The sequence below is a fragment of the Python bivittatus genome, unplaced genomic scaffold (assembly GCF_059951505.1).
Source record: "Python bivittatus isolate LINGU-HERP-01145 unplaced genomic scaffold, Pbiv_v1 ctg000650_np1212, whole genome shotgun sequence".
Lineage (NCBI taxonomy): Eukaryota > Metazoa > Chordata > Lepidosauria > Squamata > Pythonidae > Python > Python bivittatus.
In genome coordinates, this window is record NW_028277093.1 from 2,427,252 (window position 1) to 2,488,199 (window position 60,948).

General features: G+C 44.1%; 4 protein-coding genes, 2 long non-coding RNA genes and 1 pseudogene across 21 annotated transcripts; 4 read left to right on the forward strand and 3 right to left on the reverse strand.

The window, feature by feature from the left end:
- Positions 1–7,608: 7,608 nt before the first annotated feature.
- Positions 7,609–10,931, forward strand: LOC148214496 (putative zinc finger protein 75C). The gene is made up of 5 exons (XM_088151210.1): positions 7,609–7,770; positions 8,051–8,177; positions 9,395–9,477; positions 10,144–10,270; positions 10,891–10,931. The coding sequence occupies exons 1-5, from the start codon at positions 7,609–7,611 to the stop codon at positions 10,929–10,931; spliced, it is 540 nt and encodes a 179-aa protein (XP_088007336.1).
- A 64-nt stretch (positions 10,932–10,995) lies between these two features.
- Positions 10,996–18,172, reverse strand: LOC148214497 (uncharacterized). Of its 2 annotated transcripts, none has more exons than XR_015798056.1 (2): positions 17,765–18,172; positions 10,996–12,863 (listed from the first exon to the last, which is right to left on the reverse strand). It is a non-coding gene; the product is annotated as an uncharacterized LOC148214497 (long non-coding RNA). The 2 variants fall into 2 exon arrangements; XR_015798057.1 differs by lacking the exon at positions 17,765–18,172 and adding an exon at positions 16,147–16,534.
- On the forward strand, positions 12,879–16,119 carry LOC148214498 (uncharacterized; annotated as a pseudogene).
- A 387-nt stretch (positions 18,173–18,559) lies between the features above and the next one.
- On the forward strand, positions 18,560–31,686 carry LOC103057324 (uncharacterized). Of its 11 annotated transcripts, none has more exons than XR_015798023.1 (8): positions 18,560–18,696; positions 19,249–19,841; positions 20,001–20,133; positions 20,321–20,406; positions 20,883–21,009; positions 22,507–24,318; positions 24,830–24,946; positions 26,977–31,683. XR_015798023.1 is itself a non-coding variant. In XM_088151343.1 (6 exons), exons 2-6 carry the CDS (start codon positions 19,428–19,430, stop codon positions 24,027–24,029), a joined length of 2,283 nt encoding a protein of 760 aa, XP_088007469.1. In that variant the 5' UTR covers positions 18,560–18,696; positions 19,249–19,427; the 3' UTR covers positions 24,030–31,686. The 11 variants fall into 11 exon arrangements, 2 of the variants coding, with proteins under 2 accessions (XP_088007469.1, XP_088007470.1); XR_015798026.1 differs by having other exon boundaries at positions 22,507–24,224; XR_015798028.1 differs by having other exon boundaries at positions 22,507–24,158.
- LOC148214499 (uncharacterized) lies at positions 22,077–38,482 on the reverse strand. Its single transcript, XR_015798060.1, has 2 exons — positions 35,179–38,482; positions 22,077–22,424 (listed from the first exon to the last, which is right to left on the reverse strand). It is a non-coding gene; the product is annotated as an uncharacterized LOC148214499 (long non-coding RNA).
- A 53-nt stretch (positions 38,483–38,535) lies between these two features.
- LOC103060677 (uncharacterized) lies at positions 38,536–48,134 on the forward strand. Of its 3 annotated transcripts, none has more exons than XM_088151320.1 (6): positions 38,536–38,839; positions 39,425–40,016; positions 40,176–40,308; positions 40,491–40,582; positions 41,045–41,171; positions 41,934–48,134. In XM_088151320.1, the coding sequence occupies exons 2-6, from the start codon at positions 39,855–39,857 to the stop codon at positions 43,556–43,558; spliced, it is 2,139 nt and encodes a 712-aa protein (XP_088007446.1). In that variant the 5' UTR covers positions 38,536–38,839; positions 39,425–39,854; the 3' UTR covers positions 43,559–48,134. The 3 variants fall into 3 exon arrangements, with proteins under 3 accessions (XP_088007446.1, XP_088007447.1, XP_088007448.1); XM_088151321.1 differs by having other exon boundaries at positions 41,937–48,134; XM_088151322.1 differs by having other exon boundaries at positions 40,497–40,582.
- A 4,121-nt stretch (positions 48,135–52,255) lies between these two features.
- On the reverse strand, positions 52,256–60,083 carry LOC107326704 (uncharacterized). Of its 3 annotated transcripts, none has more exons than XM_088151355.1 (6): positions 59,752–60,083; positions 58,574–59,165; positions 58,282–58,414; positions 58,009–58,094; positions 57,420–57,546; positions 52,256–56,657 (listed from the first exon to the last, which is right to left on the reverse strand). In XM_088151355.1, exons 2-6 carry the CDS (start codon positions 58,985–58,987, stop codon positions 55,210–55,212), a joined length of 2,208 nt encoding a protein of 735 aa, XP_088007481.1. In that variant the 5' UTR covers positions 58,988–59,165; positions 59,752–60,083; the 3' UTR covers positions 52,256–55,209. The 3 variants fall into 3 exon arrangements, with proteins under 3 accessions (XP_088007481.1, XP_088007479.1, XP_088007480.1); XM_088151353.1 differs by having other exon boundaries at positions 52,258–56,657; positions 58,009–58,100; positions 59,752–60,082; XM_088151354.1 differs by having other exon boundaries at positions 52,258–56,654; positions 58,009–58,100; positions 59,752–60,081.
- Positions 60,084–60,948: the final 865 nt, after the last annotated feature.

The window sequence follows — 60,948 nt, forward strand, 5'->3', positions numbered from 1 at the left end:
CTAGAGACGAGGACAGGGTATCCTACGTGGCCGAGCTGCTAGATGGCCAAGCAGCCAGCTGGGTGATCGGGCTGTACGATGCCAACGCGGCGGAACTACGGAGTTTCCCGGACTTCATGCAGGCGCTCCGGGACAGATTCGAGGACACATTGAGCGCCAAGCGGGCGGAGGACGACATCCTACAGTTCAGACAGCGGGGCAAATCGGTATCGGAATATGCCCTGGAGTTCCGGAGGTTGGCCGAGAAGCTCGCGGACTGGCCGGAGTCCCTGAAGGTGAAGTATTTTAAGAGGGGACTCAACCCAGAGATCCTGGAACGGGCACTGGGGCGGGACGACCCGTCCACAGTGAAGGATTGGATCTGGCTGGCCGGAACGGCGGAATCGGCGTGGCGGCAGATCCAACAGAGCACAAGACGACGGGACCAGACGAGGGACCGGCCGAGGGAGAGGACCCCCGAGGAGAGACGGAGCAGTCGACGGCAGTCCACCGGGAGGCGAGAGGCGACCAGAGCCCCGAATCTGTGCTTCCGATGCGGAGGCAGAGGCCACCGAGCGGCGCAGTGCCCGACGGAGTGGGAAGGCGCCCCACCACGGCCCGAAGTCAAAACCCCGCGTGCGAACGGGAAAAGGACCGGTGACCGACCGCGGAAGGGGGCAGTGGCGGCGGTGACCGAGAAAGGACGCGGGGGGTGGTCGACCCCGGAGACAGCATCCTCTGGAGAGGACTCGGAGCCGGCGGGAAACGAGGCGCGCTCGCACTGAACGGCGCCCCAGTGCAAGCAGGGGAGTCGAGGCGCGCGGACCCAATAGGAGACGAGGACTGCCCACCGTTCCGGGTGAGGATACACGTCCGGGGGGTGAGATCCGGAGGGGAGGCGCAGCTACGGGCGCTACTGGACTCGGGCTGCACCCACTGCTTGATGCACCCAGCGGTGGTCTCGGGGCTCGGGCTACAGCTGAGGCGCCTCCGGGAGCCCATTTCATTCAGCCAGTTAGATGGCACGCTGGCAGGGGGGGGCCAGCTCAGTATTACACCGAGCCGGTCCAGATGACGATCGGGAGTCACCGGGAAGAACTGAGGTTCGTGGTGGTCCCGGTGGCCGACTACGCGGTGGTACTCGGCTTGGCGTGGCTGCGGCGGCGGAACCCACGAGTCGACTGGACGGCGGAGGCAGTGCGGTTCGGGGTCGACAGACCGGCGCCCGCCGAGAGCAGAGGGGACCGAGCCGTGGAGACGGAGGCAGCCGCAACCACCGGCGGACAAGCGGAGGGTCCGGGACACCGGGAGACGGGACGAGAGCAGATGGGGCCCGAGACCCGGGCGGCGACAGCAACAGCAGCAGCAGCAGCAGCAGCGCCGGGACCCCGGAGACCCGCCACGATCCCGAGGCGAGGGGAGGCAGCGGCGACTGGCGAGGCGACCGCAAAGCGAGGGGCCGGACCCGGGGAACCCCCGACGGGCGGCGGAATCCCGAGGCAGTATCGAGACCTGGCGGCAGCGTTCGGGGAGAAGGAGTCCGACCAGCTCCCACCACACCGGCCCAGTGATTGCGCCATCGAGCTAGAGCCAGGAGCGACCCTGCCTAAGCCGAAAATGTACTCCCTGTCGAGGAGGGAGATGGGGGCCCTGCGCGAGTTCATAGACAAGAACCTAGCGCGGGGATTCATCCAACCCGCGAAGTCACCATTAGCGGCCCCGGTGTTATTCCGGGAGAAGAAGGACGGCTCGCTCCGTATGTGCGTAGACTACCGGGGGCTGAACGCAATCAGCACGGAGTACAAATACCCCCTCCCCCTGATGAAGGACTTGATGTCGCATCTGTCGAAGGGGAGGGTGTTCACAAAACTGGACTTGCGCGAAGCCTACTTCAGAGTTAGGATCCGCGCAAAAGATGAGTGGAAGACGGCGTTCAACACCCCGCTCGGAAGCTACCAGTTTTCCGTGATGCCGTTCGGATTAAAAGGGGCCCCGGGGGTATTTATGCAGCTAATAAATGAGGCGCTGCACGACCTACTCTACCGGGGCGTCCTGGTCTACCTGGACGACATCCTCATCTACACCGAGACCCTGGCGGAGCACGTGAGCCTGGTGCGCACGGTGCTCCAGAGACTGCTGAAGGCACAGCTGTACGCAAAGCTCTCGAAATGCGAGTTCCATCGAGAGCAACTAGACTACCTCGGCTACCGAATATCCAGCCGGGGAATTGAGATGGACCCGGCGAAAGTAAGGGATGTCCTGGGCTGGGAAGCGCCGCGAACCCGGAGGCAACTCCAAAGCTTCCTAGGGTTTGCGAACTTCTATCGTCAGTTCATCCCGAACTTCGCCCAAATCGCCCTTCCCCTAACCGACCTGCTAAAAACCAAGGGCACTGGGAAACCCCCAAGCCCAGCATGGCACTCGCGTGGACTGCAGAATGCCAGGGGGCGTTTGAGGAACTAAAACAGCGGTTCACCGCGGAGCCGATCCTGCGCCATCCCGACCCAGACCGGCGGTTTATAATCCAAGTGGATGCATCAGACGTGGCAACGGGAGCAGTCCTGCTCCAACCCAGCCCGGAGGGGCCATCCACCCGTGCGCCTACGCCTCCCGCAAATTCACCGAGACGGAGAGGAGGTGGATGGTGTGGGAGAAAGAGGCGTACGCGGTCAAGTGGGCGCTGGCCACGTGGAGGCATCTACTGGAGGGGGCAACTGAACCGTTCGAGGTGTGGACGGACCATAAGAACCTCGAGGCCCTGAAGACCCCGCGTAAGCTATCCCCCAAACAGGCACGGTGGTCCCAATACTTCGGGAGGTTCAGGTTCACACTGAAACACATCCCCGGGAAGCGCAACTTCTTAGCGGATGGACTGTCTCGCATGCCCCAACACGCCAGCCTACGGGAGGAGATCGTGGACTCCGTCATCCCCGCCAGCAGGCTGGCTGCAAAGGCGGTGACCCGAAGCCAGACCAAGGGGGAGCGACAGGACGCGGCGTCTGAAGTAAGGCAAGGGTTCGCGGAGGCGGCGGAGCGGGACGATTGGCTCAAGCAGAACCGAGAGGCGCTAACCGGCCAAGAGGGGTTGTGGTGGCACGAAGGAAAGCTGTACGTGCCCGAGGGTTGCCGACGGGAGGTCATGGAGAGAGCCCACGACAGCCGGAGCGCGGGGCATTACGGCTTCGTAAAGACACTCCACTTAATCCGGCGGCAGTTTTGGTGGCCCACGCTCCGGAAGGACGTGGAGGCGTACTCGGGGGTTGCCCGGTGTGCGCAACAGCGAAAGGAGCCAAAGGCAAACCTAGAGGCCTACTCCAGCCGGTAGCGGAACCCGACGGCCCTTGGCAAGAGGTCGCCATGGACTTCATAGTGGAGCTCCCGGAGAGTAAGGGGAAGACCGCCATTTGGGTGGTCACGGACTTATTCTCCAAACAAGCGCACTTTGTAGCATGCCGGCGAGTCCCCACGGCCGAGGGGCTGGCGAGACTGTTCGTGCAACATGTCTACCGACTCCACGGCGCACCTCGACGTATCGTCAGCGATCGGGGCGGCAACTTCATCGCGCGGTTCTGGCGGGAGTTCCTGAAGCGGGTGGGGACGAAACAAGCCCTATCCTCCGCGGCGCACCCGCAGACGGACGGAGCCACGGAACGCCTGAACGGGGGGCTCGAACAGTACCTGCGCTGCTACGTGGGGCACCAACAGGACGATTGGGCGGAGCTACTACCATTCGCGGAGGTGGCATACAACAACGCCGTCCACAAGAGCACCGGGTTCTCTCCGTTCAAAGTAGCCACCGGGAGAGATTTCGTCCCCATGCCGGAGCTGCCTCAGCCGGAATCCCAGATCAACTCCCTGGACGCCTGGTTCGCCCAAATCGACGAGACCCGGCGAGCGGCGCACGCGGCATTGCAAAGAGCCAAAGCCGACTACAAGAAGCACGCGGACCGCAAGAGGCTCCCCGAGGGAAAGTGGAAAGTGGGGGACCAGGTGTATCTGTCAACCAAAAACCTAAAGACGCACCAGGCATCGAAAAAACTCAGCCCGAGGTTTGTGGGGCCGTTCCCCATTTCGGAGGTCATCAATCCGGTGACCGTCAGGCTGACGCTCCCGAAAAGCCTCGGGAAGATCCACCCGGTGTTCCATTGCAGCCTGCTAAAGTTGCACCAGCCGGGGAACGCCTGGCACAAGGCGGAGGGAGTACCACCACCCATCATGGTCGGGGGGGAGCAGCATTTCGAAATCAACCGGATACTGGACGCCCGGAGGCACAAGGGGCAGACCCAGCTCCTAGTGCAATGGAAACATTTCCCCAAGTCCCACAGCGAATGGGTGAGTAAAACCCACATAAGGGTGCCGGACCTAGTGCGGGACTTTTACAGTAAATACCCCGGGAAGCCGAAATAGGACCGAGGGGGGGGAGTTGTCGTCAGGGGGGCGGCATGTCAGGTTCGGTCAGCACGAGGCTTCAGGGAAGCACGGGGTTGCAGGGAAGCTCGCAACCAGACCACGCGGAATCCACCGGCGGTAGCTAGCGGGGAAAAGAGGAACCGAAAGCGCCGCTAATTAACGAGCCACCTGCGGCCAGCTAAACAGGAAAACCGCAGCGGAAGCTTTTAACTATGAACTGATAACGGCGCGAGCAAGCAAGGAACGGGGCCACAGGGCAGCGAAACAAGATCGCAATGCAGCACAGAACCCGCGGGTCTGCACGTAGCAGGGAGGGACCAACCCAGCCGGAGGGGGACTGGCAATCAAGGACAATGGACTCTGACCGACCCTGCCATCATGAACGATCAGGGGGGACATTGGGGGGCCTAATAGCCCACAGCCGCAACGCGATCACGAGGCGGGAAAAAGCGCGGGAAGGGGGGAATATAACAAGTGATGCAATTGTACCAAGCCAGTCCTGGCTTTGCTTGTGACTACTACGTTACGCATGAGTAAACCTTCTTTGTGAACCACACGTGTCACGAGAGTTTCTCTGTCGAACGGGGCAAATCTCACAGTCTCCAGCTGCTCAAATTCTTCTGAACAGATTCCTTGGGGCAAATGCTTGGAAGGGGAAGAGGTCAGGACCCTCCAGAAGGACCATCAGCGGTGGGTGAAGAGACCCAGGGAAGACAGGGCAAAGGCAGAGCCCTGCCTGGTTCAGCTCAGCTCAGCCGGTTTTTTCCTTGCAATTCCCAGGAGGTCCCCGTCTCCAGACGCCCGGGAGGCCTGCAAACCCCTCCCTCACTCGGATCCCTGGAAGGAAGTGTTAGAAGGTTGGGGCATGTAGACATTTTTATATATTAAGACATTTAGATGTTTAAACATTTATCTTTATATATTGTATAATATGAAGTAAAAGCAGGCCTAGCAAAATGCCAATATTCCCTTTCCTGTATGTATGGTTGACTGTACTTTAGATTATCAAAAGGTTGCATTCTTGAGGATGTGACCTTTAACACTTTTCAAAATCTCAAGGATGTGTTAATTGCTCTCATGGTTTGTCTCTTCCTGACTGGAAAGGCGGCAACTCATGTAAGCAGATAAACTGTCTTGACCTGATAGTCTCTTCTTGTTCAGATGACCCCTCACAAAGAAAGATAAGCGGTCCTGACCTTGTTTCTTAGGGATGTAAATCAGGACAGCGCCTGGTGGACAATCAGAGTGATAAAGGATAGTTTACATATGGCTGTTAACACTCAAGTTGATAGAAATTAGTTTACATACAGAAAGGAAGAACCTTATTCAGCATCAGAGAAAGGGGTCCTGGGTAAGGGGAGGAGTATGGATCAAGGTAACTGGCTTTGATTGGATCAGAAAGTCATGACATCTTAACGTGGGTTTGAATGTAACAGAAGGTATATAAGGTACTGTGGGGAGGGTGCCCAGCGCGGCCGCCCACCTAACTGCTTGCTGTCATTGCTTCTGCACTTGGGTGAAGAATAAATCTCCTAACTTCATGCAATTCATCAGTGTCTTTACTCCCGGCTCAGAAACGGACTTGGTAAGATAACTTTTTCTTCCAACAGAAGCATTCAACTCCTGAGCCAGCCTGGGACTGCTTCCCCTGTGGCCACTTTCCCAATCTGGGGAGGGGCCCTGGCTTGCTGGTGGGGAGCCTGTCCTGCAAAGGATCTTTTCTCTGCATTTTCCCATTCAAGGTGGTTTAGGAAGAGTTCTGGTTTTCTGCAGAGGAAAGGCCAGTCCTGCGCCATCCCAGCTATCTCCACTTCAAAGCCTCTTGGCTCCTGGGTGGGGAAGATGCTGGACCGAGAAAGAATCTGCAGAGGAGCAATTTCCACATGGAAGAATGATCGTCAGCAAATCACGATGGAAAAGGGAGACTGCAGGTAGCAAATGTTTGACCCAGTGTTATTCTGGATGTTTTTGTTTTGTTTTTTTAATAAAGAGATTCCAAGAGGCAGAAGTTTCAAACGAGAAGATTGTATCAGGGCCTTGGATAAACATCCACATTTTTCTCCTTTTTCCCTCTCTTCTTTGATTTACATCCCTTTAGTTCAGCAGCTCAAGGTGGCCCATGTAGCACTTCCTTCTGTTTTTCCCTACAACGACCTGTGGAGCGGTTTAGGGATTGGTCTAAAGCAGTGTTTTTCAAACTTGGCTACTTTGTGTGGACTTCAACTCCCAAAATTCTGGGAGTTAAAGTCCACGTATCTTAAAGATGCCAAGTTTGAAAAACACTGATCTAAAGTCACCCAGGGAGCTACTGGGGGACGGGACTTGAACCAGGATGTCCCCCATGACAGACCAGCACCTTCACCCCTGTATTGCACTGGAAACACTATAGTGCAGTGTTTCTCAAACTTGGCAACTTTGAGACATGTGGAATTCTGGGAGTTGAAGAGTGTAGGTAAAGCAGAATATAAGACAAGTGAAGATTGCAATACGGAGGAAGTCAACATTTGCTGGTTTGTTAGAGTTCTACCACTTGTATACAGAACTCAAGACAGTGTTCCTTCCTCCTGTTTTTCCCACCTGAATGACCCTAAGAGGTGAGCTGGATTGGTCCAGGCTGAATGAGAGAGGCCCAGGGAGCTTCCATGGCTGAGGGGGGACCTGAACCTGGGTGTCCCTGGTGCCAGTGCATCATCTTAACCACTATGGCACACTGGCTGTCACTGATTTTTTCTTCTTCTTTTCCTTGTAATCCTGACCATCTTATTTTTTTTTTCTCTTTTCCACCTCAGGTTGAGAGCTGCAAATATCTTTTGTTGCTTTCCTGTCTGGAAACAAAAACAGCTCATCACCAGAAATTGCTGAACCATCTTCTGAAATCTATCAGGGATCAATTTATGCAGTTCTGTTTCTGTGTATGAAAGAAGAAAGGAGAGCCACAAGAACATTAGGTCCTGTTTGGAGCCTCATTTGAAGGCCGGAAATGGACTCAGTGGGGGAAGGAACAGGCAATGTCCCCCATTTCCTGGCTGGCACTAGCAGGAAATTCTGGGAAGGTACCAGAGAAAATGTTCTGGAAGAAGACACCATCAGTTTGGATCTACAGCGACAATACTTTAGGGAGTTCTGCTACCTGGAGGCTAAAGGACCCCGAGGGTTTGCAGCCAACTCCACTAGCTTTGCCGTCAGTGGCTGCAGCCTGAAAGACATACAAAAGCTCAGATGTTGGACCTGGTGATCCTGGAGCAGTTCCTGGCCATCCAGCCCCCAGAGGTGAAGAGCTGGATCAAGGAATGTGGACCAGAGACCATTTCCCAGGCAGTGGCCCTTGCAGAAGGATTTCTCCTGAGCCAGGCAGAGGAGAAGAAGCAGGGAGAAGTGCAGGTGAGAGAACTTCACTTGTTCAAACAGTATATGGTAATGTACAAAATTCTTGAATTCTTAAATGCCTGTTCAGCTTTTCTTTCCTCTTTAGGCAAATTGTTCAATTTTTTTAAGATAATGTCCCAAATCTCCAAGGTCCTTTCGAACTCTGATACTATGATTGCAGTCCACTAACTGATATGGGGCAATAGTGTCTAGGAGAGAAGAGAACAGTCCTATTTGCTGCCTGTGTGCTGTTCTCCTAACTCCTCTTCTTTTTTGCTCCTTACTGGTGTCTCAGTTGAAAGGGCCAGTCACCAAAATGTTCTCTGAATGTCACAAGGCAAGGAGGGATCTGTCCAGACCATCTCAGGACCAACTTTTTGGGGAGATCTTCCAGGAGGTTGAAACTCAAGACATGTTGCTAGGTAAGGGAGACTCTTCTAAGCATAGTGAATTTTTCAAGAGTTCCCAGTTCTTTGAGTTATTTTCATTCATGTGCTTCTTTTACAATCAAAACACAGGCATGCATGAATGGCCGTTGTGTGCAGGTTTCCTCAAGACTGTAGTAAGAAGAGAAAGATTTAAGATAGGTAATAGGACATTTGGAATTGAACAGCAGAACACAGAATCTGAAGTTGAATTGTGTATGAATATGTAATTGCTAAAATCTAAAACTATTATTGAAATTTGAAACAGAAGAACAAGTGAAAGAGCATATGATAAAATGGGCTAAAAACTTTGGACATAACATATTGATGGAACAGTGGGAAAATATGTGGTTAAAAAGACTGAAATTTACATTATGTTATAACTTAAAAGAGATGTTTTATAATGATGTACCGTTGGTATTTTTTCTGGTACATCCAGAAAAACTGTCTAGAATGTATAAAGGTATTTCAAATTTACGCTGGAAATGTGGAAAATGTGAAGGGTCATTGTACGATGCCTGGTAGACTTGTAAAAAAACCTGAAAATTTTGGGTTCAAATACAAACAATGATCAAAGAATTTTAAAAGTTAATATTCAACTGAAACTAAAACTTTTTTGTTGGGAGCAATGGATAATTAGAAAAGAACCACAGAAAACTATTCTTATACTGTATATGATTACTGCTGCGAGACTACTATATGCACAAAAATGGAAAGACTTTGAAATACCCACAATGAGAAATAGTTGGTGAAGATGATGGAACTAGCAGAGATGGCAAAATTAACTTGTTTGCTTAGAGAAATATCAACTACTACATTTATTAGTTACTGGAAACCCCTTATAGACTTTTTGCTGAAAAAAGAAAAAAAATGAACTTGTGATTTTTGGATTTGATTATTAGAAAGGGTAGATTATGGAAAGAAGGAAATTATGATGAAACCTGGGGGGGGGATACAAATGCATTTATAACTGCTGTTAAGAAGTTTGGAAGCCACTTCTTTGTAATTTTCTTTTTTCTTTGTCTTTTTTCCTATATTTTTTTCTTTTTTTCTTCTTTCTTTGCACATTTTATTCTATTTCTTCTTTTTCTGAGTTTAGTTTGTATTTGCTTTTACCACTGTAATTAAAATCTTCAATAAAAATTATTTTTAAAAAGACTGTAGTAAGAATCTTTTTAAAGCATGTATTTCCTCTATTATTGTCTCACTTTCAGAGAATGGAACAAAATTGATGGTACCTGTGGAAATGTCTCTACTTTATGGTAGAGTAGAAACAGCTTTTGGGGTTCCCACTCAGGTAGGAGTGTCCACTGCTGCAAATGCATTTTATTCAAGAAGTATCCTACTCCATCCAAGGCAAGTTTATTATTATAGAATCAGTCCTTTTCCAGAACAGCAGCCCCTTGGAGCAAGCTTCAGGTTTTTAGCTTCCATCTAACCAGTGATTCAGATCTTGAGCAGCTTCCCTGGAATCTCTCATAAGACACTTAAGGTTTTGTGTCATCTGAAGATTGATGGCTTTTCATGCTGCTTCCTGAGGGCTGTCATAGGAGTTTCACATAGAATGGGCATAACATTGGCTTCTCAGAGACGCTACCATCCATTAGCCATAATGTCAGGCCAATGTTTCTCAGGACCTCCTTCTGGGAATATTTGCCCCTGATGGGCGAGAGATACTGAAAGATGGTGTTTCTAAGTCATCCAGGATAAACTTCTTGTTGGCACTGAATGGAATTCAACATACAACAGAATCAATAAAGTTGGTAAAAGTTTGCTCCAGATATCACATCAGCCAGATGCTGTGAGTTCTGTCCATTTTTTTGCACTGAATTTTGACTCCAGTAGGGGAATGCTAATTTCATCCATTGCAAATAACTGCTTTTAAGATTTGCAAATTAGAGGAGACAAGAAAAATCCTTCCTGAGCCCATCTGTTAATAGGGACACTTGTTTTCCTTTTTTAGGGTCTCATGTCCTTTGAAGAAGTGGCAGTATTTTTCACTGAGGAGGAGCAGGTTCTGCTAGATTCCAACCAAAAATCCCTCCAGTGGGAAGTCATGCTGGAGTATTTTAGGAATGTGACCTCTCTGGGTAAGCAACTCTCTTTGTGGAGGGTTTAAATAGCTGAAGAAGGCATTTTCTAGCCAGGTTGATTGGCCTGTTTCTTCCCTAAAATTCCAAAACTTATTCTGGCTTGACTGAAGAAAAAAGATAAAAGTAAAATCAACCATACCTCTCTAATAGAGGGCTATAACTACAGATCCATATGCATACATAAAAGTTCTACATAAACATTTCAATTAATGATGGGTATATTTCATTACTGAGCATGAAACTGAGCAAACTCAGGGAGGCAGTGAAGGACAGGAAGGCCTGGCGCAATATGGTTCATGGGGTCACGAAGAGTCGGACACGACTTAATGACTGAACATATTTCATTATACCAGGATCTCTGGGGAGAATCAAAATCAACAAGATGCAAGCTCCACCTCTTTCAAGCATGTTTGTGAAATGATACGTGTATAAAAAGCTTGCATTGTAAGGCTATGTCCATCAACCTGCTGATTTTGACCCACTGCTGTTTCATGTTAATCATCCATAACTAAGCTATGTGGATAAGTGATTTATTCATTAATTGCTAATAACATCAATTCTACAAAACATTGAATAGTTGGGGCCATAAATTTAGCTTTCCAATTTCCATGCAATAGGAATGCAGGTGGTCCTTGGATTACGACCATTTGTTCAGTGACCGTTCAAACTTGCGATGGTACTGTGGGATCAAAACGCAGGACACAAATGCAGAATAATCAAGGCTTCACTGCAGTGTTTATTGAGCAGTACGTACTGGAGGGGGACCCCACCAGAAGTTAGTGGGAGGCACTCCCCTACAGGCAAAATGGATGTTCTGATATTTATACAGTTCTACAAGAAGGGGAAGGGAAAAAGAACATACACATACATATGATGATGCAGCCATACCTAAATAAGCAATAGTTCTCAAGTTACTCTCTGTTATCTGCTAGTAAAACAATAGTGTCACAGAGAAGAAGACACAAATTAGTTCAAGGTGCAGATGCCCAGGTTGCTATGGGAATGTTTGTGATAAGGAGTTTACAACTGGCCTGGTTCACATCACCTTCAAGGATGCTTCCACATGCCTTTATGTTTCAATCTTATTAAGGCGATCCCATTCATCTGAGGTCTCTAAAAACTTATCTTTTTCACTCAAAGATTCATTTTTCTCACAGTACTAAACAAGGGGGACTTAACAACCAGTCCTCAGAGCTCCAGCCTTTGCACGCAGTCACGTGACCATGATCTCCGATGTTTCCTGCCAGCTTCCCACAAGCAAAGTCAATGGGGAAGCTGGCAGGTAGTTGGAAGTTACGATCGTGTGAGGTCCTCATTTAACGACCCATGTGGTCCTTACTTATTGATAGCAACCAGGACTGCCAGAACTGCCATCACTAAGCAATGTGGTCACATGACATCACACTTTATGATTGTGTCACTTAGCGATGGCAATTCTGCTCCCAATTGCCATTATAACCTGAGGACTACCTGTTTAGTTAAAAAGAATATGAATATTAAATTTTGTCCTATTGTATAGTTAACACATGTGATAACTTTCCCCCCAGATAGAACCATTATAACACAGCATATGTTTAAATAAAGCATTAATCTCATTAATATGCCAATTTCTTCAAGCCTTTTCAGTGTAAGCACTATGGAGTCCAGTAAGTCTGAAATATTTTTTGTTGAATAAGATGTAGTCTAAGATCTATTTAAGCTTATAGTATTATGTTATCACCCCTTCCAACTGTCTAGGTAAACTAGGAATCTCTTACTCTTTATTATGTTAAGCCTTTCAAGTTTGCATATCAAATTGATTCATCACCAACAGAATTTTATAAAGGATAATTGTAGAGGGCTTTGTGTCACAGGAGTTAATAATCATGATAATAAATTAGATGTTTCCAAAACTGAAAATGCCATAGATTCAAATGAGGATGTCAGTAGATGTCATAATTGTAAACACTGCTACTGAACTTTGACAGGTGATATTTGCCTTTAAAGCTGAAATGATTTTTAAAAACATTATTTTCATCTAACTAAAACTAGAATTCTACGCTTCCTCCATCTGTCTCTAGCATAGTGGGTTGCTATTTATAAGTTAGTTTTGTTGAGTGCAAAGCAGTTTATATACATGGGGAATATATAGGAAAATGCAAAGCCAGTGCAACATTCACATAAACCCAAGGGATGACACCATCTAAAAACTCTACCTGCCACTAGAGACATGCAGGCAAAAATCCAGCTGGTCTGTAGAAGCTTCTTTTGATCAGCCTTGCTTCAGTTTTGTTCTTCTGTTTTACTTCTCGTTAACCCAATGGAAACAGATATCAGAGTTGTACCATAGGAAGGAAAACCCAATGTCATAATTGTTCAGAACTTGCAGGTTGATCCCTCTTTCTACTTATTGAGATGTTCTTTCTTCTCTCCAGGAGGTGATGGGCAGAAGAATGAGAATTATATAGAGCCACAGGTGGGGTCATCACAATCAATCAAGAGTGAACTTCAAAAAGAGCTGTTTGGGAATCAAAAGCAATTGAACAAGAAAGAGGAGGAGTTCTTCACTTCTCTGTATATGGAAATTCATTACTTCATCTTGGAACAAAATCTAAAGGGAAAGAGAAGAGGGGTGTGTCTAAGCTATGAGAAAGTACTCAAAGAAAACTCTGATTTAAATCAACATTACAGAACCCACGGTAAAGGGAAACAGTATGAAAGCCAAAAGCATGGGAAAAGCCTTGGTTGGACATTGTCTCCAGAGAAACCCTACAAATGTTTGGATTGTGGAAAGAACTTCAGTATAAGAGTTCCCTTACTTCCCACAAAAGGATCCACTTAGGAGAGAAACTATATAAATGCAGAAAATGCAGAAAAAGCTTCAGATGGAGAAGTGACCTTACTTCCCATGAAAGGATCCATACTGAGGAGAAACCCTATAAATGCTTGGAGTGTGGAAACAGTTTTACTCAGAGCAGTCACCTGACTTCTCATAAGCAAATCCACACAGGGGCAAAACCATATCAGTGCATGGACTGTGGGAAGAAGTTTAGATGGAACAGTGACCTGACATCCCATAAAAGGATCCACTCAGAGGAGAAACCCTATAAATGTACTGTGTGTGGAAAGAGCTTTACTCAAAGTGGCCATCTGGCTTCCCATAAAAGCATCCATACTGGGGACAAACCCTGCCAATGCATGGAGTGTGGAAAGAATTTCAGTAAGAATAGCAACCTTACTTGTCACAAAAATACCCACACGGGAGAAACCATTTCAGTGCATGGAGTGTGGAAAGAGCAGTCACCTTACTGCCCATAAAAGGATCCACACCAGGGAGAAACCCTATCAATGCATGGAGTGTGGAAAGAACTTCAACAAGAACCTTACTTACCATGAGAATCCACACAGGGCAGTAATCATATCAATGCAGTTATTGTGGGAAAAATTTCACAATGAACACTAACCTTGCATCTCATAAAAGGATCCACATAGGATATAAACCCCAGAAGACCTTTTAGCATAGAAAGGTGGAATAGCAGGAAGTAAGGAGAGACAGACATCCATGAGGGCAGGTATAATACCATCCATAAAAGTAGGAGAAGAACTGTATAAATATTGGGAGGGCAGAAAGCACTTCCATTGCACCACTTCCTTTGCTTTTGCAGAAAAGAATAAATTGGTATTTGTGCATATTTATCCATGATGATGATGAGGATGAAGAGAAGGAAAAAGGGATCCATGCAGAACAATGCATATCAAATGTGGATTGTGCAAAGAACTTCTGCAGTTCCAGGGGGGTGGATAAATTGAGGGACGACACATTTTTCAAAAGCTATTAGTTCGGGGACGCAGTGGCACAGCAGCTTAATGATGCTGAAAGTTGCCGGCCAGAAATGGTCGACACTTCAGCGGTTCGAGCCCAGCTCCACATGGCAGAGTGAGCTCCTGTCTCCTCCCCAGCTTCTGTCAACCCAGCAGCTCAAAAGCATCCGCGAGTAGATAAATGGGTACTCTCACCCCAGTGGAAGGAAAAATGTTGGCGGTGCCTTACATGGGAGACAGGACCAGTTGCCAGTAACGCGGAAGCCACGTATGCCCAAAAAAGGCGCGAAGCAACGGAAACCCCACCTCCTGAGCTCACCAGCTGGACTCCACTCTAGGAAGAAGGCAATGGCAAACCACTTCCAAAACACCTTGCCATGAAAATTGCAGGGACTCGTCCAGGCAGTCGCTGCACAATCGGTCACGATTTGAGTGTGGATAAAAAAAAATTATATATAGTTTTTAAGATTTAGTGTTAACTCTGGGATTATGAGCCCCCTGAAGGTATCTAGTTGACACCATGGGATACAAAATGCTGGATTAAGATGTGTCTTGGCCAGATCCAGCAGGCTGTTCTTACATTCTTTTAATGAAGATCACATAAATGTATGGAATATTGGAAGGCCTATTTTTGCAATTATTTTTAATGATGTTGATTATAATTAATATGTTTAAGAGGAGAATCCATAGAAATGTATGGGATATGAAACAAACTTCCAACAATGCAATGACTTTACCTTATACAAATGAGCTTATGTAGAAGATAATTTATGTTTGGGAAGAAGAACAGGCAGAATTCAAATTTTACTCAATATGACATGATTCAAGAACAAAAACCAGAAATGCATGGAGCAAGGGGAAAGCTACAACAACAGAAAAAAATCTTTAATGTGTATAGAAATCTCCAGGCCCTGATAACTTCAGAGTTAGACAAATGCAGTGCAATCCACATGGGGTACCCTTGAAGATGCAACTGGCGCAGAATATAGCTGCCTGATTTTGAAATGGGACCCCTTAATACTGGTCCTGAAACTACTATATTGTCCACTTGTTAGCTATCACATCCAATTAAGATGTTGAGATTAGTCTGTAAAGATATGTCTGTCTTAGACCTTAAGTCCTTAAGAAGATTGCCTTGCCCAATGTCATTCAGCTTCTACAAGAAGATCAGCAGGGTAAGTTTCACCCCCTTGCACTAGCCACAAGCAAAGAATTCTGAAGGAAGTACAGCTCATTTTTAGATAATAAGGGAAGGTCTATTTGCCCAGACACCAATAGAAAAACAAGGTAGTTCTGTTATTTTTGTACTGATTGTCATTGGTTTTTCTTGCAAGAGTTTTATCTCAGATGGTCTGATTGTTCTGTTTCTTGTTTTCCTGGACTTCTCCAAAGAGAAGACTAGTATAGGAATTCAGTAAATAACTGATGCTCTTGACGAAATAAAATTCAAAATCATCTTAGCAAATTAAGAGAAATGGACTGAAAATGACATGTAATGCAGAGAATTACAAAGTTCTTCACTTGGAAAACAGAACCAAACATACAGATATAGGCTGACAGAAATCTGGTTTGGCAATAGGATTTCTGAGCAGGAACTTGGAAGTGTAAACATACTCAGAAGTGAATATGAATTGGGTGGGATTCAGGTGCCAAAAAGGGATATGCCAGTTGATGCTGAGCAGTGATGGGTGGATATATTTGGAGCAGGAGAGGATGACCATGCAAAAGGATGAAGAAAACATCATTTTGCTAACAGCATGCTTAGTTTCTTTTATACCTTCTAAGAGGCCAGTATCTCCAAGCTGAGAGATTTCTTCTCTTTAACAAAAATGTACATTAATCAATATAATTTCATAATTTTACCTTCTGTTGTTCTTAATATTTATTTATTTATTTTATTTACTTACTTACTTATTTAAAATAATTGTTTAGCCACCCATCTTAAAACCAAACTCTGGGCACCTTACACCCAATAATAAAAACCATATATACAACTAAAACAATAAAACCAAAAAAAGGAAAAACAGAAAAGTATGGTGGTACAACCCCACATTCTCATACTATGACCTTACCCTATCTGAGCACTGGGGGAAAGAGCCAGGTCTTGGGTGCTTTCTGGAAGGTTAAACGGGTGGGCACCTGTCAGATCTCCAGGGGCAAAGGTGTTCCATTGAGCAGAGGTCGCAGTAGAAAGGGCACACTTCTGAGAACCCACAAGGTGACAATGCTTAAGGGAAGGGATTTGGAGCATTCCTACCCTATTGCTCTGGTGGGACAGGCAGATAAAGGAGAAACAGTCCTGCAGGTAACCTGGTCCAGACCCAGGTGTTCAGACCCCATTGGATCTCATGTTGCATACTGGCTGCACTAACGAAAACAACACACAGTAACAACCAGAAATGGCCAGAAAAAGCTTGCATGATGGGTTATTAGGAAGAGTAAGAAATGAATAAATAAAATATGTCACCTCTTGCAATGGTCAACCCAATGCTTCTAACAGATCCATTAGCTGCAGCAAAGAATACATGTTCCTTTGTTGCTGTTGCTCAAAAGTGAACTTTTCGGAACCAGCTGTCTATTTTCAACAGTCCATGTTTTCTTTACTTGGGGCACATGAAAAGATGTGATTGAATAACTTGCACATTGAGGGGGTTTCCAATGGCCACCTTCTCGCCTGAAATGGCTTTTATGGCTCTTTTCCTTTCCCATGAGCTCTTCCCACAGAACACTTTTAGCAATATCACCTTTTGCTATCTACAGCCCACACTAGTGGGAAAACATGTGGTTTCATGTGGGGAAGGAACAACAAAACTTCTTTCACCCTTCGGGGTAGTTTTCTGCCTCTCCCCAGCCCCATCAAGCATTACCTAGTGTGAGATAGGAATATCATGCGCAGGAAAAGTACAGTAGAGTCTCGCTTATCTGACATAAACAGGCCGGCAGAACATCGGATAAGCGAAAATGTCAGATAACACGCAGTAACGATTGAGTGCGGTAAAAAAAGAAAAAAAACCAATCCGCTGCGCCTGTTGCAATCGATTTTTGCGTTGCGGCGCCGCACTGTCAGGAGCAACAAGAAAGAGTACACTCATGCTCGCAAACAAGCGGCACACTTTTCTCGTCGCCGATTTATGCATGTTGTGTTTTTTTAGGGGCGCTAGATAAGACGGAATGTCGGATAAGTGAAGGTCGGTTAAACGAGACTCTACTGTACTTAAAATCCAATCTACATAATTTTCGATGTATCAGTAACACTTCAACTTAGTTTTATCCACCATTTAATACTCAGAAGCCATCGTTGGGGGGACACCCCAGTTGGCTGCAAATAATTCACTGCTGCATGTGAAAGTATCTGAATGCCGGGTGAAATAAACCTGGATTCCCATATCCTAATCCAACACCTGAATTACTAAACCACAGGGGAGTGAACATCACAATGCCTATTCATAGTTCTTTTTTAGTAATTTTGCCCTGGTTATAATAGCTTCACATACTCAGTGAAAGCCTAACTTTTCCCTGGTTGCCATTAATTTTTGTAAATGTTTGAATTGGTCATTCTGTTTCTTGGTCATTCTCCTTAAACACTGAAACACTTCCTTTTTGGGATTTCCTTGTTCTTCCTAAGCTTTCAAGTTTTCATCTGCCCCTCATGGATCAATCTCTCCTTGAGGTACTCCAAATATGCCCTACCGGATTGTATCTCTTGTGCCCCTCTGCCAGCCTCTATCTGCACTTCCTTGCAATATGGTTTGTTTTGTGACGAAAATCTCCTCCCTCCTTCCCTCAGCACGTTCATGAGGAGACTTCATTGCTCCCACTCCTTTTCTACCGCTGCCTCGCCCGTCGACCAACATCGGGCGGCCGCACTGGCCTCTCGGTTCGTTTCGAGGCCAGCACGCCGCCCTCGGCCACGCTCTTTCCCCCTCAGCGGCGCCAGCGACGCGTCTTCGGACCGCCGTTGCCTCCCAGGCTCCCTGCGGCTCCGCTGCCTCTCCCCCAGGAGTCCCTCCTCCTGCTCCCCAACCTCGACGTCACCCTTAGGTCAGGCCTGGGGTTCCGCCACGCCCAAACCCGACTCCGGGTTTAGAAAGCCGGTCAGTCTGAGGGAGATGCGGGGAGCGCAGGCCCTGGGAGCAAGGGAAGAAACGGGCCGCGATGCAGAAACCGAAAACGGCCTTTCAAGGGCTCCCTCCACCCTGCCAAGATGCCTTCACACGACGCATCAAAGGCGGCCGTGGCCGCCCGCGCAGTCACGTCTCCTGGCCCCGCCCCGGGGCGGCCCCCGCTTTCGTTCCAGAACGGGACCGGGGGAGGGGGAGCGGGCTCCCTGGGAATTCTGGGAGGAAGAAACTTCGGCCTTCAGCGGGCCGGCGACCCAATCTGCTCAGCAACCGCAGAGGCCTCTACCGCGCTGCACTCCCATTGGCCAAGCGTCCTCCCCTCGGCCAATCCCGACGCTGCCGCGGCAGGCGGGACCCACCGCGAGAAAGCGGCCCACCTGCCGGGCGGCTGGTCGGCTCGGCTGCCTGTCCTGCGGGAGGCTGGGCGTGGGCGTGGCGTGGGTGTGGCCGTGGCCGGAAGCGGGAGCGCCTCTCCCGGAGCCTTCGCGACGGCGGGCGCAGGTGGGTCTCGGAGGGGGACCTCGTGCTCTGGCCCGACCGGAGCTGAGCGGGCGGCCGGTGGGCCAGCCGGACGCCTGCCTCTCCCTCTGCTCTGTCTCGCAGGCGTGAATCCGGAGAGGCTCCGGCTGCTCCGGGGGGGCGGGAACGGGGCGCCCTCTGGGTCACGCGAGCCCTGGCGCCCCTTCCCTGCCCGAGTCCCTCCGGGACCCCCGCTGCAGATCCAGGGAGGGGGCCCGAGGCTGCAGACCCTCGACTCCCAGCGGACTCGGGCGGGCGACTGGGGCCGCCACTTTTGGGGCCCCTGGCCGGCGTGGCTGGCCCGCCGGGGCACCTGCCCGCAGCCTCGAGGCCCCTCCAAGCGGGAGGATGCTGAGCTGGGAGAGTTGCTCTGCTGGGCCTGCCCAAAGAAGCCCCTCCGGTCGGAGTGAAAAAGACCTCCGTTGACGAAGCGGCTCTGCGGGGAGGCTTGAATGGCAGGAGATTCCTAACAAGGCAAGGCTTGGAAGGGAGTCTCTAACGCACCGATGGTCCTTTGTTTTATTTACACTGTAGGTTGGGAACTAGAAGCAACTCGTGCCTCTGAAGGTCTTCCTTGCACAGAGACAAAAAGAATCGGGCAGCCAAGATGGCCCAGTGGCCCTGTTAAATTTCTCGTCAAATTCCGGTCCTGGGAAGGAAAGCAGCTTTGAAGACTTTCGCTCTTTGGGAGTTGCGCTCCAGCCCGGAGGAAAATGAACGGAGGAAGACCAGTGTGGGAAGGAGCGGCGGTTTGCCCTCCTCCTCTTTGTAGGGAGAGCAGCGCGATAGTCCCAGAAGGGGCCAGACAGAAGGTCCAGAATGAAGGAACAATCGGTTTCGGGGCAAAAAGACAATCCTTCAGGGAGTTCCGCTACCAGGATGCTGAGGGTCCCCGGGGACTCTGCAGCCGCCTCCACCACTTTTGCAATCAATGGTTGAACCCAGAAAAGCACACAAAAGCCCAGATGTTGGACCTGGTGGTCCTGGAGCAGTTCCTGGCCATCCTGCCTCCGGAGATGGGGAACTGGGTGCAAGAGTGTGGAGCCGAGACCAGTTCCCAGGCGGTGGCCCTGGCCGAAGGCTTTCTCCTGAGCCAGGCGGAGGAGAAGGAACGGGGAGAGATGCAGGTCTGGTTGGTTCCGAGCAGGGGAATAATGCCAGTCTTGAATATTTGAGGCATTTTTACATGGTACCGTTTCCACGCTGTGTTATATGCTTCTGAAGTTGGGTTGTTCTGTGTTCCCACCTGTGGTTCTTCTAATGCCCTTCTTTGCTGCTCTCCCCAGTTGCAGGTGGAGGCATCATTTCTGGGGTTGATTGCTGAGCCCCCCGAACCAAGAAGGAATCCAGTAAATCTTGGTCACAACTATTTTCTTGGGGATATCTCTCCAAAGGATCTAAGTCAGGACGTGACGCCAGGTAAGGGAGGATTCCTTCTGATTGCAGCAAAGTTCTTAATAGTTCTCAGAGGGTTTTCATTCCTGGTCTTTTAAAATCAACTCATGGCCTTGCCTGTTTGAATGGCATTTGTTTCTAGTTTTCCTCTAAATGTATAAAACATTCTTTTAAAAAATGTCTATTTCCATCATCTTTGTCTCAATCCTAGAGAACAGAGTCATATACCAGCTGGTAGTAGGAGAAACGTCTCCCCTTTCTGGTGAAGCAGAAACAGATGTTGGGCTTCCAGCGCAGGTAGGAGGAAAATTTCCTGTGCCCTGAAAAGTGCACATGTGATTAAGACAAGAAGCATTCAGTCCATCCCCCCCAAAATTCAACCACTGTTTCAGTGTGAGTTCCTTTCCTCCCCAGGAGGCTCACCTGTCTTGTCCTTCCATTGACTGGCTGACTTTCAATAAAAGGTTAGAGCTGGAGCAGCTCTGGAGGATGTAAGGCAGAACTGGAGATGATGAGTCCAGAACAAGTTTGTGATTCAGGCATTCAATTTGTTATTCAGGCATTCAGAGGCACTGAAACCTGTGGAGTTGCAGTGAATTTACAACCTTTGGGACCAAGGTGGTGTCAAGAGGATGGAGAAAGAAATCTTTCCTGTTACTCTTTCAAATTCTGTAGCCAGCCAGAAAAAGTTTATGAATTTCACTGCTTCAGGGGTTTCTGAGACAACTTGATTTTTCCCAGCATTTTATTAGTAAGAAACTTTTCTCTTTCAGGGTCCCATATCCTTCAAGGAGTTGTCTGTCTGTTTTACCAAGGAGGAATGGGACCTGCTGGATCCCAAACAGAAAGCTCTGCATGAGGAAGTCATGCTGGAGACATCTTGGAATGTAGCTTCTCTATGTAAGAACTCCTCTTTGCCTTCTGTCCAAATATGGTGTTTTTTAGTTGGAAGCAATCTGTTTAGCTGTTTCTTCCAAAGAATTCTCTACCTGAGACACCAGCCTAGCCATTTGATTCTGTGAGCTGAAATCCAGAGTGAGCTTCAGATAAGCAACCTGTGCAAAGTGCTACCTGTTATATTAGCTACTGACCTATAGGAGGAGCTAGGCAACCAGCTGCATCCTTATTGACTCTTCATGTATAGGTAGGTATCTTCCATACTACATGTTCTATATTCAGCCCTTTGAACACATAGCCTTGAACTTGATGACCATATTTTGCATTTAGCGTTAGACCTGCCTTGGCCAGGTGGCCAGTAGCTTTCAGGAATTGAGGTCTTACAGAAGCTTAAGCAGGTACGCGTTCCTTTTTTCTATATGCTTTCATACTTGAGAGTGTTGTGATTTTTATTGTTCTGGGTCTCAGGCCATAGTAGCTCTAAAGCTAAATGCACTGTATGATCAAGTGTAAGGTGTGTTGTGTAGTGCATCCTACTGGTCAGTAGCTATAACAACATTCAAAGCTATATACATCTTAAGGAGAGGCAATCTTGAGGTTCCTAGCATGTGGTGCAGAAGCATAGCTTTTATAAAGTGCTATCTTTCCCTCCACCAGAGCCAAATACAACATCTACCTTAATAGGATTTAATTATGAAATGGATTTTGGAATCTTAGGAGATTTCTCCAAGAAATTGCCAGTCCAGCACGGGGGAAATTCAAATTTCATGTTTGGACCATTTGAATTTTTTAAAAAAATTCAATAGATAATGGCCCCAATAGAAATGTGTGATATGATCATCTTATAATCCTGGAAACTGATTTGTTCTGAAGACCTTAAACAGAATATTATAAAGGATAGAATCCAGGAAAAAGAAGCCAAACTAATTAGGGGAATGGAGAATTTGCTCTACTGGGAAAGATGACAGTAATTTGGATTATTTAACCTGGAGCAAAGGGACATATGATGAGGGATATAAAATCATGCACTGCATAGAACATATAAATAAAAAGTCGCTTGCTCACTCACAGTATTACAGCTCAGGTTCCTCTATTAAAGTTATTTGTTTGATTGATTGATGACCATATACATAGATTTTTTCCATGACAATCTGTTCTTTCGGGTCTTTCAATGGTACACTCATCGCCATCGTAACTAAATCCATCCACCTTATTGATGGGTGTCCTCTTCTTCACATTCCTTCCACTTTCCAAGCATTAGAGCCTTTTTCAGAGAGCTAGATCTTCGCATAATATATCCAAAGTAGGATAATTTGAGCATGGCCATTTGTGCCTCAAGTTGATTTGTTCGATGATCCATTTGCTTGATATCTTGGTTGTCCATGGTATTCTCAGGAGTCTTCTCCAAATGTGAGATACTAAGGAGCAAAAAAGGGAATTACTACTTCACCAATGTATAGCAAAGCTGGAATTTTCTGCCACTGTTCTTTCTCTCTCAAGCAGGCAATGAACAGAAGAATGAGATTTACCAGGAACCGGGGGTAACACCATTACAAGTTTTTAAAGTTGAAGTGAGAGAAGACACCTTTCCAAATCAATGGCAACCAAAAAGTGAAGACGGAATCCAGTTAAATGATCAACAGAAAATAAATCCTCCTCCGTTATGTCTGGAAATCTATGATTTGCTAACCCAAGAAGATCTTAATGGAGAGAGGATGGGACAGTGTTTAGGCTGTGATGAAATACTTGAAGAACAATCAAACCTCAGTAACTCATGTGAATGGAGACAGGAAAGAAACTGGTATAATCAGAGCTCCCCTCATTGGAGAGATGAGATGGGGGGAAAAGCATTTGAATGTAAAGACTATGGAAACAACTTCAACTATACCAGTAAACCTATTTCCCATAAAAAGAACCACACTGGAGAGAATTCATATAAATGTATAGTGTGTGGAAGGAGTTTCACGAGGAATGATAAACTGATCGCCCATATTAGAATTCACACAGGGGAGAAACCATATAGATGCACGGAGTGTGGAAAGAGCTTCACAAGGAACGATAAACTGATAGCCCATATTAGAATTCACACAGGGGAGAAACCATATAAATGCATGGAGTGTGGAAAGAGCTTCACAAGGAACGATAAACTTATCAACCATATAAGAATTCACACAGGGGAGAAACCATATAAATGCATGGAGTGTGGAAAGAGATTCACAAAGAGCACAGATCTTACTTCCCATAAAAGGATCCACACAAAAGAGAAACCATATAAATGCACAGAGTGTGGAAAGAGCTACAGTCATTCTAGTAATCTGAGTACCCATAAGAGTATCCACAAAAAGGAAAAACCACATAAATGCATGGAGTGTGGAAAGAGCTTCATAAGGAGCACAGATCTTACTTCTCATAAAAGGATCCATACAGGAGAGAAACCACATCAATGTATGGAGTGTGGAAGAAGCTTTACTCACTACAATACCCTTACTTCCCATAAAACCATCCATACAGGGGAAAAATCATATACATGCGTGGATTGTGGAAAGAGCTTCAGGACAAACAGTTCTCTAACTTCCCACAAAAGGATCCACACAGGGGAGAAACCATATAAATGCATAGAGTGTGGAAGAAGCTTCCGGACAAGTAGTTATCTTACTTACCATAAAAGAATTCACACAGGAGAAAAACCCTATCAGTGCATGGACTGTGGAAAGAGCTTCAATCTCTCTAGCACGTTTACTTTCCATAAAGCAATCCATACAGGAGAGAAACCCTATCAATGCATGGACTGTGGAAAGAGCTTCAATCACCCCAGTACCCTTACTTCTCACAAAAGGATCCACACAGGAGAGAAACCCTATCAATGCATAGAGTGTGGAAAGAGCTTCAATCACTCCAGCAACCTTGCTTCCCATAAAAGGATCCACACAGGGCAGCGAAAATATAAATGCCTAGCATGTGGAAAGGGTTTTACTCAGAGTTCTCACCTTACTTCCCATAAAAAAATCCACAGTGAGGATTAACTATATAAATGCATAAAATGTGGTAAGAGCTTTCATTTTTGGGATCTGATCACCCATGAAGGATGACACATGGAAAATTAACTGGAGTGCTTCAGTGAGAACATTCATCTTAATTGACCTCAAAAGGAGGTATCTGCATATATCCCAAAATTGCTTCTAATTTTTCTTATCTGAGATCACACCTGGCCTTTGAGGGTGAGCAGTGTCCTACCTTTCAAACATAACACTGGTTGTGTTCAGGAGGAAGTCTAAATTTGATTTTTAAGCAATATGAAGATCAACATGTTAAGTATGCATTATACATATACTCCCTTGTATTTTTAATGATTTCTCTTGTGTTAAAAGTTACAGGCTGATAATCAACCTTATAAGGGGCTTTGGGAGCCACACCCAAACTTTCCAAGGGTCGTGTGATTCCTTGGCCTGTGGTTGTGCAGAATTTACTCTGGGCTCTCAGGTGATAGGGTTGACTCTGCTCTTACTTGCATTCCCCCCCCCCCCCGTCCCCAGGCAAAATGTACAGTGCTACAGAAATAAAGAAAAAATATTTTTTTCTCAATGTTTCATAAAATTAGTTTTAGGAATGATTTCCATTAGTGTTTCCATTAATTTCTATTAATTTGCCTGTACCTGAAAGCCAAACGATGGGTTCCTTAAATAAAAGTGGTTGGCCCATGAACTTACCTCAAAATTATAGAAGAATTTAAAATGTCCAAAGGCCCTGCTTAGCCAATTAGTTGATGCAGATTAAAGATAAAGTTGAGAATGTTTGTTGAATATTCAAAATGTTGTCTTTCTAGACCTGTTGATGATCGATATGTTTTGGAGGAGAATTTATAGAAATGAATGGGATGTGGAAAAACCTTCCAACACTGCAGTGACTTTATTCCATATAAAGCATACTATTTAGAAATAAGGTACGGAAAGAGGCCGACTTCAAATCTTACTCAGTATGACACGAATCAGAGGTCAAGACCCAAAAATGTATGGAATGAAGGAAAAGCTGCAGCAGTAGAATTCCTTAATATGCATGAAATCTCAAGGCCTTTGTAACGTCAGAGCCAGATTTCTGCAGTGCAATTCATATACAATTGAAGATGGTCTGCAAACTGCTGTTGACACAGAAGATGGGTGCCTGATTATTAAGTAGATTATGTGCCAGTGTTGACTCTTAACAACCACATAGATAGATGTTCTCCATGATAAACTGTCCCTAACCTGGTCTTTCAGATTTTCCCTGATTATTAAATGAGACCACCTAATACTGATTCTGAGGCCACCAGATTTAATTAAGTTGTAGATATTCATCTAAAAAAACCTACCTGGCTTAGAAGTCAAGTCCTAAAAAAAGGTGGTCTTGCTCCATATCATTCAGCATCTGCAGGAAGATCAGCAGATTGGTTGGACTCCTGCAGTGGCCAAGGTATTCCCCAGAAGAAAGTGCAGCTTATTTTTAGATAATAAGGGCACATCTATTTGCCCAACATTTGTAGAATAAGCTGCCCCATGATCAGCCTCTCTTACTTTTCTTCTCCAACAAGAGCTCTGATTTGATTTTTGTACTAAACATTGTGGAGAGTTGGTTTTGTTGTAATATTTTTTTCAGATAGCCTTTTTTTTTTTTTTGGTTAATGGCATTAGTACTGTAGTACAGTATCTATAAATGAATGACATCCTTGAAGCATTAGTTTCAAACTGATCTTGGTAGGTTAGAGAAATAGGCTGAAAATAACAAAATGAGACCATGCAAAGTTCTTCACTTAGGAAAAGGAAACCAAATATACAGATATAAAATGGGGATATCTGGTTTAGCAGTAGTAATTCGGAACCGAAGCATGAAACTTAGGCAATTTGAGCAGTGATTATGAATCAGGGTGTGATGGAGTATTAAAAAGGGAAATGTGGTTTCTCTTCTTTTTGACAAAGTGATTCATTAACTGCTATATTTAAATAGTTTGAACTTTTTGTTGTTTATAATATGTTTTTGGCACATTCAATGAATATATAATTTATATAAAACATTAGCATTTTTTCATAGAAGTCCAAATTGATTTTATGTTTTCATATGGGGCTGGCTCTTTATTTTGTAGACTTGTTTGATTTATATGGTTGTCCTACTCAGCATATAATTTAGGATGGCATCTTGAATATTGATCACTCTTCATAAATACTTTGAGGCAAATTTAGATGAGAGAGAAAAGCACAACTTTTTTTTAATTAACATAAATGCTGGAAATTAAACCTTTTCCCCTGCTTTTCTTAAAACATCTCCAGATTTTCTCTTTTCCCTCTCAGAGATGTAATTGTTCACCAACGGTGGAAATCTGCAGGAGAACATTGAATGTTTGAGACTAGTATGACAGAACAGTTCTAGGGTTCTGTTAGGATCAGGAACACCCAGATTTTAACACAGACTCACCTCCTTGATTATCGTTGCCCAAGACCCACTCTGGGTCTTGCAGCTTCTAAAGCAGGTCCACACAACTTGCAGAGGGAAAAGGGCCAGCCTAAAAATAATCGCAGGTCACAAAGGAATATCTGGCACACCAATCAGCTGTGTGACAGCAGTAAAGGAGCTGACGGTGTCTGTAAGGCCTGGAGGTGTTGCTCAGCAGTGTATCTTTTGGGGAGGAAGTAGCTGCAGAAACCTAGGTGGTGGATCCTTCCTGGTGGCAGCAACATTGGATTGGTTATTTTTCAGAAAAATGTCGGTGGACCACATATTGTACAGGCCTATCCTAAAGGCTCAACAAGCTGGGAAGATATTTTTGAGTGAAGGCCACGTTCAATCTTATGTTTTTTTGTGGGTTGCAGTCAGAGGAGGGAAAAGGAATGTGCAAAAAAAAAAAAAAGTGAAGAGATGGGAACAGAGCAGAAAAAGTGGTGGTGTGGGGAATCAACATTACAGTGTAATAAATTAATAAGTAAAATAATGGTTCTCTTGCAGTGGTCAACCCAGTGCTTCTAAGAAGTCTAGGAGCTGTAACAAAGAGGACTGCACATACTCATGGATCTCTCTTTCACCATTGGTTGAATATAAACTTTCCCAAACAAGCTCTTATTTTACACAATATTTTCTTCATACGGAACACATGCAAATATGTGATTTAACACTAGCAAATAAGCAGGAGGTTGTGGGGGCGAAGAGAGATGAAACTATAGAGTGCTATCTCACTGGGAAGTAATGTATTTCTGTTTATTTGTTTTATATCTTTTTTTTAATAGTTATTTGCTGTTTTATTTCCTTGCACATGTTTTTCTTTCTTTTAAGTATAGATTCTATATATATGTAATACAGTGCTATCTGAATATTAATTTGAGGTTCTATGTGAGCAATATTAGAAAACATGATAAATATTCAAACGTAAAAAAGTTCATTATTAGATATTTGTTAAATGGTACAGGTTATAAAATGAATTGGTATTGGTTGATAAGTGGGCCAAAATAAAATTAATGAAGTTAGCTAGTCTTAATGTAAAAGGGCTGACAATCTAAGAAACACAATGTAATCTTAACATATTTAAAATCATTAAGGGCAGATATTGCTTATCTACAAGAGACTCATCTAACAAAACAGGATAAATCTATATTAATGAATGATTGGGTGAGACAGGTTTACCTCACAGATACTTGGACAGAAGCTAAAGGTGTGGCCATATTGGTTCAAAAAGGCTTTCCAATTGATGTACAACAGGTTATTTATGTAAATGGACATTATTTAATTTTATGTGCTAAAATAGCAGGGACCGTAATAGCTATGGTTAATGTTTATGGACCTAATTTAGATTCTCCTGTTATGTTTTATGAATGTTTAGGGCATTACTAACAAAACTGGATGGATAACTACATGTGAAGATTGCCTCCTGGCTGCTAGATAGTAACGCCTTTGTTCATTTGAGAGCCAGTTTGGTGGTGTGGGTAAGTCATCAGGCTAGAAACCAGGTGACCATGAATTCTAGTGCTGCCTAGGCACAAAGTCAGCTGGGTGACCTTGGGCCAATCATTTTCTCCCAGCCCTAGAAAGGAGGCAGTGGCAAACCGCTTCTGAAAAACCTTACCAAGAAAACTGCAGGAACTTGTCCAGGCAGTCTCCACAATTAAACGGATAAAAAATACATATTTATGTTTTATGAATATTTTTGACATTAGAATGAATGCATTTATGATAAGGTGGTAATAGGAGATTTTAATGAAATATTGGATCCTGAGCTTGATAGAAATACACCGGCACAAAAAAAAAATCATTAGGGAAGGAAACAATTAAGATTTATATAGAAGAATTGAATTTAATAGACCCTTGGCGTTTGATGTATCCAACTAAAAAAGAATACACATTTTATTGAAGTATGCACCAGAATTTTTTAGGCTTTATTATTTTTTAATATCACCAACTTTATATCACCAAATTCAAGAATGTAATATCGATGTTTGTTATATATCAGACCATAATGCAATTGTGCGTTTTAGAAACTGGTCAAGGTATCAAGAAATTGGTATTTCAGTGTCTCCTTATTAAATGATAAAGAATTTGTACCACATATGCACAAAGGGCAAAGAGACCTTGCAGTACTTTTATTTGAATTCAGAAACATCAAGTGCCCGGATTTTTGAATGGGAAGCATATAAATCATATATCTGAGGTTGAATTATTGCTTATGCATTATACAAAAATAAGATTAAAAATAAAACAGAAAATAACTTGAAAGATGAATTGAAACGTTTATGGGCACATGCCCATCTACACTGTATAGAGAAATAGAGAAGAAGAAATATGAACTAAATACTATAATATCACAGCAGACAGAATTCATGCTAACATGTTTATGACAGATACTGGGAGCATGGGAAAAGACCTGGTAAGGTTTTGGCTAATTGCTTAAAGCAAAAGAAAGATAGGGCAATGATTCCAAATATTAGAGGTGAAAGAGATGAAATATATAAAACTTCAAAGGATATAAATTGTCTATTTTTCAAATTCTATTCAGAATTATATAGCAAATCAGAGAATGTATTGATAATATTAAATATCTTTTAAATAATATTAACCTAACACATTTAAATGATACACAAAAACAATTTTTGTTTGCTCCAGTATCTAAGGTGGAGATCAAATAATTTTTAAAATGGCAAGTGGTAAAACATCAGGATTGGATGGATTTCCTATAGAGATTATATTTATAGAACTTTTGGTGCCAAAACTTTGTCAATTTCATGATATATTTGATAAGGGAATATTATCAGAGACATTTAATCAGGCCTATGTTACACTTATACCAAAATTGGGTAAACATCATACTTAGTGTGCTAATTATCAATCTTATTAATGTTGATACAAAGATCTTAACAGCAGTGCCAGCAAATACAGCAAGCGATACCATTCATTATTAAGAACGATCAAGCAGGGTTTATAAAAACTAGGCAAGCAGCTGACATTACGTTAGTTGTAGATTTAATAGACTTGAATAAAAATAAAGACTAGTTTGTAATTTCATCATTAGATGCTGAAAAGCCTTTGACAAAATATATAGTACATGTTTGCTGTACTAAACAGGTTTGGATTTCCTTTGAAATTCATAAATGAAAGCAACTTTTGGAAGATTATCTTCTGCTACAGTCTGTCCAAACTAGAAGGAAAATAGGAGATTCTCCACAGAGATTGGAAAGAACAGTGAAAGATCTCTCCCACAAAACTGCAGCTCCAACAATCTGGCATTCACCTTGGGAAGTTTCCTCCTCCTCCTTGCTTAGCAAATTAGAGTAGGGCCAGGCAGGAACGCAGAGAGGTGGTCTTAATCCACCTGGAGGTCTCATGAACAGCATTTTTTAAAATAATTATTAAATTTTAAAATAGATACAAACTAACAACTAATCAAGAAAAAGAAAAGAACAAGTGCAGAAAGATAAATGAAAAAAGTGAATAAATTAAACAGCTACCTATTTAGAAAACTTTGCAAGGAAATTTTTAAAATCTATGGAGAATAACTTATGGTCCAGTGTCCTAGGGCCCAGTTATGAGACAAAAGCTCACCATCTTTAGCTGATCTCTAAGAGCTGTTTGGTTGGACATAATTATCCCTAGGAAATAGGTCTGCAGGTTAGACTTCAGTGTAGAATAAAAAGAAGCAGCAATTAAAAAAAAAACATTCCCACTTTGTTCCCAAGAAAACAATATGGGTGTGCTCAAGAAGGAGAGGAGACTTCAATATTCTCAGAGATAAAAAGGACAAATCAAAAGGTACTGATAACATCTAGTATTGTTGGAGAAAGAAAAGAAAAAGAAAAACTAAAGGTGCAAGAGTTGGACATACTTGCCTTGTCCCTAAAAAAATCTGAAGTATGTCCTAGGTTCATATATTAGACTAAACCAACATGACAATGGACACCATCATTCATATAAAAGGCCTATTTTCTAGTTATCACCGTCTGTCTTTAGAAGGTCAGGAATATACACATATGCACGCACACGCACACATTTATTACAGCCATAAGGCCAGATATGGTGGGGAATATAACATTCAGCTTATCACTCCTCATTTGCGTCCTCCTTTTGATCATGGCCATACAAGATGATGCAGCAGTAGGATTTGAATGCAAAATGCTTTCATAATTCTCATAGCAGTCACAAAAGTAGTGACTGCTACTACTAAAAGGATCTATATAAGAAAAATCATAGGAAATTGTGGAAAGTTAATGAACTTTCATTTTATCCTAGTGAACTAATTTTCCATAAAATAAACTACATGGAAAAGAAACGAGTGCGAAAGGGCTTCCATGTGAATGGTTAACTCACTTGATTTCAGAAAAAAGGAACCATATAAATTAGAAATACGTTAACTTCTATTGCTTGGGGTCAGCCTTGGCCTTGATGGAGAGCAAGATGTGCCTGCCAGGTGAGCTGGCAGTGTTACGCTTTCCTAAATTAAGTCTAGAAGACCTGTGCTGTACAATCCAGATGGTAACTAGCAAAGAGATAGTCTGCTGCCATCTTGTGCTATCCATATTTCTACCTCCAGATCTAAAGATATTATCTAACTGCTGCGTTTGTAGTTAGCTTCGAGAGTTGCCTCCTATTTTTCCTTTGCTAGCTCCCTTTTCTGTTGTCTGGGAAGTAATGCTGGACTTAGTTCACAGCAAATTTGTGTTTTCTCCCTCTCTCCTCCATGATGCAAATGTGACTTCCCCTTTATTTCCTCTTGAATTGGAAGGACTGGGAAAAGGGGAATTTCTCAGGAAGAAAGTTAATTACTGGCACTCCATGCTGCTATGCCCAGCAACAAAACTAGTCATCAGATTGCATTGTTCCTACTGATTGAATATTTTCTTCTTAGTCAGTCCTGGCCCTACCATTGGACAGAGGGGACAAATTCAACCCAGGGCATTAGAGACTTTATGTGATGAAAAGGGCTGGCATCGCAAAGTGTATTGACGTTCCTGTTTAAATACAAATACCTCCTTTTTATATAGGTATTATATATATAAAAGGATTTGATGAATGTTTAGTTTTTTCCCCTATTTGACCCATTATTTTTCATAGAAGTTTGGATTGATGTTACGGTTGTTTTTCTAATTCCTTTTGATCCCTTTGTGGCAAATTAAGACAGAGAAATAAAAAGATCATTTTAAATCTACACAAATACTGGAAATTGAGAACTCTTCTGGCATTTCAGCTTTGGTACTAGAATCATAAAATCCTAGGGTGGGAGGCGACTCTAGGGGGCAAAATTTTGCCTACCAGGGCAAAAATCCTCATACCATTCCAGGCAAGTGACTGTCCAGCCCTGGCTTGAGAATCTCCAATCACAGATTACCCACAACTCCAGGAGGGAGGCTGTTCCGCTGGTCAACAGCTCTCATGGTCAAATAGTTCTGTCACCATTGGTCAAAGATAAACTTTTTCTGAACCAGCTCTCTATTCTAAATATTTCAAGTGTCAAAAAAGTAGTGCATTCATCCTGGCTCTTCTTGACCTCTTGGCAGCTTTCAATACCATCGACCATGGTATCCTTTGGGATCGCTGCAGGAGTTGGGAGCGGGGGGCACAGTTTTGTGCTGGTTCATCTCCTTCCTCCAAGGCTGATCCCAAACAGTGTTGATAAAGAGCGAGAGGTCCAGCCCGTGGCCCCTGCTTTGTGTGGGATGCCGCAGGGCTCAGTGCTCTCTCCACTCCTTTTTAACTCTATGTGAAGCTGCTGGGTGAGATCATCCATCACCACAGGGTGAGGTATCATCAGTATGTGGATGATGTATACATCTCCGCTCCGTTATACATCTCCGCCCTAGGTGAATCAAGTGTTGCTGTGGATGTTCTTTCGCAGTACTTGAAGGCTGTGGAGGTCTGGATGGGGAACAACGCGCTTCAGCTAGGTAACGGGACCCTTAACACTTTTGGGACCCCAGGCTTGGGCACATAGCCAGGTTTTTAAAGCCTTATGGAAGGCTAGCAGGATCGGAGCCATCCTGAGCTCCAAAGGAAGAATGTTCCAAAGAGCAGGGGCTGCTGCTGAGAAGGCGCACCTTCTGGTCCCCACCAGCCGACATTGCTTGGCTGACAGGATCTGCAGCACCCCCAATCCTCTCGACCGAATTGGACAGGTAGAAACTATTGGGAGAAGAGAGTCCCTTAGGTAACCCAATTCCAAGCCACGCACGGCTTTAAAGGTGACAACCAGCACCTTGAATTGCACCCAGAAACACACCGGTAACCAATGCAGCTCCCGAAGTAGTGGTGTTACATGCGATGCATATCCAGCACTATTCACTACTCGTGCAGCCACATTTTGCACTAGTTGAAGCTTCTGAATGCTCTTCAAGGGCAGCCCCATGTAGAGCGCATTGCAGTAATCCAAACGAGGTAACAAGGGCACGAGTGACTTTGAGGAGAGCCTCCCAGTCCAGAAATGGGCGCAATTGGAGCGCAACCTGAAGGTGTGCAAAGGCCCTCTTAGCCACGGTTGCCACCTGCTCTTCAAGCAGGAGCTGTGAGTCCATTCATTGTATTCTGAAGAGGTTGTAAAATTTCATCCTCAAAAATAAGACCCTGGTGATCCATCTGGCCCAAGTTCTTTTCCTGGCTTAATCTTTTTCATGGCTTCCAAAACTTCCATTATTGTTACGGCTCCATTCATAGTCTGTCTTTGTATATCTGTAAGCCATGGTAAATGTTGAACTTTTAGATAAAATATCCTGTCCTTCATACAAATTAGATTAATACCGGTGAAAAGCTTTTTGTATAGCCACATTGCCTGTTAAAACTGTATCTCCTACTTGAAGCCTCAAAATCATCCTCTTTTCTTTCTCCTTCCTTAATTTATAAGCTAGCCATTTCCCTGGTTTATTTGCAAATTCAACATTCTTTTGTTTAGCATAGTTCATTTTAGTTTCCATTTCTCTTACTGCTAACAAGGATAGCTGTTGCTGTAGAAGTTTAATTTGATATAAAATGCTTGTCTTTGTGGCGATCTCTTTAATTCTTCCTCTTTTCTCTTAATCTCCTGTAAAATTTCCACTGGAAAACTGTCAGCGTCTTAGACCAAGCTAAATCTAAAAACACAAGGGAATTCCTGGAAGCTTGGTATTCAGACAAGTCAGCCATCAAAAGGCACATAGAGATAAACAACATTTACAAACTATTCAAGAGAGACAATAAAAAGGAAACAAAAAGACCTCCTCACCACCAATCAGCACCCAGATAAGCAGGGGTTAACACCAGGATTAACACCAGACAAACAATCAAACAGTAAACAACAGCCTAATCTAGGAATTACCAAGGAAAAAACAACTCCCCCACTTAACACTGACAGGGCAAGCTACCGTATATAAACAGATACCAAACCCCACTCCCTTCTAGCACTGAAGATGTTATCTAGATGGGTAACGAAACATCTGCGAGAAAACAACCAAGCTCAGAGAACCCCAAGGACTCCTCAAATAGTTCTGACGCCACTGGTCAGAGGTAAATGTTTCTGAATCAGCTCTCTATTCTAAATATTCCATGTTTTCATCGCATGGTACACGTGGAAAGATGTAATTAAATAACCTGTGAATGAGGGGTTTGGGGAGCCATATTCTCATCCAAAATGGCATTCCTAGCTCTTCTTTTCTGCAATGGGATTTCTCACAGAACTCTTTGCAAGCTCACCTTCTGCCCAAACTAGGGGGAAAACTGAGTTGTGTAAAGGGAAAATTAAACAGCAAACCCTTTTTTTCTCTCCCAGGAATTTCTCCAAAAAGGAGATCAGGAGACAAGGCTGGGTTTTGTTTGGGGGAGCTGTCTGGATCTTCCCACCCAGCAAAGAAGGGATGGATGGAAAATAGTCAGGAAGGTCATGAGGAGGAACACTGACTTTTCCAGTGGAGATGTACTCAAGCTGTCGAGATCTCTCTACTTATGAGTAAAATGTTTGAATTTTGAAATGAGCTCCTGTGCGAGTTGTTCCCACACATAAAGAGGAGTGTCCACTGGGTGCCATAATATTGTTGGTTTTATGTCCTTTTCTGTCCATTACACTCCTGTCCTGGAATCTCCTGGTCTCTCCATAGGAAAGCATGAGAAAGACGCAGTTCCTAGCTCTCACCAATACCTGCCAGCATTGCTTCTCTGGATTCCACATGAGACAAACAAGCCAAAGAATTAATGGACATAAATTTGACATCAGAACCCAGAACAAGGACAAAGCATTAGCAGAGGGTTTTAGCCTTCCATTCTACTGCATTCTACCGCAGATCTCAAAGGTTTGGATCAAAGAATCTTCACCAGCAGAATTGAACAGCTGAACTGTTCATACTTCAAGAGGTTTCAGGTTACCTCAGAAACTCTCAACAAACCCTATGGGTTTGTTACAAGATATATTTTTGTAAAAGTAAGAAGTTGTTTAAAACCCCGCTTTCAATTGTTTTATAAAAGTCAATTTGGTCCCTTCATTCCTGCGTTTACCAAGTTTCTACGTTACTGTATATTCTCCTATACTGTATCGTCTTTGTGGTCCACTCAATTGTGTTGCCTTAAATAATTTTTAAACCGTCAAAAGAGTATTGTGATGGTAGCAGAACAAAAGGTAAATAAAGGAAAAGGCCCTCATGCCAAGGAAAGTGTACTTATCTGGCAGGGGAGATACCTCGATCATGGAGCAGTGCCGTAATTTTTACTTACAGTAGAACTGTGTTTCTCAGCCTTGGCAATTTTAAGATGTGTGGACTTCAAGTCCCAGAATTCCCAGCCAGTACTGAAAACATTGCATTAGAAGTTGGTGAGCCGAAAGAACGACACATCAGTGGAGAGACATCGATATCAAATTATTGTGATGTAAAGATTGTCAGAAGATGAATCCTTTCCTAAGTGGAAGAGAGACATAGAAGTAGTTTTTGACATAAAAATGAACAAATAGACCATCATGGCTGCTAAATTATGGCTTTAGTAAAAGAATGTCCCCAAAGAAGTTTCCAGGGTGAAGTTGTTGAGGGTAGAAGAGATGAAGAAGGGGCTGTTTTGCAAGGAAGTGACATCAGCAAAAGTGGAGCTAATTAATAACAATTGAAATTAAACTGAGGTCATAAATTGTTAGACCTACACTCCTCACTTTGACATGCAGATTTGCATTCCACAAGAGTGGTCCTCATTTGACATGGAATCAACTGTTAGACTGGCATTCCACAACAAAATGGGTCATTAATCTCGGTTTTAAGTCTGCTAATTGACCAGAAGGGGAAGATGTTCATTAGATAGGTAAATAGCCGTAAACAGCTGTCAAGCCCAGGGGGAATTCGGAGGAAAGACGGAAGAGAGAAAGCAGATGTGAAAGATTCATGGACGTGGGCACCTATAGCTTGGAAAGATGTAATGGTATTTTGGGATAAGTGCACATGCTCAACTGTGTGACCAATCATGTACTTTCTGGTGGTGATGCTGTCTTTGAAAAGTATAAAAGATACATGTTTCCTTTGTTTGGGGCTCTCTTCTTGGGAAGGAGTCCTCAATTACTAAGGTGCCTTAATGAATGAGTAAATGAGTTTCTCGAGTCGAGTCTTTCATTGGGTTAAAGGACTGGGCTGAAACCACCGTTTTGTGGACAACAGAAGTGTAGAGAAAGAGAGGGAGAAACAGATCTGCAGGAGAATTTCAAATATTTGAGACCAGAATGACAGAGCAGTTATGGGGTTGGCCCAGATTAGGAAAACCCAGATTTAAATACAGATTAAGCCACAGCGCCTCCTAGTTTGTCTTTTGCCAAGACCCTTTCTGGGTCTTTCAGCTCCTAAAGGCCCACCAAGCTCTAAAAATGAGGTTTTGAATGAAGCCCATATAACTCTTTGAGGCAAATCAAGAGGGGCTTAAAAAGGAGACATTTGCATTAACAGGAAATACTGGAAATTGAAACTATGAGCAGAGTCAGTTTCAGGGCTGACAGAGGAAACCTCACCAAGAAATACCAAACAATTGGAGACGGTTCAAACAATTGTTTTTATCAAACCATGAACGTTGGACTGTGCTGCAAAAATGAACTCTCTATGTTTTAGAGTTCTTTTACAGCAAACACATTTTTCGTGAAACAGCATAGACAAGGAAAATATTTTTGTAGCTGATAAGAAAGGAATGTGAGAGCACAGCATTTCCCAAACAGCTTGTTTTTCTTCTTGAATCCAGTCGATACTTGTTCTACAGTATGCCTGCCTATTCAACCTTGGTGCACAACCGCTGCTATTAATTGGAGGCTGATTTATTCCTCGCTTTTCTGTCTCACGTTCAGATTCTGCCACTTGCCTTTTTGAGGAGCTGAGGGGCTAAAGAGAAAAACTCCTTAGTCTAGCCTGTAATCCCTTAATTCTGGGTCAGTCAGTTTGTGATTAGAGTTCATAGGCTTGCACTACAGAATCGTGGCAGCACCAGCCAGCTTCTGTTTCCCAAGCCCTGAATGCTGGCCACAGTGCAAAGCCTTTCCTTTTCTTTTTATTCATGAGGAGTGCTCACAAGTAAGTTGTTTCATCCATATCCTATGTTCCATTTCCTGGGAACTGCAATCCTGGATTACAGGGGTCCCAAGAAACACGATTCGGTTTTCTGGAGTTTTTTTACATATTTGCAAACAGACAACCCAAAATAGGTGCAGATGAAGTGAGTAGGGGCTACTTTCTCTGGGGTGTTTGTTTCCCCTTTTAAAATCTTAGCACATGCAAACATGTAGAAAGTTGGGGAGTTTGAGATGACTAAGGGGCATCCTTGCATTCTAAGGGACCTCAGGAAAAAAATGGGGGGTACCTCCAGGTGGCTGCATCTCAAGGTTCAGACACAGAGGCAAAATCAGTGGGATTTTGCTTGGGCCAGTAAGCCCCCTTCCCCTCTGTGTAGCAGGCAAATCTCACTAGAAGCATTATGGAAATTTGCCAACAGGGCAAAAGGCAGTGATACTTGATTTTAAATTCCAAAACTGAGAGAGGTATAGCACGGGCATCTCTCTTTTCACCTTGGTACGTCCTCTCCATCTCTACAGCATACTGATAACCGGTTTTTATACCCTCCTTGTACTTAAGTAAACTTTTAAACCAATAGGACCATCCAAACAAAGGAGAGGGAATCATAGAAAGAAGGGCAGAGGGAACATCTGGATGAGATTTAGGGGTTAGGATCTTGAGTAATCAACTGCAATCAGGGACAGGGATAATTTTAAGCAGTATCAACTTGGGTTTAGGAGAAGGCCAATCTCAGTAGAGAAGGAAGAAAACAGGGCGGAAGACTTGTCCTTTTCTAAAACCCAAGAGCGCCACGAGGAAAAGAAAGGGAGATGAGAGAAGCTTTTCTTATCAAAGCTGCAATACTCTACTATGAAAGGAACAAAATTAACAGAGAAAAGATACAGAAAAGTAAAGTGTTCCTAACACAGCCATAATGGCCTATTGGTTCACTTTTAGGTCAAGAATCTGCTCTCCATACTTCTCTTTTCCACTTTGAGTACTTCTCAATCCTCCTCCCTCCTTCCCTCAGCACGTTCATGAGGAGACTTCATTGCTCCCACTCCTTTTCTACCGCTGCCTCGCCCGTCGACCAACATCGGGCGGCCGCACTGGCCTCTCGGTTCGTTTCGAGGCCAGCACGCCGCCCTCGGCCACGCTCTTTCCCCCTCAGCGGCGCCAGCGACGCGTCTTCGGACCGCCGTTGCCTCCCAGGCTCCCTGCGGCTCCGCTGCCTCTCCCCCAGGAGTCCCTCCTCCTGCTCCCCAACCTCGACGTCACCCTTAGGTCAGGCCTGGGGTTCCGCCACGCCCAAACCCGACTCCGGGTTTAGAAAGCCGGTCAGTCTGAGGGAGATGCGGGGAGCGCAGGCCCTGGGAGCAAGGGAAGAAACGGGCCGCGATGCAGAAACCGAAAACGGCCTTTCAAGGGCTCCCTCCACCCTGCCAAGATGCCTTCACACGACGCATCAAAGGCGGCCGTGGCCGCCCGCGCAGTCACGTCTCCTGGCCCCGCCCCGGGGCGGCCCCCGCTTTCGTTCCAGAACGGGACCGGGGGAGGGGGAGCGGGCTCCCTGGGAATTCTGGGAGGAAGAAACTTCGGCCTTCAGCGGGCCGGCGACCCAATCTGCTCAGCAACCGCAGAGGCCTCTACCGCGCTGCACTCCCATTGGCCAAGCGTCCTCCCCTCGGCCAATCCCGACGCTGCCGCGGCAGGCGGGACCCACCGCGAGAAAGCGACCCACCTGCCGGGCGGCTGGTCGGCTCGGCTGCCTGTCCTGCGGGAGGCTGGGCGTGGGCGTGGCGTGGGTGTGGCCGTGGCCGGAAGCGGGAGCGCCTCTCCCGGAGCCTTCGCGACGGCGGGCGCAGGTGGGTCGGGGATCCGGGGCGCGGCGGGGCGCGGCGGGTCTCGGAGGGGGACCTCGTGCTCTGGCCCGACCGGAGCTGAGCGGGCGGGCCGGTGGGCCAGCCGGACGCCTGCCTCTCCCTCTGCTCTGTCTCGCAGGCGTGAATCCGGAGAGGCTCCGGCTGCTCCGGGGGGGCGGGAACGGGGCGCCCTCTGGGTCACGCGAGCCCTGGCGCCCCTTCCCTGCCCGAGTCCCTCCGGGACCCCCGCTGCAGATCCAGGGAGGGGGCCCGAGGCTGCAGACCCTCGACTCCCAGCGGACTCGGGCGGGCGACTGGGGCCGCCACTTTGGGGCCCCTGGCCGGCGTGGCTGGCCCGCCGGGGCACCTGCCCGCAGCCTCGAGGCCCCTCCAAGCGGGAGGATGCTGAGCTGGGAGAGTTGCTCTGCTGGGCCTGCCCAAAGAAGCCCCTCCGGTCGGAGTGAAAAAGACCTCCGTTGACGAAGCGGCTCTGCGGGGAGGCTTGAATGGCAGGAGATTCCTAACAAGGCAAGGCTTGGAAGGGAGTCTCTAACGCACCGATGGTCCTTTGTTTTATTTACACTGTAGGTTGGGAACTAGAAGCAACTCGTGCCTCTGAAGGTCTTCCTTGCACAGAGACAAAAAGAATCGGGCAGCCAAGATGGCCCAGTGGCCCTGTTAAATTTCTCGTCAAATTCCGGTCCTGGGAAGGAAAGCAGCTTTGAAGACTTTCGCTCTTTGGGAGTTGCGCTCCAGCCCGGAGGAAAATGAACGGAGGAAGACCAGTGTGGGAAGGAGCGGCGGTTTGCCCTCCTCCTCTTTGTAGGGAGAGCAGCGCGATAGTCCCAGAAGGGGCCAGACAGAAGGTCCAGAATGAAGGAACAATCGGTTTCGGGGCAAAAGACAATCCTTCAGGGAGTTCCGCTACCAGGATGCTGAGGGTCCCCGGGGACTCTGCAGCCGCCTCCACCACTTTTGCAATCAATGGTTGAACCCAGAAAAGCACACAAAAGCCCAGATGTTGGACCTGGTGGTCCTGGAGCAGTTCCTGGCCATCCTGCCTCCGGAGATGGGGAACTGGGTGCAAGAGTGTGGAGCCGAGACCAGTTCCCAGGCGGTGGCCCTGGCCGAAGGCTTTCTCCTGAGCCAGGCGGAGGAGAAGGAACGGGGAGAGATGCAGGTCTGGTTGGTTCCGAGCGGGGGAATAATGCCAGTCTTGAATATTTGAGGCATTTTTACATGGTACCGTTTCCACGCTGTGTTATATGCTTCTGAAGCTGGGTTGTTCTGTGTTCCCACCTGTGGTTCTTCTAATGCCCTTCTTTGCTGCTCTCCCCAGTTGCAGGTGGAGGCATCATTTCTGGGGTTGATTGCTGAGCCCCCCGAACCAAGAAGGAATCCAGTAAATCTTGGTCACAACTATTTTCTTGGGGATATCTCTCCAAAGGATCTAAGTCAGGACGTGACGCCAGGTAAGGGAGGATTCCTTCTGATTGCAGCAAAGTTCTTAATAGTTCTCAGAGGGTTTTCATTCCTGGTCTTTTAAAATCAACTCATGGCCTTGCCTGTTTGAATGGCATTTGTTTCTAGTTTTCCCTTGACTTTATAAAGCTTGTTTTTTAAAAAACGTCTGTTTCCTCCATCTTTGTCTCAGTCCCAGAGAACAGAGTCATATACCAGCTGGTAGTAGGAGAAACGTCTCCTCTTTCTGGTGAAGCAGAAACAGACGTTGGGCTTCCAGTGCAGGTAGGAGGAAAATTTCCTGTACCCCGAAAAGTGCACACGTGATTAAGATAAGAAGCCTCCAGTCCATCCCCAATAATTCAAACTCTGTTCCAGTGTGAGTCCCTTTTGTTCCCAGAAGGTCCACCTGGTTGGTCCTTCCCTTGAACCGCTGCCTCCTAAAAAAAGCTTATATGTGGAGCATCCCTGGAGGATGGAAGGCAGAGCTGGAGCTGCTGGGTCCAGAAGAAGTTTGTGATTTGGGCATATAGAGGCACTGAATCCTGTGGAGATGCAGTGAGGTTTATCAGCCTTTGGGACCAGGGTGGTGTCAAGGGAGAGTGGAGAAGGAAATCTGCCCTTTTTCGCTCTCAAATTCTGAAACCAGCCAGGAAAACGTTTATGAGTTTCATTGCTTTGGAGGTTTATGAGAGAACTTGTTATTTCCCAGCTTTTCTGTTAAGAAACTTTTCTTTTCTCTTTCAGGATCCCATATCCTTCAAGGAGTTGTCTGTCTGCTTCACCAAGGAGGAGTGGGAGCTGCTAGATCCCGATCAGAAAGCTCTGCATGGGGAAGTCATGCTGGAGATGTCTAGGAATGTGGCTTCTCTGGGTAAAAATCCCTCTTTGTACTCTGTCCAAATAGTTGGGTGTGGCATTTATTAGTTAGAAGGAATATATTTAACTGTATCTTCCAAGATGTTCCCCAAGCAGGACACCAGCTTGGCTGTTAGATTCTGTAAGTGGAAGTGTAGGTAATGAGTATCAAATTGGCAACTGTATGAATCAGTGAAAGTCAAAAGCCAAATATCACATCTACTTAATACGATCTGTACTGGCAGTTCGGAAAGGGATCTTGGGAGTTTCCTCCGAGAAAATGCCAATCCATTGTGAGGGTGCTGGACAAAAATGCAAAAACCATGTTTGGGATTATATGGAACTTAAAGAAAAAAATCAGTAGGAAAAGGCTCTTATAGAAATGTGTGATCTGACTGTAGGTAAAAATCATGTAAATGTATTTCTTTTCAAGACCTCAGCAATGTTGTAAAGCACGATAGGATCCAGAAAGAAGAAACCAAGCTGATTGGAGATTAGAGAATTTGCTCTACTGGAAAGATGATAGTTATTTGGATTATTTAATTTGGAGCAAAGATGGGTCAGTGGAGACATGACGCGGGATATAAAACCATGCACCGCATTGAAAATGTGAATAAAGGATAAAGAATAAAGAAAAGTTTCCTTGCCCGCTAACGGTATTAGAACTCAGTATCTCTCCATTAAAATGAAATGAGAGATACTTAGAAGAAAAAGGGAATTCCTTCTACAATGGATAGCTTTAATTGGAATTTTCAGCCACTGTTTTTTCTCTCTCAAGCAGGCAATGAGCAGAAGAATGGGATTTACCAGGAACCGGGGGTAACACCATTACAGGTTTTTAAGGTCGAAGTGAGAGAAGAGACCTTTTCAAATCAAGAGCAACCAAAAGGTGAAGTCAGAATCCAATTAAACGATCAACAGAAAATACATCCTCCTCCTCTATGTCTGGAAATCTATGATTTGCTGACCCAAGAAGATCTTAACGGAAAGAGGACGGGAGAGTGTTTAGGCTGTGATGAAATACTTGAAGAACAATCAAAGCTCAGTAACTTGTGTGAATGGAGACAGGAAAGAAACTGGTACAATGAGAGCTTCCCTCCTCATTGGAGAGATGCGATGGGGGAAAGAGCATTTGAACGTAAGGACTATGAAAACAGCTTCAACTATGCCAGTAAGCTTATTTCCCATAAAAGGAACCACAGTGGAGAGAATCCATATAAATGTATAGTGTGTGGAAAGAGTTTCACGAGAAACGATAAACTTATTGCCCATATAAGAATCCACACAGGGGAGAAACCGTATAAATGCATGGAGTGTGGAAAGAGCTTCACGAGGAATGATATACTTATTTCCCATAAAAGGATCCACACAAAAGAGAAACCATATAAATGCATGGAGTGTGGAAAGAGTTACAGTCACTCCAAAAGCCTTATATCTCATGAAAGTATCCACAAAGGGGAGAAACCATATCAATGCATGGAATGTGGAAAGAGTTTTGGCCAATGCAGTAGCCTTATCTACCATAAAAGGATCCACACAGGGGAGAAACCGTATAAATGTATGGAATGTGGAAAAAGTTTCACAAGGAATGATACACTTATTTCCCATAAAAGAATTCACACGGGGGAGAAACCATTTAAATGCTTAGAATGTGGAAAGAGCTACAGTCATTCCAGAAGCCTTATTTCGCATGAAACTATTCACAAAAGGGAGAAACCCTATCAATGCATGGAATGTGGAAAGAGCTTCAGCCGATGCAATAGCCTTACCTCTCATAAAAGGATCCACACAGGAGAGAAACCATATAAATGCATGGAGTGTGGAAAAAGTTTCAATCACTCCAGTAACCTTAGAACCCATAAAAGTATTCACAAAGGAGAGAAACCACATAAATGCATGGAGTGTGGAAAGAGCTTCACAAGGAGCACAGATCTAACTTCCCATAAAAGAATCCACACAGGAGAGAAACCCTATAAATGTATGGAATGTGGAAAGAGCTTCACTCACTCCAATACCCTTACTTCCCATAAAACCATTCACACAGGGGAGAAGTCATATAAATGCATGGAGTGTGGAAAGAGCTTCAGTACAAACAGCTCTCTAACTTCCCACAAGAGAATCCACACAGGGGAGAAGCCGTATAAATGCATGGACTGTGGAAAGAGTTTCAGGACAAGCAGTTATCTTACTTACCATAAAAGAATTCACACAGGGGAAAAACCTTACCAATGCATGGAGTGTGGAAAAAGGTTTAATCATCCCAGCACTCTTGCTTCCCATAAAACTATCCACACAAGGGAGAGACAATATAAATGCCTAGAATGTGGAATGTGTTTTACTCAGAGTTGTCACCTTACTTCCCATAAGAGATCCACAATGGGCTTTAACTATATAAACGCATAAAATGCGGTAAGACCTTTCAGTCTTGTGACCTGAATTTGGAGTGCTTTAGTGAGAACACTCATTTTACCAAACCTCAAAAAGAGATGACCACATAGGTTAGTAAGTTGATAATATTTCTTGCCAGAGGTTATGCATAGCCCTTGGTGGTGAGCAGTGTTCAACATTTCAAACTGGGTGGGTGCAGGAAAAAATCTAAATTTTATTTTCTTTCTCTTACCATTTAAATTTATTAATATGAAGATCAACACGTTACATATACATCATATATTTACTCCCTTGTATTTTTATTGATTTCCCTTGTCATATTAAGTGTTACAGGCTGATGACATACCTTATATGGGGCTTTGGAAGCCATAACCAAATTTTTGAAGGGGCCATGTGATCCTTTGGCCTGTGGATGTACAAAATTTACTCTTGAACTCTCAGATGATAGGGTTGACCCTGCTTTGACTTGTGTTTTCCCCCCAAGCAAAGTGTAAAGTGCTAGAGAAAATAGAGAAAGTGAAAGTATTTTTCTTCAGTGTGTATCATAAAATTAGTTTTAGGAATAATGAAATTGCTTGTACTTGAAGCCAAGTGTTGTGTTCCTTAAACAAAAGTGATTGACCCAGAAGCTTATCTCAAAATTATAGAAAAATTTAAAGTTTCCAAAGAGTCAACTTAGATTGTTTATGCTGATTAAAGAGGAGAAAGATGAGAATGCTTGTAAAATACTCATAATGTTACTTTTTTAAACATGGTGATGATTAATTCATATCTTTAGGAGTATTCATAGAAATGAATGGGATATGGAAAAACTTTCCAATGCTGCAGTGACTTTATTCCATACAAAGCAAACTATTTAGAAATAAGGCATGGAAAAAGGCAGACTTCAAATCTGTTATTATGAGGTCAAGACCCAAAAATGCATGGAATGAAGGAAAAGATACAGCGATTGCAGAATTCCTTAATATGCATGAAATCTCAAGGCCTTTGTAACTTCAGAGCCAGATTTCTGCAGTACAATCCATATGCGATTGAAGATGGTCTGCAAACTGCTATTGGCACAGAAGATGGCTGCCTGATTATTAAATTGACTGATTATGTATCAAGTCAGTGTTGACTCTTAGCGACCACATAGATTTTTTTCGATGATGGTCTGTCCCTAACCTGGTCTTTCAGATCTTCCCTGATTTTCAAATGGGACCACCTAATAATGATCCTGAGGCCAAATATATAAAATGGGGATATTTGGTTTAATAATACGTTTGTTTTTTTATATACAAAAAGTCTCATATCTCCAGACAGAGGTTTATTTTCTTTGAAAAAGGGGTTCATTATTCACTCTCTTTAAACACTTTGATATTCTGTTTATAATATCTGTTATTACTTTGGCATATTTGATGAATGTATAACTTTCATAAAACTCAATTTTTTCATGGAAGTCTGATCTGATTTTATGTTTCATCCTGTTCTGTTTTATTTTTATTTGATTGATTTATAGAGCCGCCTACTCCACTTACAATTCAGCATGGTGGATTGATCACTTTCTAGAAATGCTTTGAGTAAATTTAGATGGGAGCAAAAAGTACAACTTAAAAACAACTTAAAAAGAATGCTAAAATCAAAACACCAGGAAGGTCATTTTGATTCCTCTTCACTTATTCAATTTGTTCTGTGCCTTTCTCATTTTTTGAAACAATCTCCAGATTATCTTTTTTTTTTCTTAGAGATGTAATTACTTGCCAATGATGGAAATCTTCAGGAAAACATTGAATAAATTTGAGACCATTATGACAGAACAGCTCTGGGGTTGTTAATGCAACTTAAACTAGCTCTACCCTGACTGTCTGATATAAGAAGGAGGGAAGGGAAAACAACGAAACTTTGAAGGTTCTGTTACTGCAGCCTAGATTGTACAAGTATTATTGTAGTCCACTTTGGAGTCTGTTTCCTGATTTGGCCAACTCAAAGGCTGACAGAGGCAAAGGAGCTATTCCAGCTCCCAATATGAGGAAGAATATTAGGGAAGAAAATCCATCATTGAAAGCTACTCTCTGTCCCCATTTTGCTCCCCCAATGATAACCAGTCCAGGTTTTGCATGCAATGGAAGCGGGGTGGCCTTCGCTTTTCATCAAGGCAGAACCAGGTTTATTCTGGCTTTGCACCTGAAGGAAGAAAAAGAAGAGGAAGAAAAGTGAGTAACCTATTCTGTCCCACCTGGAATTTGGAAAAAGGAATCAACCCCTTTTGGAAGACTTGTGCTTTGATTCCTTGCAGTTAATGTCTGTCAGGAAGGTAGATCGAATCCAACGCAGGACTCTGTTACAGGAAGACCCCTCTCAGCAACCCCTTTGCTTCCAACAAAATGAGAGGCAAGATCCACCCCTTTTACATGCCTCTTAGAAAATATGTGTCCCCTCTTACCATGGCGCACCTATACCCTACCCCAAGCATTTCCAAGGAGGATTCTACCTTTGCTGGGCGAGCTGCTAGTCTACCCAACAACCAGAGCACTTTATTTCCATTGGCTGAATGCTTCCCTCTCGGCCAATCCTGGCTCTGCCATAAGGTTCTTAGGTGTGAAACGTGGTGCCATCCTGCCTGAAGGCTGCTTGGCTGTGTTTCTTCAGGGCACACTGGGATTTTGAAAGGGAGAGGAGCACAAGGCAGGAAGCGAGTATTATCTGCTATGGCTCTCCAGGAAGAAGCATTACTCAAGTGAATAGTACAAGCAAGGAGGAACAATCATTAAAGTGGTGCTTTTCGTATATATCTTAGTCTGAGTGTTGCTCCTCAGTATGTAACAATGGCCATTCAAAAATATTATGAGAAAACAGAGTTGATAACCCAGTTATACAGATAGGTTAAATTGTGGTTGTCTTCTGCTCTTAGAGCATGTCCTTGACTAGTCCCAACCTTTGTGTTCCAGAAGCGAAAAGAGGTTTTGTGTGAAAATTGGCACACGGTAGATCAAATTCACTCTCCCAAGCAGTTCGCTCTTTCCCAGTTCTACAAAAAATGACCCTTCACTTTTTAAATCACTATCCCTCTATGCACAAATCAACACACGCACCTCTTTAAGTATTTCCTATTTGCACTATTGGACTATTGTCAGATGCCTTTAAAGATCCAGCTTGATATACTATAAGTACTTTAAGGCACCAAGTTAGAAATTGGGTAACTCTGTGTTCTAGTCCTGCCTTAAACCCAAAGCCAGCTGAGGGACTTTGGGCCAGTCCTAGGAAGAAGGCAAAGACAAAACACATCTGAAAATGTCACCCAGAAGACTGCAGGGACTTCTCCAAGTAGTCACTAGAAGTCAAGACTGACCTGAAGGCACATGCACAAAGCTACTTTAAAGAATATATTGGTTTCGGCTTTCACGACTGGTATATGTTGGGCAGTGTTGAGCTTCAGGGTTTAGTGACCGTGGTCTAGGTAAACCACAGGCAACTGAGCAGGGACTGATTGTCAGCCCTTCGACGTTGTCCAGACAGGAAACCAAAACCATGAGTACTAATACTGTATATTGTGAGCTGCCCAGTCACCCTCTGGGAGAGATGGGTGGCATATAAATTAAATTAAATAAATAAATAAAAACTACCTTTATTCTAAGGTTACAACAACAAAATCTTGCAAGTCTGAATACATTTTCCCCCTCCTTGCCTTTACTTTCCAGAGAATTAGGGAGGTCCCTTATGAGAGCTTTCTCCTCCCCCTGTTGTGGGCTGAGATATCTCTTATCTGAACTTTGCCCTGGCTGTGGCTCTTCCTCCTGCCTCCCAAGGTGATTCTCACACCCCATTACACTGATGGGGCTCCACAGTTATGCAGACAATCTTGCCTCTGAAGATGCCAGCCATAGTTGCCAGCAAAACATCAGAAAAATCTGTCGTCTAGACCATGGTCACTAACCCTGAGGCTCAGTACTGACTTGCCTTGCCTTGAAGAGCTTGCCAGAAAGGTAGGGTCCAAAATGTTTAATAAGTAAACCCAGGAGGCTGGAATCCACTCAGTCTCTCTACCACATGCCCATTGCTGTAGGTAATCTTCACAATTTTCATATTATAAAGTGAAAGGAAACAGAGAGACTCCCTAGATCAAGAGATATTTCCACATGCAATTGTTCCTCTCTCATTTAACTGGGACAACTCTTTCATGCTACATGATCCACTGAGCTAAAGTGAAATGCCTCTGTTACAGACACTGCAATTGTTAAAATCCTTTCAACTGCTGAAGACCGAATATGGAGTCAAAGAGGTAAATTGCTGGATCACGTACAAACACGGGGCAGGGGAAGAAAAGCAAGGTTGGTACCCACAGGTCAACAGGTATAGTAGCAATGGCTGAACTAGATCGTGATATTTTCCTTTTCAATCTGAATCATCTCTCATGGACAAAGGCATTCTCCAACTATGAGCTTTTAAAACATTACAGTGCACGTTAGCAAATCACGGTGCTCCTTTTCCCATTCACATTAGTTTTGGACTTGCCTATTTGTTTTGTTTGTTTGCTGGAGACCCATGTTTGTGTGGAAGAGGTCACACTGTTCCAGGCCAGGCTGCTGGATGTTCCCCAAGGCTCAGCCTCCTTCCTGTGTCCGGCAGGGGGAAAGGCGAGCTTTTGTTGGAATTGTGGTATAGACCAGACCCGGTGTGGGATTAATGACAGCTTAACCGATTCCTCTGTTTGGGAATCAATGACATAGGTCCGGGGGCTAAGGCAGGATCCCTGTAGCCTGAAGAATTCTCCAGATGTAAAGGAGAATCCATGAAATCAACCCATATGCTCTCTGGACAGCTGTTTCTCATGAGGAGACACTGAAGCAGACTTTGTGATCGCACTGAGTGGGAGACGGGGCTTTTCCATTCTGTTCAAGGCTGAGGCATAGCAGAAATTTAGGAAACGAAAACTGACCTCCCCATTTCTAAAACGCATTTTAAATAGTTAATTATTATTTCAGATGAAGAGAGGCTTTTTTCGGCAACAGATAAGTGTATCTTCTTGGAGCTTTTCATATTTTCAACACTTAAAAAAACTGATTTGGACTTTGGGATTTATATATTGAGCAAAGATTCGAAGGGCTGAATTATTGGGTGTTTTTATGAAACAAGTGCATTTTCTTTTTGGACTTTAGTTTTGTTGAATCTGTACTTGTGCGATTGAAGCTTGAGACTACTGGTTAAAGACTTCAGTGGGAAAGCTGCTTTTTTTTTACTTGGCTGCGATGCTGATTGGAGGAGCTTTGTAAACAAAAGTACTCTGAGAGTTTGCTTTTACCCTTTTTTCCTCTGTCTGCAAGGCTTGTTATGGCTGCAGTTCAGCAAAGGGAATTTAAAGAGACACACATTTACTAGAAGATCTCACTATAGAATCTTATAAGTGATAGAAACTAAATTTAAGGCCTTTGAGAAAAAACTACACAGATTTGATAGTGATATTGATTTGCAAACAAAATTGGATATTGAAAATAAGAATATTGATGAAGTTACATGATGTGAAGTAAGGTAGTCTTCAGAACAGGAAAAAGGAATAAGAGATCTGGATTTGGATGGAGGGCTGGATGATTTAGTTTATTTTGACCCCGGAGATAATGAGTTCTTTATAAAGCCCAAATTCACAACAGAAATCTTTTTTGATAATATCCAGACCATAAAGCAGAAGAGTATTTTGGAGATTTTTCTCTTTTTGGATGCATAGGAAGGACTTATTAAACCTTTGAAGACATCTCTGACAGTAAAAAAGGACAAAGCGACAAGAAACTACTACTTGAGATTTCACTTGAGGAAAAGATTAAATGTCAAGTTCCCTGAAAAGAAGAAAAAGGAATTTAAAGCGGACTTATGGGACCAAGGTTAAAATGTACAAGTTATGATTTTGGATTGCTAATACTGGAATTTATTCTTGGATTGGGATCGTATGATAATGTTTATGGATTTTATTGTTATAGAAAATAAATAGATGTAGGTGTTTAATAACAATAGATTAACTGATACTTCAAATGTTGGTAAGGTCCTTGGGATAATATGCCTGTATAAATTTAACTTTGTTTCTATATAGAAATTACTTTTGGGATTTTTGCTTGTAACTAAATGGAATTTTGACTTTGAAATTTGATATTTAGAATTCTTTTTGCTATTGTTTATTGATATTACTAGAGTAAGAAGTTAATGTATTATTTTACTTATAACTGTACCAAAGAAAATCAGGAGTTGTTCTTTTCTTATTTTCTGTTTCTCTCTCCTCCCCTTTTTTCTTTCTTCCTCACATTTCTTTATCTATTTCTTTCTTTTCTACCTTTCTTTTGATGTCTTTGTGTATTTTATTCTTGTTTGAATCTTAATAAAGTTTTTATTTTTTAAAAAAAGGAATTGTGGTATAGACCAGAGGGCCATTGGTTCACCAAGGAAATGGAGCTCTAGCAGCTGGCAACATGAAGCTAAAAAAGAAAGCATCCAGGGCAATTTACTTGATTTTTCAAAAAGAATTAGCATAAAAGTTCCACTGAAGGTTTGGCCAAGGCTTGTTGTTCATCAAATCAATTTTGATTCCTGGCAACTGCCTGGATATGTCCAAGCAGTTTTCTTGGCAACATTTTCAGAAGGGGTTTGCCATTGCCTCCTTCCTAGGGTTGAGAGTGAATGACTGCCCAAAAGTCACCATCTGTAAGGATGCCAAAACTGGGGGGGAGGGGCGCTTTACTGTTTATAGGATGTTCCTACCTAAGGGGCAGCTCTCAGATGATCTCAAAAAACTGAGCAGGATTAGATCTAGTTAGTACTTGGATCACCAGGAAATGTCAGGACTGCAGGCTAGCTTGGGAAATTAAAAAAGAATCTCAAAGAATGCAGTGAAAAATCATTCTGTATTGCTGATAAAAGAGCTTAGTTAACGTCCATTAAGTCATCAAGAGTCAAGAATAGGGTATATGAATAAGGGAGTATTATTTTTGGCAATGTTTAATAGTTGTGGAGTCCTTGGGGTTCTCTGAGCTTGGTTCTTTTCTTGCAAATGTTTCATTACCTGGCTAGGTAACATCTTCAGTGCTAAAATGCAATGGGGTTTGCTCTCTATTTATGTGCTGTGGCCTGCCTTGCCAGTGCTGGTAAGGGTGGGGGTTTTGTTTTGGTCCTCTGGTAGTTCTTTGATTAGCATATGTTTGCTGCTTGATAGTGTGCCCGGTGGTAACCTTTGATTATCTGGGTGATGATTGCTGGTGAGGTGATCTTCTGGTCTTTTGTCTCTTTTGAATAGTTATGTAGATGCTGTTTATCTCTATGTCTGTTAATTGCTGCCTTGTCTGAATACCAAGCTTCCTAGAATTCTCTTGCATATTTGGATTTAGCTTGGTCTAAAATGCTGAGAGTTTCCCAGTTAAAACTATAGTTGAGTCTGTCCATGTGTTGTGAGATTAAGGAATTTTCATCATGTCTTCTGACTGCTAGTTGGTGCTCGTGGATGCGCTCTGCTAGTCTTCTGCCTGTCCTACGTAGTGTTTGTTACAGTCCTTACATGACTCCTGCTTTTTCTTCTTGGGCTACTGGGTCTTTTGGTTTATTTAGGGTATTTTGTTTAATAGTTTTTTGGGTTTAATATTTTTTGTAATGTTAATTGGGTTTAATTTTGGGCTTTTGTACTGTTTGTCAATTGCGATGAGATTTTGATTATTAAGAGAGGGATTAGGGGGATTATGTTTAAATGGAAAAGGGGACTTAATGCTCATGTTGCTAGTTATGCGTGTTAATCTTTATACCTTTTGTTGATTAATAAGGAGAGCTGACGATTTAGAAAGCGGGTTATAAAAAATGGGGTGAAGTATGGTATGAAAATGTACTTCGTAGTATTTTAAGAGACAGTTGTTAATGTTGCATATACTTGCTGGAGATGAAGGGGAAGTTTCCTCTTATTTTCTTTTTTGGTGGGTTTTTTTTTCTTTTTCTTTGCACTGTCATATACATTTTTTTAAATCTATTTTTGTTTTTGATTTTTGTATTAGTTTTATCTGCTTTATATAATCTTCAATAAAAATTAAAAAAAAACTTCTTTAAAAATGCTAATGTTTTATATAAATTATATATTCATTGAATGTGCCAAAGACATAAATATTATAAACAAAATGATTCATTAATTGCTATATTTAAATAGATTGAACAAAAAGTTCAATCTATTTAAATATAGCAATTAATGAATCACTTTGTCAAAGAGAAGAGACTTCTCATTCTGGAGCATGGGACTCAGTAAGCACAAAAGAACAAAAAATGTTCTACCAAATGTGTTAGAAGTAAAAGAATGGACTGTGTTTTCTTCCCTTGCCCACCCATCACTGCCCAGCATCAAACTGCATTTCTGTGATGGAATGGAATTATGTAGGTCGAGCTCAGGGAGACAAGCATTTTCTTAGGTCGCCAGAACCACGTGGGAGGATCAAGAGAATGAGACTGGCACCTCCCTGAGGAATTCACACTGTTGTGGCTGGAGGACTTTGGGAACTGGGGCTTTAGTCTGAGAAGATTGATGTCAGGCCTAGCCCAAGGAACTCCAAGAGACAATGCCAATTCAGTCCAGCTATGTTTATTAGCTACAACCTCTAGCAAGAATCTTCCCAGACTAAAACCCCAGTTCCCAAAGTCCTCCAGCCACAACAGTGTGAATTCCTCAGGGAGGTGCCAGTCTCATCCTCTTGATCCTCCCACGCAGTTCTGGCGACCTAAGAAAATGCTTGTCTCCCTGAGCTCGACCTACATAATTCCATTTCATCACAATTTCCCTTTTTAACTCCATCACACATTCATAATCACTGTTCACTTTGCCTGTGTTTCATACTTTGGTTCAGAATTACTATTGCTAAACCAGATATTCCAATTTTATATCTCTATATTTGGTTTCCTTTTCCTAAGTGAAGAACTTTGCATGGTCTCATTCTGTTATTTTTGGCCTATTTCTCTAACCTACCAAGATCAGTTTGAAACTAATGATTCAAGGATGTCATTCATTTATTGATACTGTTAACCAAAGAAAAAAATAAAAAAGCAGGCCATCTGAAACAGCATTATCACAACAGAACCAATGTTCCTCAAAAAGGCTCAGTATAAAATTTAAGTCAGGACTCTTGCCGAAGAAGAAAAATGAGAGAGGCCAGTCCTGGGGCAGCTTGTTCTTCTACAAATGTCTGAGCAAATAGGCATATCTTTATTATCTAAAAATATGCTGCTCTATTATCTAAAAATAAGCAGCCTTGGCCTTGGCCACTGCAGGAGTCCAACCAACCTGATCTTCCTGCAGATTTGGAATGATATTGAGCAAAACCATCTTTTCTAGCATTTAGGCCAGGTAGGTCTTTTTAGATGAATATCTATAACTTAATTCTGGTGGCCTCAGGATCATTATTAGGTGGTCCCATTTGAAAATCAGGGAAGATCTGAAAGATCAGGTTAGGGACAGACCATCATGGAAAAAAATCTATGTGGTCCTTAAGAGTCAACACTGACTTGATACATAATCAGTCAATCAATTTAATAATCAGGCAACCATCTTCTGTGCCAATAGCACTTTGCAGACCATCTTCAATTGCATATGGATTATACTGCAGAAATCTGGCTCCGAGATTACAAAGGCCTTGAGATTTCATGCATATTAAGGAATTCTACTATTGCTGCAGCTTTTCCTTCATTCCATGCATTTTTGGGCCTTGACCTTATAATAGATTTGAAGTCTGCCTTTTTCCATGCCTTATTTCTAAATAGTTTGCTTTGTATGGAATAAAGTCACTGCAGCATTGGAAAGTTTTTCCATACCCCATTCATTTCTATGAATTCTCCTCCTAAACATATTATCATCAACAGGTCTAGAAAGACAACATTTTGAACATTCAACAAATGTTCTCATCTTTCCTACCTTTAACCTACATAAACAAATTGGCTAAGCAGGGTCTTTGGACATTTTAAATTCTTCTATACTTTTTAGGTAAATTTGTGGGCTGACCACTTTTATTTAAAGAACAGATCATTTGGCTTTAAGTACAAGCAATTTGCAAGACTAATGGAAATCATTCTTCCTAAAACTAATTTTATGAAATACTGAGAAAAATGTACAATTAATAGAAAGATTTAAAGTAGACAAAAGAATTTATGGGTTTGAAGATTCTAAGACTGAGTTTGAAATAGAATTCTGTACAAATGACGAACATGTAATTGCTAAAATGTATAAATTTTTATTGAAATTTGAAATGGAAGAACAAGTTAAAGAATGTATGATAAAGTGGGCTAAATATTTTGATTACAATATACAGATGGAACAATGGGAAAATATGTAGTTAAAAGGACTGAAATTTACATTATAATGTTAAAGAAAAATTTTATGTGATGTACTGTTGGTATATGTCACCACAGAAATTGTCTAGAATGTCTAAAAGCACTTCCAATTTATGTTGGAAATGTGAACAAGGGGGGACATTCTATCATGTTTGCTGGACATGTAAAAATACTAGAAAATTCTGGATCCAAATACATACACTGATACAGAAGATTTTAAAGATTAAAATACAACTGGAACCAGAGGTTTATCTTTTGGGACTGATCGCCAAACAGTTGGAAAAAAGCCATAAATCTTTGTTTTTGTACCTGATAACTGCAGTGAGATTATTCTATGCACAAAGATGGAAAGATGGAGGAATGGTTGGTGAAAGTGAGATGGCCAAATTGACTTCTTTGATCAGAAAATACAGTATCTACATTTATTGTTGACTGGAAACCCCTTAAAGACTTTCTGCGTGGAACAGAAAAAAAATGAACTTATGATTTATGGTTTTGATGATTACATAGAATGGATTATAGAAAGAAGAGAGGTATGTTGTAACCATAGAGTAAGAGGCAAACTTATAATCGTACTTGTAGCTGCTGTAAATAAAATTGGAAGCTACGTCTTTGTATCTTTCTTCTTTTCTACTTTCATACATTTTTAGCTTTCTCTTTTCTTTCTCTTCCTTTTTTTTCTAACTTTATATAAGTTTGTATTAGTTTTTTCTTTTTAAAAATCTTTAATAAAATCACATATAAAAAAAGGAAAAAAAACTTTTTCTTTCTCTAGCACTTTACACTTTGCTTGGGGGGAAGCTGCAAATAAAAGCAGGGTCAACCCTATCATCTGAGAGCCCAGAGTAAATTCTGCACAACCACAGACCAAAGGGTCACAAGGGCCCTTGGAAAATTCGGGTATGGCTCCCAAAGCCCCTTGTAAGGTTGATCATCAGCCAATAACATTTAACATGACAAGAATAATCACTAAATTACAAAGGAGCATATGTATAATGTATACTTAACATGTTGATCTTCATATTGCTTGAAAATCAAATTTAGATTTCCTCCTGAACACAACCAGTGTTTGAAAGGTAGGATACTGCTCACCCTCAAAGGCCTGGTGTGATCTCAGACAAGAAAAATTAGTAGCAAATTTGGGATATACACAGATACCTCCTTTTGAAGTCAATTAAGGTGAACGTTCTCAGTGAAGCAATCGGGTTAATTTTCCATGTGTCATCCTTCATGGGTGATCAGATCCCAAAAATGAAAGCTCTTACCACATTTTATGCATTTATACACTTAATCCTCACTGTGGATTTTTTTTATGGGAAGTAAGTTGAGAAGTAAAACCCTTTCCACATGCTAGGGATTTATATTTTCATTCCCGTGTGGATCCTTTTATGGGAAGCAAGGTTGCTGGAGTGACTGAAGCTCTTTCCACACTCTATGCATTGATAGGGTTTCTCTCCTGTGTGGATCCTTTTGTGGGAAGTAAGGGTGCTGAGATGACTGAAGCTCTTTCCACAGTCCATGCATTGATAGGGTTTCTCTCCTGTGTGAACCCTTTTGTGGGAAGTAAGGGTACCGGGGTGACTGAAGCTCTTTCCACAGTCCATGCATTGATAGGGTTTCTCCCCTGTATGGATCCTTTTATGGAAAGCAAAGGTGCTGGAGAGATTGAAGCTTTTTCCACAATCCATGCACTGATAGGGTTTTTCCCCTGTGTGAATTCTTTTATGGGAAGTAAGGTAACTACTTGTCCGGAAGCTTCTTCTACACTCTATGCATTTATATGGCTTCTCCCCTGTGTGGATCCTTTTGTGGGAAGTTAGAGAACTGTTTGTCCTGAAGCTCTTTCCACAATCCATGCATGTATATGATTTTTCCCCTGTATGGATGGTTTTATGGGAGATAAGGGTATTGTAGCGACTAAAGCTCCTTTTGCACTCCATACATTGATGTGGTTTCTCTCCTGTATGGATCCTTTTATGAGAAGTAAGATCTGTGCTCCTTATGAAGCTCTTTCCGCACTCCATGCATTTATGTGGTTTCTCCCCTGTGTGGATAGTTTTATGGGCACTCAGACTACTAGAGTGACTGTAGCTCTTTCCACACTCTGTGCATTTATATGGTTTCTCTCCTGTGTGGATCCTTTTATGGGAAGTAAGTTCTGTGCTCCTTAGGAAGCTCTTTCCACACTCCATACATTTATGTGGTTTCTCCCCTGTGTGAATTCTAACATGGGCAATTAGTTTATCATTCCTCGTGAAGCTCTTTCCACACTCCATGCATTTATACGGTTTCTCCCCTGTGTGGATTCTTATATGGGCAATAAGTTTATCGTTTCTCGTGAAACTCTTTCCACACACTATACATTTATATGGATTCTCTCCACTGTGGTTCCTTTTATGGGAAATAAGCTTACTGGCATAGTTGAAGCTGTTTTCATAGTCCTTACGTTCAAATGCTCTTTCCCCCATCGCATCTCTCCAATGAGGAGGGAAGCTCTCATTGTACCAGTTTCTTTCCTGTCTCCATTCACACAAGTTACTGAGCTTTGATTGTTCTTCAGGTATTTCATCACAGCCTAAACACTCTCCCGTCCTCTTTCCGTTAAGATCTTCTTGGGTCAGCAAATCATAGATTTCCAGACATAGAGGAGGAGGATGTATTTTCTGTTGATCGTTTAATTGGATTCTGACTTCACCTTTTGGTTGCTCTTGATTTGAAAAGGTCTCTTCTCTCACTTCGACCTTAAAAACCTGTAATGGTGTTACCCCCGGTTCCTGGTAAATCTCATTCTTCTGCTCATTGCCTGCTTGAGAGAGAAAAAACAGTGGCTGAAAATTCCAATTAAAGCTATCCATTGTAGAAGGAATTCCCTTTTTCTTCTAAGTATCTCTCATTTCATTTTAATGGAGAGATACTGAGTTCTAATACCGTTAGCGGGCAAGGAAACTTTTCTTTATTCTTTATCCTTTATTCACATTTTCAATGCGGTGCATGGTTTTATATCCCGCGTCATGTCTCCACTGACCCATCTTTGCTCCAAATTAAATAATCCAAATAACTATCATCTTTCCAGTAGAGCAAATTCTCTAATCTCCAATCAGCTTGGTTTCTTCTTTCTGGATCCTATCGTGCTTTACAACATTGCTGAGGTCTTGAAAAGAAATACATTTACATGATTTTTACCTACAGTCAGATCACACATTTCTATAAGAGCCTTTTCCTACTGATTTTTTTCTTTAAGTTCCATATAATCCCAAACATGGTTTTTGCATTTTTGTCCAGCACCCTCACAATGGATTGGCATTTTCTCGGAGGAAACTCCCAAGATCCCTTTCCGAACTGCCAGTACAGATCGTATTAAGTAGATGTGATATTTGGCTTTTGACTTTCACTGATTCATACAGTTGCCAATTTGATACTCATTACCTACACTTCCACTTACAGAATCTAACAGCCAAGCTGGTGTCCTGCTTGGGGAACATCTTGGAAGATACAGTTAAATATATTCCTTCTAACTAATAAATGCCACACCCAACTATTTGGACAGAGTACAAAGAGGGATTTTTACCCAGAGAAGCCACATTCCTAGACATCTCCAGCATGACTTCCCCATGCAGAGCTTTCTGATCGGGATCTAGCAGCTCCCACTCCTCCTTGGTGAAGCAGACAGACAACTCCTTGAAGGATATGGGATCCTGAAAGAGAAAAGAAAAGTTTCTTAACAGAAAAGCTGGGAAATAACAAGTTCTCTCATAAACCTCCAAAGCAATGAAACTCATAAACGTTTTCCTGGCTGGTTTCAGAATTTGAGAGCGAAAAAGGGCAGATTTCCTTCTCCACTCTCCCTTGACACCACCCTGGTCCCAAAGGCTGATAAACCTCACTGCATCTCCACAGGATTCAGTGCCTCTATATGCCCAAATCACAAACTTCTTCTGGACCCAGCAGCTCCAGCTCTGCCTTCCATCCTCCAGGGATGCTCCACATATAAGCTTTTTTTAGGAGGCAGCGGTTCAAGGGAAGGACCAACCAGGTGGACCTTCTGGGAACAAAAGGGACTCACACTGGAACAGAGTTTGAATTATTGGGGATGGACTGGAGGCTTCTTATCTTAATCACGTGTGCACTTTTCGGGGTACAGGAAATTTTCCTCCTACCTGCACTGGAAGCCCAACGTCTGTTTCTGCTTCACCAGAAAGAGGAGACGTTTCTCCTACTACCAGCTGGTATATGACTCTGTTCTCTGGGACTGAGACAAAGATGGAGGAAACAGACGTTTTTAAAAAACAAGCTTTATAAAGTCAAGGGAAAACTAGAAACAAATGCCATTCAAACAGGCAAGGCCATGAGTTGATTTTAAAAGACCAGGAATGAAAACCCTCTGAGAACTATTAAGAACTTTGCTGCAATCAGAAGGAATCCTCCCTTACCTGGCGTCACGTCCTGACTTAGATCCTTTGGAGAGATATCCCCAAGAAAATAGTTGTGACCAAGATTTACTGGATTCCTTCTTGGTTCGGGGGGCTCAGCAATCAACCCCAGAAATGATGCCTCCACCTGCAACTGGGGAGAGCAGCAAAGAAGGGCATTAGAAGAACCACAGGTGGGAACACAGAACAACCCAGCTTCAGAAGCATATAACACAGCGTGGAAACGGTACCATGTAAAAATGCCTCAAATATTCAAGACTGGCATTATTCCCCCGCTCGGAACCAACCAGACCTGCATCTCTCCCCGTTCCTTCTCCTCCGCCTGGCTCAGGAGAAAGCCTTCGGCCAGGGCCACCGCCTGGGAACTGGTCTCGGCTCCACACTCTTGCACCCAGTTCCCCATCTCCGGAGGCAGGATGGCCAGGAACTGCTCCAGGACCACCAGGTCCAACATCTGGGCTTTTGTGTGCTTTTCTGGGTTCAACCATTGATTGCAAAAGTGGTGGAGGCGGCTGCAGAGTCCCCGGGGACCCTCAGCATCCTGGTAGCGGAACTCCCTGAAGGATTGTCTTTTTGCCCCGAAACCGATTGTTCCTTCATTCTGGACCTTCTGTCTGGCCCCTTCTGGGACTATCGCGCTGCTCTCCCTACAAAGAGGAGGAGGGCAAACCGCCGCTCCTTCCCACACTGGTCTTCCTCCGTTCATTTTCCTCCGGGCTGGAGCGCAACTCCCAAAGAGCGAAAGTCTTCAAAGCTGCTTTCCTTCCCAGGACCGGAATTTGACGAGAAATTTAACAGGGCCACTGGGCCATCTTGGCTGCCCGATTCTTTTGTCTCTGTGCAAGGAAGACCTTCAGAGGCACGAGTTGCTTCTAGTTCCCAACCTACAGTGTAAATAAAACAAAGGACCATCGGTGCGTTAGAGACTCCCTTCCAAGCCTTGCCTTGTTAGGAATCTCCTGCCATTCAAGCCTCCCCGCAGAGCCGCTTCGTCAACGGAGGTCTTTTTCACTCCGACCGGAGGGGCTTCTTTGGGCAGGCCCAGCAGAGCAACTCTCCCAGCTCAGCATCCTCCCGCTTGGAGGGGCCTCGAGGCTGCGGGCAGGTGCCCCGGCGGGCCAGCCACGCCGGCCAGGGGCCCCAAAAGTGGCGGCCCCAGTCGCCCGCCCGAGTCCGCTGGGAGTCGAGGGTCTGCAGCCTCGGGCCCCCTCCCTGGATCTGCAGCGGGGGTCCCGGAGGGACTCGGGCAGGGAAGGGGCGCCAGGGCTCGCGTGACCCAGAGGGCGCCCCGTTCCCGCCCCCCCGGAGCAGCCGGAGCCTCTCCGGATTCACGCCTGCGAGACAGAGCAGAGGGAGAGGCAGGCGTCCGGCTGGCCCACCGGCCCGCCCGCTCAGCTCCGGTCGGGCCAGAGCACGAGGTCCCCCTCCGAGACCCGCCGCGCCCCGCCGCGCCCCGGATCCCCGACCCACCTGCGCCCGCCGTCGCGAAGGCTCCGGGAGAGGCGCTCCCGCTTCCGGCCACGGCCACACCCACGCCACGCCCACGCCCAGCCTCCCGCAGGACAGGCAGCCGAGCCGACCAGCCGCCCGGCAGGTGGGTCGCTTTCTCGCGGTGGGTCCCGCCTGCCGCGGCAGCGTCGGGATTGGCCGAGGGGAGGACGCTTGGCCAATGGGAGTGCAGCGCGGTAGAGGCCTCTGCGGTTGCTGAGCAGATTGGGTCGCCGGCCCGCTGAAGGCCGAAGTTTCTTCCTCCCAGAATTCCCAGGGAGCCCGCTCCCCCTCCCCCGGTCCCGTTCTGGAACGAAAGCGGGGGCCGCCCCGGGGCGGGGCCAGGAGACGTGACTGCGCGGGCGGCCACGGCCGCCTTTGATGCGTCGTGTGAAGGCATCTTGGCAGGGTGGAGGGAGCCCTTGAAAGGCCGTTTTCGGTTTCTGCATCGCGGCCCGTTTCTTCCCTTGCTCCCAGGGCCTGCGCTCCCCGCATCTCCCTCAGACTGACCGGCTTTCTAAACCCGGAGTCGGGTTTGGGCGTGGCGGAACCCCAGGCCTGACCTAAGGGTGACGTCGAGGTTGGGGAGCAGGAGGAGGGACTCCTGGGGGAGAGGCAGCGGAGCCGCAGGGAGCCTGGGAGGCAACGGCGGTCCGAAGACGCGTCGCTGGCGCCGCTGAGGGGGAAAGAGCGTGGCCGAGGGCGGCGTGCTGGCCTCGAAACGAACCGAGAGGCCAGTGCGGCCGCCCGATGTTGGTCGACGGGCGAGGCAGCGGTAGAAAAGGAGTGGGAGCAATGAAGTCTCCTCATGAACGTGCTGAGGGAAGGAGGGAGGAGGATTGAGAAGTACTCAAAGTGGAAAAGAGAAGTATGGAGAGCAGATTCTTGACCTAAAAGTGAACCAATAGGCCATTATGGCTGTGTTAGGAACACTTTACTTTTCTGTATCTTTTCTCTGTTAATTTTGTTCCTTTCATAGTAGAGTATTGCAGCTTTGATAAGAAAAGCTTCTCTCATCTCCCTTTCTTTTCCTCGTGGCGCTCTTGGGTTTTAGAAAAGGACAAGTCTTCCGCCCTGTTTTCTTCCTTCTCTACTGAGATTGGCCTTCTCCTAAACCCAAGTTGATACTGCTTAAAATTATCCCTGTCCCTGATTGCAGTTGATTACTCAAGATCCTAA

Excerpts from the sequence above, each read along its gene's own strand:
- LOC148214496 (XM_088151210.1), top strand. The coding sequence starts at position 7,609 with ATGTTGGACCTGGTGATCCTGGAGCAGTTCCTGGCCATCCAGCCCCCA. Across the intron at positions 7,771-8,050 it reads AGAAGCAGGGAGAAGTGCAG|TTGAAAGGGCCAGTCACCAA; the intron begins GTGAGAGAACTT and ends CTGGTGTCTCAG. Across the intron at positions 9,478-10,143 it reads CTTTTGGGGTTCCCACTCAG|GGTCTCATGTCCTTTGAAGA; the intron begins GTAGGAGTGTCC and ends TTCCTTTTTTAG.
- LOC103060677 (XM_088151320.1), top strand. The coding sequence starts at position 39,855 with ATGTTGGACCTGGTGGTCCTGGAGCAGTTCCTGGCCATCCTGCCTCCG. Across the intron at positions 40,583-41,044 it reads ACGTTGGGCTTCCAGTGCAG|GATCCCATATCCTTCAAGGA; the intron begins GTAGGAGGAAAA and ends TTTCTCTTTCAG. Across the intron at positions 41,172-41,933 it reads TAGGAATGTGGCTTCTCTGG|CAGGCAATGAGCAGAAGAAT; the intron begins GTAAAAATCCCT and ends TTCTCTCTCAAG.
- LOC107326704 (XM_088151353.1), bottom strand. The coding sequence starts at position 58,987 with ATGAACGGAGGAAGACCAGTGTGGGAAGGAGCGGCGGTTTGCCCTCCT. Across the intron at positions 58,415-58,573 it reads AGGAACGGGGAGAGATGCAG|TTGCAGGTGGAGGCATCATT; the intron begins GTCTGGTTGGTT and ends TGCTCTCCCCAG. Across the intron at positions 58,101-58,281 it reads AAGTCAGGACGTGACGCCAG|TCCCAGAGAACAGAGTCATA; the intron begins GTAAGGGAGGAT and ends TCTTTGTCTCAG.
- LOC103057324 (XM_088151343.1), top strand. The coding sequence starts at position 19,428 with ATGAACGGAGGAAGACCAGTGTGGGAAGGAGCGGCGGTTTGCCCTCCT. Across the intron at positions 20,134-20,320 it reads AAGTCAGGACGTGACGCCAG|AGAACAGAGTCATATACCAG; the intron begins GTAAGGGAGGAT and ends TCTCAATCCTAG. Across the intron at positions 20,407-20,882 it reads ATGTTGGGCTTCCAGCGCAG|GGTCCCATATCCTTCAAGGA; the intron begins GTAGGAGGAAAA and ends TTTCTCTTTCAG.